This window comes from Lemur catta, chromosome 10 (assembly GCF_020740605.2).
Source record: "Lemur catta isolate mLemCat1 chromosome 10, mLemCat1.pri, whole genome shotgun sequence".
NCBI lineage: Eukaryota > Metazoa > Chordata > Mammalia > Primates > Lemuridae > Lemur > Lemur catta.
This window is the reverse complement of record NC_059137.1, coordinates 68438569-68510657: the sequence shown is the minus strand read 5'-3', so window position 1 is coordinate 68510657 and position 72089 is coordinate 68438569. Positions and strand designations below refer to the sequence as shown.

Sequence of the window (72089 nt, the reverse complement as noted above, 5' to 3'; positions counted from 1 at the left end):
TAAAATGTGCAAGTCTTAAAGCAACTGCTCACCTATATGTAGGTAGAAATACAGAGTACTGGATGGGAGCCAGGGGCTCCAAGTCCCAGAAGGAAATACTTTTAACATACTGCATTATTCATGCCTCTAATCCTTTGGATTGTTGTATAACATTTCGCTGCACTATTTGGAAATGCTTCCAAACCACAGAATGTCTTCAGCTTTGCAAATAATTATTGTGCTGACATGTTTCTGGAACCCTGTTGAGCCATATTATTGGATGAGATCACTCAGCACAAATTATTTTTTGAGGAACTGGATTCATTTGGTTGGAAACATCATACTTTCAATAACCTTTTAACACAACAATCTGAGATGTTGTTTTATGCATATATTCATCCAGTCAACGTGTTTATTCAGGCATTAGCTAGGGGCTTCAGTGCAGGGTATAGTGGAGAAGATAAAGACAATTAAGAAATGATTTCTGTCCTCATGTTGCTCAAAGTCTAGGATGAAAACGGACACAAAATCAGAATCATAAAACAGCATGCTTAAGATTATAAGCAAGATTGCCAGGCCAATGCTGAAGAAAGCAGCGCTGAAGAAGGAGATAGAGACCGAATCCTGATGGCATAATTTGAACGCCTATATCCAGTTGTGCTCAGAGCGAACTCTTCTTCTTACAGTTTTTTGATTCAATAAATTCTCTCTGATTAACTTTGTTTTGTTAATACATTTTAAGTTGAGTTCCTGTATTTGAAGTTGAAAATGTTCTCACTAATAATGAGAATCAAAGTTAGACAAGAATGGAGGCAGAAAGGTGTGCTAAGAGGAATGAAGGTGATCTGGACGAGTGACAGTAATGGCACGAAAGAAGAAGAGCATATGTCCAAAGTGTATGAATCCTGAATAAGCAAGGCTCCTTAGATGTGTGAGAAGGGGGAAAGGGAGACTGAAGAGACACAGGTGTCATCTACAAAATACTTCCCACCGTAACACCTAGAGGAGTGAAAGGGCCACATTCTTAACTAACACCAGTGAGTAGAGAAGCAGGATGTTCTTTAGTTCTCCTTGGGGTTCAGTCCAAGGAAACCTTTATGCACCTAGTGACTAGGCAATGGGAAGAAGAAAAGGTACCACAGAGTCTGTTTCCAAGCTTGGTGTAATTAACAAACAAATCACTTGATATTCCTTCATCTAAAAGCTGAGCACTGTCAGATGCGAAGTGCCAGCTATGCTGGGTGCCCACAAAGGATGAGGATGACTCATTGTCCTCTGCGTCCATGCCCACCACTGCTGTGAATGGGATAAAGACTTAAACCCTCATCTTTGAAGCCAGTCTTTGTGGGTAACACCAAGCAGAGTGATAATTCAATCTCCAGTTCCCAGAGGTATAAGTGATAGTGGTTTCAGAGAGATGATGCCATGTCTGTGCCAAAATGCAGCTAGAAAAGGGCTCCATTGTCTCTATTCAAAAGCTCAAGATTAATCTTGTGTGGTTTGTCCCTTATGATGAAATGAAAAAACAGTCTAGGCAGGAGCTTAAAATACAATTTAGTTCTCAAAAACTCAAATTGGGCATTATCTAGTATAAATCTATAACTTATAAGAAGCTCATTCAAATGTGCACACGAACACTAAGACTTCAATATGAAGGGAAAGTGTGGGAGGCCCACTCATGAAGAGACACGTATAATAAACAGACTTAAGGAAGCTTGTTTAAACTCATAGGCAATCAAAGAAATTTAAATTTAAACTAATGTATCATTTCATTACTAATCATCTGGAGACAGAAAATTACAATGCTAAAGTGAAATTACCATTTTGGGATGATGTAGGGCAATATTTAATTTATGATATTTAAAACCATAAAATATTCCTAGTCTTACCCAATATTTCTGTCTGTAAGTTTATATTCTAAAGATATTATTCAGCAGAAGAAAAAGGTACATGTATGACGTAATCATTATAGCATTCTCTTTAATATCAAATCTATTGGGAAAAGTTTAGCTGACCAACAATAGTCTAATAGATAACAAAAAAGCTGAAAAAATGTATAAAGACATACATATTACAGTTATAAAACAGTGTGGACACATAGAAAGTAGTTATGATAACTTTTGAAATAAACAAACAATATACAAAATTGTATATATACTATGTGAATACATATATATGTGAACAAAGACTAACTTGAACCAAATAAAGGAAACAGAAACAAAGTAATGCATGTATTAAAATTAATTTATAACTCAGAATGAAAGAGGGACAGAGGAGGAACTACTCAAAAAACAGAGGTAAGACAACAAAAAGAAAAGCCAATTCTGGTTAAATAAAAAATTTAAATGTGAAAGGTAAAACTGTTAAATATTTTCAAATAAACAAAGAGTAAATTTTCTGGTCCTGGGCAAGAAATAAGTCTTTTATATAAAAAGCATTTATCATAAAAGAAAAGTGATATAATTGACACCACAAAAATGAGAAACTGCTGTTCATCCAAAGATACCCTAAGAAGAGTAAACATACAAGGCACAAATTGAAAGTAGACATTTGTAACATATAAAACTAATAAGATTAGCCTGCAAACTATACAGAGAACTGAAAAATGGGTAAAGTCATGAACATGTACTTTATAGATGAAGAAATACAAATAGCCATTAAGCAAGTGAAAATATTCTTAAACTCATTAATCAAGCAATTTTAAATTAAAGCAACACTGAGATACGTTTTATATTAATATCAGGGTTGAAACATATAGCTGCATTGGCTGTATACTGCTCAACTCTAGGGAGCACCATTTGTATGCATTTAGTATGAGTGGCAGCCCCTGAATGCACTGTGCAATGGATTGGCCCTGCTTCACCACCACCAAACTGGCAGACTAAAGTCTGCAATATCAAGTCTCAGCAAGGATTTGGATAAATGAGAATCTATCAGGCACTGCTTACTGAAGTGTAAATTGGTTCAACCACTTTGGAGAACAGTTTCTAAGTTGGCAGGCTTAGAAAGGAATGAGAAAGAGTGTTGACTACTGAACACAAAAATGACCAGTGTTGAATGCCCAGTGTTAATAAAAAAAAAAAAAAAGTGAAATGGCACCAATGAACTTCAGTTTTTCCAGATGTGCTTAGAAACTGGCAATAAAAATGAAGAAAACAGATTCATACAGGATTTTAAAAAACTTGTCAAGATGGATGGGGTTAAATTTCAGGAGGGTTAGAAAATTCAGAGTACAAGTGTAAGTGAAGTGGAAAGAATTATCCATTTTATCCACGTTAGTACAGAGACTAAGACGTGGGTCAAGGAAATATAACCTGTGGACCAAATCCAGCTCACATTGGAACACAACCACATCTGTTCATTCATTTACCTATGATCTATCGCAGCCTTAGCTCTAAACAACAGAGTTGAGCAACTGCCACAGAGATCACATGGCCCACAAAGTCTAAAATATTTAACTTACCCTAACAGAAACAGTTTGCCAAAAGATTAGGGAAAATAAAAAAAAAAAAAGAAATCAGAAGTCTTGGTGAAATTAAAAAAATATATGAAACAATGAAAAGATTCTTGTCATTATCAAGAAAAGGCATATAGACTTCATTTATGCTAAATTGGAGCTAAACTGGAAGATAATATGGTCCAGAGTGTGGTAAAGCCAGTGGGTTGCCAAACCGATATGAAAGTATGACTAAATACAGCAGACTTTTGGATACTTAGTAAGCATAGTGGAAAAGCTAGAATAGAAGGCCAAATATTTCTTATGAATTGACAAAGCCCTATATGATGTGGACATAGATACAATTGACTCAACTAAAATGATTTAAAAGTAATTATGGGAGATTCTATCATACGCAAGGCACTTCCTTCTGCACCACATTTGGTAGAGAGCTGAGTGAGATAGGTGAGTCCCTCAGGGTATAGGTTGCTGGAAGCATGAGCACAGGTATGTGTGGGAATGAGATCAAGAGATACATGGAGATAAGATTATCAGATTTCCACAGATGGTCATCAGTCACAGGAGGTAGGGGCTGAATGATCTGGGATGCTCAGGAAGGCAGTAGGACTCTGAAGATGTTATCAACCTCACCAAACGTTGATGACCTTGTCTGTACAATGGGGGAAATATCAGTACTTTCAGCTTAGATTTATAAAGAACCTAGAGCAGAATTATGTTCATAATAGCTAGAAATGACTGCCATTGTCATTGTTGCTGCTTTGTTTCAGTTTACATCATTCCTTGAAAGTTCCATTGTGAGTGATGAACAAGATCCCAGCAACTGAACACGCTGGAGTGCAGACTGCCAGGCAGACGGCACAGAGGCATCAGCTGCTGGGTGCGTCATGGGCAGGAATCCAGAATGCAGCAGGATTCAGTGTGGATGGACTCAGCGAAATGCCTATTCTAAGCCAGAGGCCTGACAGGGACTCTTAGGCACCAAGGTTTTTATGACCTCGTTTCTATATTTAAAAAGAATTATTTTATTTATCCAATTTTGTGAATTTCCTGTTTTACACTTAGGAGGCAGAACTCCACCAGCCACTTTCTATCTGTTGACTAAGGTAAAAGAATTCATCCACGTGTCAATGACAGCACAGATATAGAGGCACAGAAAGAACATTTGTATGGGGTCGGTCCTCAGATTTCTTTAATGGTAGTTGACATAAGAATCCTTACATAATGTCAATTTCAATTGCCCTGAGTCCAATGGTGATGAATGAATAATCTGCAATTCTGTGGAGCACCATGGAATCTACGTACATGGGTGCTTCTTAAAATCAAAAACAAACAAAAAAACAACAAAAAAAACACACCATATTTTGGCATTAGCTGGGTGCTTCTTAGAATTTTACAGAGGGATCAAATTGGAGACCTAACTGCATATTTGAAATAATAAATGTTCATGGAAAATCAACTAGTTAATGCTAAATGAACTTTCCCAGAACCCTTCCAGAACTTTGAACTGTTGAGGTCTATTTTCTTAGAGAAACAGTTTGGATTGCCTATAGATAATTTTATGAGATTATATGTGTTTATGGAGTTTATGACCCATCTGTTTAAGAAATCAGTCTCCATATAGGGATATAAGGGAAATAAACATGTCATTGCTCTTTTGGCCAGGAAAGTTATATCCTAGGAGAACTATTTCCCAATGGTTTAGGGAGACTTTGAAATCTGGGTCTGGGACAAACCATGCTACTATTGTCTGAGGGAGCAGTGAGCTGGAAGGAGCCTCTGTGTCTTTCCACTCTGCCAGCACAGTTGCCTTGGACGACCTTATTATATTCTCTGTTTATGTGAAAGAGAAATCAATTTCCATCTTGAGTATTTATTTTCGGTTTTCCATGATGAGCACCAAACTCTAATCTGAACTGGTCTAAAGACAAACAGAAAATACAAACTACATCAGTAATCAAAATAGCTATAAAAAGGATTAAACATACATACACATTAAATACATATTAAACATAAATTAAACATAGATATACAACAAAGGCAGAAATTCTCAGATTGGATTACAAAGCACTCTAGCTATTAATATATATTCTTTAATATCTAGACCTGCATTGTCAGGACATTGGAAGGTTGAAAGTATCAATTGTTTCATTAAATAAAATTAAAATTTTAAAGGAAAGAGGCAAGGAAATCGCCAATGCCTAAAGTTCGGTTGGTGTTGTTTTGTCATCATCAGAAACAGAAATTCAAGAAAAAGATTAGGTCTGGGGAAATGATAATGAGGTCATTTAGGGGTCTTAAAATGGAAACCAAAGGACTAGGCAGGTAACTTGGAGTAGAAGCTGGCTAGGATAAATAACTGATCTAGGTGGAGATCTATGTTGCAGTGCAGTTCTCAAACTTGAGCTTGAACCAGAATCCTCTGCAGGGCTTGCTATACCACAGGTTGCTGCGCCCCACCTCAGTGTTTCTGATGCTGTAAGTCTAAGATGGGGCCTGAAACTGCATTTCTAAAAGGTTTCCAGGTGGTGTGGATGTTGCTCAAACTTTGAGAACTGCTACTACTCAGCCTCAGCTGGTTGCATCAGGAGGCAATGAAGCCCAGAGCTGCTTCAGTGGTTTTGACAGCTGACCACAAATTAGCACGACCTGAGGCACTTTAAATGCACCTGGGCTCAAACTATTCCTAATGAATCAGAATCTCTGTTTTATTTTTAATTGCCCAGGTGATTCCAATGGGCATCAGATAGCCAAAAACCACACTCTTCAGGTCTTCCGATGTTTAAGAAGTGAAAATCTGAGGTTTTATGTAAATGGCTCTAATTTGTGTAACATTGCACAGTCCACATAAAACAAATATGCAGGCTCTAAAATTTGCAAACCCAGCTACATGACAGGTGTGACATTTAGCTTAGGTATCCAACAAGCAGTTGAAGTGTAAAGCCAGGGATTGGAAGATAAATTTGGATTGTGGTCATAGATCTGGGGGGGTGTGTATAATGTAAAAACGTGGGAACAAATGCAAGTAATCCAATGCAAACTAAAGTTTGATATTGTCCAAATAAAATGATTATTTTAAACAATTACTCCCTTTCAAAAATGTCATTATTTTTCACATTTTACCTTTGCAATATAATAAATATATTGCAACTGCAAGTGAAAGATCTTCAAGACCTAAAACACCCAAGGAATTTCTAATTGCAGGGTACAGATAGGAAGCTTCCCTTTATTGGAATAAGACTATTTAGACAGTAACAATAAGCCTGAACCACAGGCAGGAAGAGGACTGGTGCATGATCAATGAAAGCATGTACTTTTTGGCGTCCCTGAACTCAAGCTTTCATTGGTTAGTTTCCCATAGCTGCTGTAACAGTTGCTACGAACTTGGTGGTATAAAAGAACACACATGTATTCTCTGGTAATTGTAGAAGCCAGAGATCTGAAATCAGTTGGACTGGTCAATACCAAAGAGGGGAACACGGCCTGTTCCCTACAACATTATAGGGGAGAATCCATTGCCTGCCTCTTCCAGATTACAGAGCTTCATTCCTTATATTCCTTGGCTTCTGATCTCTTCCACCAGCTTCAAAGCCAGCAGCAGAGCATCTAACTCAGTGCTCACCTTGCCTTGTTCAAATCTCTTTTGCCTTCCTCTCATAAAAGCTCTTGTGTTTTCACACAGGCCCCACCCTGATAATCCATGATAATCTCAAAATGCTTGGCAACCCTACACATAGCACACAGGTTTATAATCTGCTTGTAATTAAGTAACAATATATCACAAAAGTTACCAGGGCCTTCCTTAAGTATTTTTCTACTTTTTTCTGGTCATCTTGTTGCTAAACCATGATTTATCTAACCATTTGGTATTTTTCTATTTTATAAATTAAATTTGTGATACTTGCCCATAATTTACACACTTTTGATTATTTCCTTAAAGTATATTTCTAGAAGTAGAACAACTTGATCAAGGGTTTGAATATTTTTAATATTTTGGTATAATCTTCCAAGTGCTATTATTACCCACCAAAAGATGATGTAGGAAAATGGCCACTTGTCTACATTCTCACATGAACTGTAATTTGGATGAAAAAGTGATCCTCACTGATAAAAATGCTGACTTACTATATTACTACTGCTTATTTTATATTTGTTATTTTATGTTTATTGGGGGTAATATATCATCCATGTGTGTATATTGGGGTTAGAAGTAGCCCCTGAAAAATGTTCTTTCATACAACCATTGTTTAATTAACTTGCACCTTTGAATTTCCTTTGTAAAAATATTCTGACCATATAATTTGCTTATATCAAGTTCAAAATCAGGGAAAAAGGATGTGAGACATTAGGAGTTAAGATACTGGTAGTTTGAGAGAGGGGGAGAAAGACAGTGATTAGAAGAATATAGAAAGTAGGCTATGCAGTGCTGATATTGCTTTATTTCTTGACCCAAGTGATGGTTATTTTGTTTTATTCTTTTTATGACTATTTATTAAGATGTACACTTATGATTTTTATAGTTTTTTTTACAAACTTTTTAAAAGTTTGAGAAAACAAAAATATTTAAAAAGCAAAAACAAAAAATGTTAGTGCTGATACTCATGTCTGTGAACGCTCAGATTAGGGCACAATCTACTCTGTTTACCAATAGTGAGATCTCTTTGATCTAAAACCTGATTATTCACTTGGACCTATTATTTCAATTATAAAATTGAATTAAATGTTACTTTAATTATTGATTGGGGGTAAGGAGAGTTATTTCTATGAAAACTAAACTGAATATTTTACAAACACTCTATATCAAATTGCTAAACACATTGTTGGATAATCTGTGCATAAGACAATTGTTAAAAAAAGGGAAAAAGTGTAGAAATCTCAAAATAGTCTACACTTTAGATTGCCTCATTGATGTTTTTAGTGTCTCTAATTGCTCTCTCTACTTTAAGGAAACAAACTGAAAACTGTAGACCAGTGGTCCACAACCTTTTGGCACCAGGGACTGGTTTCATGGAAGACAATTTTTCCATGAACTGGGAAATTGAAGGATGGGGGAGTAGGGGTGGTGGTGCAGAGTTCAGGCTGTGATGTGGAGCCAGTTTCCTAACAGGTCACAGAACGGTACAGGGCCACGGCCCGGGGGTTGGGGACCACAGCTGTAGACAACACAATATGAGCACCATTTATGCAAGATTATTTCATATTCCAAGCAGCAGACTCAGTTCCAAGAAATGGCCTTGACCCAGAGCTTTAGCAAAAATCCGTTTAAAATAATTATCTTCCAGAGGCTTTTAATCTACTGTTTCTTTTAGTGACCTAACCAGTCAGTTAGTGTTCCTGATTGTATCAGATAAGAGGGGCATCTACCATATCTCAGAAAAAGAAGACAGAAAAAAGCAATGAAAGGACATATGAGAAGCAGGAGAAATCAGAGGTGAGGAGATTTTGCTAATGGGAGAAGAATGGCAGGTGAACAGAAATTAGTGCACAAACACACATGTTCACATACTGGAATTCTGCCTTCCATTTCCATTTTGAACACCAACGTGCCAACCAACCACAGATTCTCTAGTCACAGACAAGATCCACTTTTTCCAAATTATTAAAACCCATATTGGCATAAGAGTGATGAGGTATCTGCTAACATTGTAGTGATCCAAAGCATAGAGATAGATCCATGGCTGGGTTGACCAACAGGCAGCCTCATCCAGCCATGCTGAAGGCAAGAGTGGATGGTCAGGGAGGGCTGTCATGACTGGAGCAGGACAAGTTTAGCTTCAATAAATGGATCTAAGATTCTGAAATCAGGAAATATAAAAAGAAGCCGTATTAGTTCATTCAGGCTTATATAAAAAAAATGCCATAGACTAGGGGGTACATAAACAACAGGCATTTATTTCTTACAGTTCTAGAGGCTGGGAGTTTGAGATCCAGGTTCCAGGGTGGACGATTCTGGTGAGATCCCTCTTTGTGGCAAGAGATTGCTGACTTCTTTTTGTCTCCTCACATGGAGGAACACAGCAAGAGACCTCCCTGGGGTCTCTTTCACAAGGGCACTAATTCCATTCATGAGAACTCTACTATTTTGACCAAACTACCTCCTAAAACCCCAAGCCCTAACAGCATCACATTGGGAGGCTAGGATTGGAACATATGCATCTTGAGGGGACATAAACATTGAGCCCATTGCAGCTATTTTATTGCAACACAAATAACTTTTGTTAATGAAGTTGATTTATTTTTCATTTTAATTACTTATGTGGGTGGAAGTTTAGGCTCTTTTGATCTTTTCAGTGGCTAGACTTGAATGGAGTTCTGGAGAGGCTCATTGTAAAATGAGAGAGTAGTTTCAATAACGTGTACGTTGAAGTCATAATGTGTACGTTTTGTGGTATAATGCCAGCTCTCACAAAGATCTGGAAGAACTCATATTCAAGAAGTGAATAAACTATTATATTTCTTATCTCTCTCTCTCTTTCTGTGTGTGTATGTTTGTAATTTAGCTTGTCCCTAAGAAGGAAAAGATTTCCTTCCATTTCCCTCAAGGTAAAGTACCTGCCTCTCTTCTGCTGCATAACAGAATGAAATTTGCCAATTTTTATTGGCAAACAATAAAAATGCACGACCCTGGGTCCAGTCCTGTCGTGCACCTCCTTGGCCTCCATGTTCTCACCAAGGCCATTTTTCCCTCTGTAAAAGAGAGAAGTGGTTTGATAAAACCTTGTACCCACGTAACTGTTCCCAGTAATATCCTATTCCACAAGACAAGTTCTCAGGGCAGGGTGATGCTTACCTCAAAAATATAGATCTCAAGTCCTGTGGTTTCTGGGCAGGAAAAAATGTGGCCTTTGAGTGAGATTAGGTTGGAGAATTACCGATGCATAAATGATTCTAAGTAAATATTTGTTGAAATTAAATGGGCAGATGTGGTCACCTATCTCTAAAGCTGCTCGTTTGCCTACATTCAGTAATGACTGGCATAAATGGACTGTTCTTATACAATTATGCAATAAAGTACAATGAAACTGAACATGTAAGGAGTGAGATGATATGGTAAGTGTGTTACAAAGCCTTGAGTTTTCACTGTCTGGCATGAAATATTCCAGTGTTTGAATCCATAAAAAACTGCAAAATTGGGAGCACAAGAAAGCAGCAAAACACAGCTGTCTGGGCATGACCAGAGCCCCACCCTGCGAGTTACGTAACAGCTGTTGTGTAATTGTGCATTTAACTCAAAACACATTTTTGAAAGAGCAAAGAATGATTTTCCAAAAAGAAAGAAATTGAAAAAGAGAAGGAGAAATGCTGAAGGAACACAGAGTTTTCTCTCTGGTCCTCAAGGGCGAGGTGAGGGGAGTCAAGGACGTTGGGGATGGTATTGCCTTAGCATCCAGGCGGTTGGCCCGTGCTCCAAATCTGGCCTGACTTGTTTTTATAAACAAAATTTCATTGGAAAACACCTACACTCATTAATTTAACTGTTGTCTATAGTTTCTTCTAAGTGGAGTCAAGTAAGTTACAACAAAATCCACTTGCCTCAGGAAGCTGAAAAAAATTATTATCTATTCCTTTGCAGAAAAAGTTTGCCAATCCCTGTCTTAGGCGAATAGAAAGTTGTGCTTAAGTGCTTGTCAGGATGACTGTGCACTTAAAGAAGCAGTTGATCCCTGAACCCATTGGGGAATCCTCTTGTGGAGAACAGGGCAGAGAGAGTCAACAGGAATAAGAGTCCAGGTTTTGGAGTCAGATTGGCCTGAAATGAAATTCTGGGCTTGCACTTATTAGATCTGTGACCATAAGCAAGCCAATCGCCCTCTGTATGTTTAGAACATATATAATGAAAGTAAAGATAGAGAAAGTAAGGCTCCTGCACCTGATTTGGACAAACTATCCAATCATTCTTAGTTTCTCTACCTAAATCCCATACTCAGGGGAGCTGGCAATTTTCACCCAACCAAAATTGTTGTTAGTTCTTAATAATCAGAGCATCCAAAATATTCTATCTGGTTCCTGATGTAACTTTTGCTAGAGCTACATTACAATGAAATATTTTACTTAAAATGAGAGTAGTACAATTAACAATTGTCCAGTTTGAATGTTTCCAGCTTGAAACATTAAGAATTTGAATTATTTGAGAGTGCTGCTTCAATTTATTCTTTGTATAACTGCCTATATTGATAAGTACAGATAACTTCTAAAACCAAACATTATTTTCATTTCAAATGAGTTTTTTTTTTTTTTTTTTTTTTTTTTTTTGAGACATCATCTCATTCTATTGCCTGGGCCAGAGTGCCCTGGCATCAGCCTAGCACAAACTCATCAGCCCAGCAACCTCAAACTCCTGGGCTTAAGCGATCCTTCTACCTCAGCCTCTCGAGTAGTTGGGACTACAGGCATGTGCCACCATGCCTGGCTAATTTTTTCTATATATTTTTAGTTGTCCAGATAATTTCTTTCTATTTTTTTAGTAGAGACGGGAGTCTCACTGTTGCTCAGGCTGGTCTAGAACTCCTGAGCTCAAACGATCCACCCGCCTCGGCCTCCCAGAGTGCTAGGATTACAGGGATAAGCCACCATGCCCAGCCTTAAATGAGTTTTAACAGATGATATTTCCCTATTGCTAATTGTGGTGCCCATGTGTGACTGTAAACTCAGTTCCCTAAAAGTCCTGCTGACTTTTCTGTTCACATATAGAAAATAAAAATAATTTAGGGCTGCTGAAATTACAGTAGGTCTACTTACCTAGCAATCAAAATACTCTTGATATTATATTTTAAAGCTAACCTAGGTTAGCGTCTAGATAGAGAGCCTTTCTTTCCCAAACAGCACTCTGATTTTTCTGGAAGATGAACTGTTTTCCTGACAGCCTTGTCCTGAAGACACCTGGCCTGGGTTCTCTCCTCATCAGCTGCTACCTAGATTTTGTGTCATTTTAGACTTTTTCAATCCTCAAATTCTCTCTAAGTCCATCAGAGAACAAAAAGTTATATGGTAGCATATAAAGTATGAAAATTTAAAAAAATAATAACTGGACTTAGTGGCCAGAGAAGCTGCGGTGCATACTCTCATCACAGCTTTCAGTTTTATAAATTCATTCATCTGCTCCAGATGCAACTTCAATGCTGGAGAGCTGGTTTCTTAAGGATTTAAGTTTAAAGTCAAAGGCTTCCTGCCCAGTTGTTACAAATAAGTAGTGTCCTTTTGTTTTTTCTTTTTCTTTCTTTCTTTTTTTTTTTTTTTGCTCTAAGTTTGTTCATCCAATCATATCGCAGTATGCAAATAAACTTTAGCCCTTGCAGATAAAAAGGAACAAATAAAGCCAAGTGCTCTATCAGAACCAAACTGCCTGTCACTTGTGTTCCAGGAGCTGAACCAGAAATGTCATCCTCAGACAAGCCAGACGTACCTGCCCCACTCACCAATTTGAAGATTCAATATACTAAGGTTAGTACAATTTGTATTTGCTGTTTTGACTCGGGTTTGTAAAAACTACATTCATTTAAAGCATGAAAGGTCAATTCAAGTAAACTTGTGAAAGAACCCTTTGCAAATGCAAAAATAAAAGGCTTGCAAAATGCAGGCCTGGGTTTAGTGTTCTGATCAAACAGTGAACTCTAAATCACATCTTTTCTTAAAAGATTTGCAAATGAAACGAATTCTCTCCTGTGTGAAAGGTTCTTGTTCCAGGAATCAGTGGACTTTACTACGCAGTTCTATTAACTTCAGTATAACCGGAATGAATCATAAGAGAAGCAGATACTCACTAGAAAAACTTACTGGAAAGAGCCAAACAAGTGGGAAATAATAGAAAACAAGAAAGGAGAAACAGAGCATACTGAAATAGCATCATTTTTTATATGCTTAGTAAAATGAGTGTTTACATAGGAGGACTTAAGTCTGATAATTAGATGAGAAAGCTCCTGTTTCAAAAAACTTCAAGTGGACTTACATTATTTCTCATATTTGGGGGAAGCAAGCATTCTTCTTTATGTCTCCAGCCATTAGAGAAAAAAGAGCAGGAGGCGGGTACAGACTTCACAATCTGCAGCTAGGGAGAAAAAGGACAAGGATCCTGATTGTGCATTTCTGGGAGTATGTCTGAAGTTGGCCTGTTTCACACTGCTGCCAAGTCTGAATGCCTGCCTCCCTGTCAGAGCCGAGAACTCCAAAACAGGCTAAATAAACAAGCAAAACACAGTCTAACCAATCTGATCACTTAAAATGATCTTTAGGGTATGATACAGAAAGCAAAGTAAGAAATGAACTATTGCAACTCAGGGGGGAGCCATTTTGCTTTCTGAATTAGCCAGTGAAAAACAGAGAGCCTTATAATTTAAAGATACAGTAAAAGTTCCTGCTCCTTTATATTTATTTCCGTACTTGTGACCATGAATGATTTTGCAGTCCTAAGGTCTGTTGCATTTTCATTTTCATTTTCATACGCACAACGCATGAGGAAGTTGTTCAGCTCATTGGCTCTTTTCCTTAGGAAAGTGTCAGCTGAGATCAGATTGTGCCTTTAACATGGCTGACCAGCAGCTATGAAGTGTATTGAGGTATTATTTCCACAAGGTTTTATTAAAGAGGAAAATGTTTTCCATTTAATTTCATTACAAATGGGAACCTCAAAAATGTGGTGAATCCATACCCTCAAACAATTTGCATTTGGCAAAGGTATGGCCAAAAGATCACACGACTGTAGTCTCTCTCACTTTCTTATTCCAGGTTTGTCATTCACAGGAAATTTCAATTCAAAGTAGGGACTCACTAGAAAAACTTGCTGGAAAGAGTCGAACAAGTGGCAATTATAAAAAACAAAAAGGGAGGAACAATATACTGAAATAGCATCTCTTTTCCATATACTTAATAAATTTTTATTTCTCCTATTTTGGTTTTGGTCACTCTCTCGTTTTGTTTTCATTCCTTTGACTGTAGCTAAAAAATTTTCCTCCCATCTGTTATTTCCTCCTTCATTTCCTTTTACATTTTTTGACTCTGAGTCCCAGCGTTTTACATTGCAGGCTCAGGGTTTGGGTTGAAAATAGTTGTCAGAGATCCAGCCTTGGGAATGTTTAACACCCACCTGACTTCTGTTCAGTCTCTCTCTGTCATTATTCATCTCCTGTCTTGTCCTTTGTCCCCCCATTCTCCACTGCCTTTGGTAATTTTTCAAGGGTCCTAAGGCTGAGGAAAAAGTTCACACACAACACTCAGCACTCCCTGCACATTGATGCCACCACCCATCACTCCCAGTGCTGTGACCCAGGATCTCAGGTTTGGAAATCCACACAGGTGATAGAAAATGGTCACTCTCACCACCCTCTCTCCCTTAGAATGTACTGAAATCCTTCTTGCATTGAAAGTGTCATCTGTTAAAATCTCTCTGCCACCTAGGAAGTATTGGCTTCTCTTACTGGATCTAGAGCTGCTGGCCCATTGCTGTCTTGCAGAGACAGTATGAGTTTAGGGCACCTGGTATGATTTGGAGGGAGTCAGGGGCTCTCCCTTTTAGCCAACTGGCTTCAAAATCTCATATCAACAGATAAGGCGAATAGATCTTTATTTTGCCCAGTAGTGAAATCCAGCTTAATTCAAGCCAGAAATATTTTGAGAAAATTGCTTATTTATTTAGAATTATAGCATTAAGACATAATAGCTTTTACTCTGGAAAAGCAATTGTTTTTCAACATTATGACTTATTCTTGGACACAAAACTGCATCTAGGAAACAGTCACTTATTTATCAAAGGTAATATGATACATCTCTTAAAACTTGACATATCTAAAATTGAAAGAATAAAAATCAGTTTTTAAGTTGCCTCAATATTCCCATTGATTGAATTCCCACATAAAAAGCACTTGCAATGCAAGAGTATGCATAGGCTTCCATAATTTCCAATCAGTATTGTGAACCTAAAATTGACATCTACTATATATACATATTATTCAAAAGTATCCTTAGCCCAAAATTCATAATTAGAATATAATTAATTTAATGGTTAAATAGCACCCAAGAATATTGTACTTTTATAGTATCATCCCCTTTCCCCTAAACATGCTAAAGGCAAACAAGTGAAAAATGACATTGTTGCCATGATAGAATATTTCTACAGGCCTAAAATAGACTTTATAATTATTGTAACAAACATTCATTAATCTAGACTTTCTCCACATAACCATTAAATATAACTATAGGAAGGGTGAGCATGCAAAAACATTTGGTCACATAGCTAGAAGACAAATGCCAAATGTAAAACTAATAAAGTTAAGACAGAAAAAAAGGTAATTAAGGTAATTCCTACCAATACATTCTCCATAGCTAAGGGGAAGAAAAGTATGGTGCAATTCCCGGCCTAACAACACACAGAGGTGGAGAACCTGTGGCCTTGGGGCTACGTGTGGCCTTCTGGATCTTTGAATGCAGTCTTTTGACTGAATCCAAATTTTACAGAACAGGAATTTGTTCTGTGAAGTTTGGATTCAGTCAAGGGGCCACACTTGGGGATCTGGAGGGTCACATGTGGCCTTGAGGCCATGGGTCCTGAGTTCTTTTTATATGCTGAAAGACCTCTGTTTGTAGGAGAATGTACATAATTCATAATTTGCAAACTGTATTATTGCATCACTCTACTCTAAAACCTTATGACTTCATGATTGGTTTATTAAAGTAGTCTGGGGCTAATCTCCTGGACTTTGGTTGCTCTACTTCGAATCAATTTTGGGTACTTTAAAATCAGTATTCATAAAACATCTATCTGATGCAGTCATTCCCTTATGTCCAGAATAGAATACAAACTTCTCACTCTGGGGATCAAGCTCCACAACAAATGCACTTTATTTTCATCGTCAGACGTTATCTATAATTTGTTTTTGCTGGAACTCTCTGTTCTGTTAGGAGCTGATCTCTTTACTGTGCTACAGAACTTCCCAAGGTTGGTCCCTCCTTTGCTCATTGTTTTTCTTTCCACCAATCCAATCCCGTCCTTCAAGGGTGCCCTCTTCCAGCCAGCCTCCCTCTATACCATTTATTGTTTAACCCACGGCTTTGGCCACTTTTCTCCACAACATTTAATTTAGTTCTTTTTTTTTTTTTTTGTGACAGAGTCTTGCTCTGTTGCCCAGGCTAGAGTGCTGTGGCATCAAGCTCACAGCAACCTCAAACTCCTGGGCTCCAGCAATCCTTCTGCCTCAGCCTCCCGAGTAGCTGGGACTACAGGCATGCACCACCACGCCCAGCTAATTTTTTTTTCTATATATATAGCTTTAGCTGTCCAGATCATTTCTTTCTCCTTTTATTAGATACAAGGTCTCTCTCTTGCTCAGGCTGGTCTCGAACTCCTGACCTTGAGCAATCCTCCCACCTTGGCCTCCCAGAGAGCTAGGATTACAGGCGTGAGCCACGCGCCCGGCCCCACAACATTTAATTCTTTACTGGCTGATCTTAGTATAAATACACTCTCCTCCGAGATTATAGAACCCTGGAGAGCAGTGGTCATGGCTAACTTATCTCAGATTTTCCCACCATACCATCCAGAGTGTGTCTCAGGTATTTACTCATTATTTCACAAACACTTTTCTGATGGAACAAAAGTGACTAGCCAGGGTTGTATAAATGTAAGCACAAGTTCAAACAAAAGTTGGGTTTTCAGTGTTCTTATATTAAATGTTAAAACTGAATAATACAGAGCAGTTTCTGGTAATTTGGGATCTGCTACAGCTAATCTCTTCTGTTGCCTGCAGGCTGCCAGGTAAACTTGTGTTTTGACCTTAGGTTAATGCTCATTTACAAAACATTCACTGACTTTAATCTGAAGGGGGAGTTTTATGTACAGTTTAGATATAAGATTTTGATGATGAAACTAGATGGTACATACATATTGTAATGAGTCTTTCACTAAAAGAGATTATATAGATTGAAATAAGCTCTAATATATCGACAGTATGTTGAGAACTTGAAACCACAAATTATCACAGACCTAAAGTTAAGAGACTCAGGCAACAGCTCGAAAGTTTCAGCACAGGCTTAACAGAATGTAATCTATTCTGTATGTTGTTTTTATTTTATTTTTTAGTGAAATCATACTGTAGAAGAGTGGAATTCTGGGTATATCTCTGACAGAATGAGACTGTGTCCTCTTAATTTAGAGATACAAAGTCTGAGGAGGTAATACAACCTTCAGGGCAGAGAGAAGGTAGGACTAGCAAGTGACAGTCACTCTAATACATGTTTTGAAAGGCTCATTAAAAAATCTGAGGCAAGTACTATAATGTCTTTAGTTTTTTGTTTAGAATTTCATGCACTGAGATATAGATACCTAACATTAACACAAAGCAGAACATAAAATGGAATTTAAGAGTAGGGTAATAACATGTTGTGTTGGGTAACAGAATAAAAATAAGAGGTTAAATCCAGCTGGAGCAAATATTGAAATCTTCATGAGGAGATGACGTGTTAAGCTGGAGTTTGAAGGGGAAGCAGAAGGAAATAGTGCAACTCCAGTGTGAAGGACAGCATGAGGAAAGGTGTGGAGCGAAGAAGGGCACAATGTTTGAGGCAGTAGAATGAGTCTGAAATAAAGGGTAAATTGAGGCAATGGTAGGACAAAAGGTTGGAATAGCATATTGGGGCAAAATCACTAACCTCCTTGAGTGCCATGCTGAGGAGTTTGACAATGGAGAATCACCAGTGTTCTAAGGAGGGGAGGGGTGCAGACAAAATCTAAACTGGGTTGGCTCAGGGAGAAAATTAAATTTTAATGAGGCAGAGGTAGTGGGCAGGGAGAACAGAGAAAGGGTTTTTTATAATAGCATAGAACAAACTGACACAAAAGGAACTGTGTATCTTGTTAAGAGAAAAGGAAAGAGTGTGTGTGAGAGAGAGAATGAGAACTGCGTGAGCAAACTTCAGAACTTTGGAGTGGGAGCAGCATAAAGCTAGAAACGGCAGTGTGCTGAGTTTGGGACACTTTGATTAAGGTCTTTCCCAGTCATCCCTTGCAAAAAAAAATACTAAACGTTAGAGGCTAAGGATGTGTAAAAGAAAATGCTCCAAAAGTAACTATGCAAAATGTGTTTCTGATTGCTAGAGTGCTGGCTCACTCTCAGAGACATTGGGCAAATCACTTTAATCTGGATTTATATTTCTTTGAGTTGAACTAAGAAGGCAACCTTTTTCTCAAGGGATAATACGATGAATTTTATGGTCTTAATATGTGTTCAGTTACCCTATCAGGGAAACAAGGATTTTCTTGATACTTCCATCTTTCTCATACCCCCATATATGTGTCTTTGAACCTCTGGTCTCTCCATCCGAACTGCTTCAGACTCCTTCCCCCTTCCTTTATGCATGCCCACATCTCCTTCATGTCAATTCCAGGCTAGACTACAATTCTTTTGAACTCCTCCAAATATATAGGATGCTGCTACTTTGTTATATGGATAATTGTTTTTGTCTGAACAGGCAAGCAAGGAGGCTTCTCCTCCTCCCCATTTGATAGCAAATCACAAGTATCACAGTGTACTCATGTGTAGAATGCTATGGGTCATAGCTATGGGTAGCCGACGGATTGTAGGTTATTTGATTCAATTATACTTAAGAGCTGTTTACTGAGGGCTAAAGTCACTTGATGGCTGGAATCATGTTGGACACTGAGGATAAACCAGAAAACTAAACAAACACAGTCCTTGACCTTATGGAACCTATAGCCTAGAAGGGAAGGCAGACATGTAAAAATGACTATTTAAAAAGGGACAAGTTTCACAATGGATACATAGTAGACAAGGGACTCAAGCATTTAGGGATACATAGGAACATATATTTCATTAATTTGACAGAATTTTAAGCTATGTCATTGACACCATATGATACAATATCTAAGTTGGTGAATGCTTATAGGTTGATTTAAAAGATTACATTTATGTCAAATATACACAATATAAGTAATGGATCTAGCAATATATAATCTTGATAATGATCAATGGAAAATTTTTAATAACTAAGTAACTTGCATTTAGCATAGCAACTTATTAAAACCTAGAGGGGGTATTTCAATACACTCTCCCTCAGGGTTGAGCTATCAGTAACTTATCTTTAAATATCAAATAAGGAGGGGTGTCAGGATTAAGATATGTTATAAACCCAGTGCATATGTCACCTTCTTTTAAAACTACATGTGTCAACTACCCACGCTCCCAAATTAAAGTAGTTCATCTTGTCATAAGTCCAACAGAAAGTTGTAATATGTAACAGCCAATACTGTACTTATGACTACATGTTATATACTTATGTGCTTATTTTCATATTTCAAATAATAAGTAAAAGTGGGATACACAAGAAATAAAGGGATGCAAAGAAAAGAAATACTAGCTTTTGTCAGAAACAGAACACAAAAGAGGTATTTCTTAATTTGACTTTGTCAAATATTTTTCTCTACGGAAAACTGAATGTGATATCAAAGCTGATTGCTTAATGAAATGTAAATTCAGTGTGTAGAAGTTGAAATTGAGACTTTTTAAATGACATACACTTTTTAATATTTCTGTTCTTCTATACTGCACACAGAACAAAATTCCATATTTCCTAGAGTTCTGTCTTTCTTGAGATGCATGTCTTAGGTATCACTAAGAAACGTAGTGCCTGATTTCATATGAGGGCAAATAAATTCTCAGGAAATCTTTTGAAAAGGAGAATGAAACTCCTATGCTTTTAAAAAGCCAGTGAAATCATGTCACTAGCTAAAATTTTCTGAGTAAACTTCTTTTAAAATCCTTTATTTTAGGATAATTATTTTACTAGTGTTAAAACAGTCAGATAAAGGATTAGAAAGTAGTCACTTATGATATCAAATCACCAGTAGCCAAAAATGAGGATGTTGAGAAACTGAAGTGGAAAATACAAGAAATGTTTTTTAAAGATAAAGCCCACTAAAGCCTCCACTCTTGCCTCAAATTCATGGCTATTTTAGGTAAAATCTTTCATTTCTAGATTGTCTCCTCCAGTCTGTATTTCCTAGGGTTGAAATGAGTGTGTATCTTCATGAAATTTAAAAGCACTTTGTATTCTATTTTAGAGAGAGTACGTGTGTGTACGTTCATGCACACAATGTCTTAAACAGCCAATAAATTTTGAAGGGTGAAGGGATATGCATCATTTAGGTATTGTGTAATGGTTTAAGTTTATAAAAATTTCCAAACTTTGCTGCATATTTAAATACCTTTGTACCTATTGTCCATCCCTACAGATCTTCATAAACAATGAATGGCATGGTTCAGTGAGTGGCAAGAAATTTCCTGTCCTTAATCCTGCAACTGAAGAGATAATCTGTCAAGTAGAAGAAGGAGATAAGGTGAGTTTTTAAATACTAGTTCCATTTTTATGCCGGGTTTCTTGGTTTCTTGCCATTCTGAGCTCCCAAACCCCATGGCAAATTCAAGAGACATGTTACGAAAATATGGCTTCTGATGCAGGCTGGGGAACTTTTCTAAGTTGTTCTTGGTACATAAAGATACTCAGTAGTCACGTCATGATGATGATGAGCCTGTGGTTCTGGGTGTCTTGGTGAGGTTTTCATGTTATTTTTTCTTGCTTGATTGTTTTTTGGAGGGGGGACAGAGTCTCACTCTGTTACCTGGGCTAGAGTACCGTGGCATCTGCCTAGCTCACAGCAACCTCAAACTCCTGGGCTCAAGCAATCCTCCTGCCTCAGCCTCCCAAGTAGCTGGGACTACAGGCATGCACCACCATGCCCGGCTAATTTTTCTATATATATTTTTAGCTGTCCATATAATTTCTTTCTATTTTTAATAGAGATGGGATCTTGCTCTTGCTCAGGCTTGTCTCAAACTCCTGAGCTCAAACAATCCGCCCTCCTCGGCCTCCCAGAGTGCTAGGATTGCAGGCGTGAGCCACCACGCCCTGCCTTCTTGCTTGATTTTAAACTTAAATAGTGTCTAGATTTATCACAGGCTGCCTAAGAAGGGATTAATCATAGGTTTGAAAAGGCGAGAAATCCTTTATTAATATAACATTGTCCATTCTAAATTGCCAGATAAAACTAAGAAGGTGACATAGAACTTAAAGAACAATAAATTACCCAATTATTTTATTAAAAATCATGGAGTTAATATTTTTGATGTTTTAGTTTTGGAGCCTTGAACATTCAGCTTTGCCGCTGGAATTAGTTTTATCAGTAAAACAAGTCTCTGCTCCTGAACTTCTAGTTGAAAACTTGTCAGGTAGTCTGAGGACTTTTCTTGGCACAGGCTGCAGGATTTACCTTCTTCCTAACGTGTAGTAAGGGAAAGCTGATGCTCATACTAGTAGCCTTAGAAATCTTTGCCACTGATGTGCTTGGGTGCTCGTTGAGAGTTAGTACTGCTCAGACAAGCAATCAAGGACGCTCAGTAACATGCAGCAAAGCTTCACACCAGGTCACCATGCTGACTGAGGTATCTGGACATTTGATCAGTGAAACTCAATTGTTCATGGTACAAACTGTTCATGGTGAGCTGTTGTTTGCTTACCAACCAGCACTCGCCTATTCTTTTTGGAAGTATTCCAAACTTTTGTTTTTAAATAATTATTGATGTTCTCGCAATTTTGCTGGCAAATGTACAGTAAACTCTGATATCATTGCTTCATGAAAGGTACAAATCAAGTAAATTACATAGTCACAGTAAACCCGATATTCTGGAACTGACTCTTTAGATAATGAGCCAAGAGGTTTTAGGGATTTAATTTAGGAGTAGAATGGCGCTCACAATGGGCTATGTATCTCCTTTCAGTGGTATTATAAAGACAGGAGGAGGGGCCAGAACAAATGGAGGTTACAAAGCAAAGCACAGATGTGGGTGGAAAATGTTTTCTTTTCACTTCAGTGGCTCTTTTAGGCTATATTAACTAATCCTGAAAACTGCTTTTAATACTAAAGCATGATCTAACAAATAATTGGTGGGGATAAAAGTAAATGTCCATTAAAGTAAGTGCTTGTGACAGGTGTAAAAGTAGAACTGGTCTGATGACTATTTTCTGCATCTCTGAATGAATTTGGTGTGAAGATGGACCATGTGGGAGTGATTGAAGAGTTCATTTCTCCCTTAACTGTGCTCAGCAGCCATTTGATATCTCAGCAACATTTGAACTGTCTTCATACACTCAGCCTGTGGCCCTTTCTTCTAAAAAGGAACATTCTAAATATCATCAGCAGAAGTGTTATTAACGGTGGCAAATCTGAGTTTATGTACCAAATTGTTTTCTAGTTAGTTCAAATATTATATCTCTGAAAATGTCAGTCCTGGAGTAAAAAATCCAAGAAATGCTAGTTTTGGAATTAAAAAATAAAACAACCCTGATGCCTAAGGAATTATGGAAAAAACAAAACAAAACACTGATGCCTAAGAATTTTGAATAATGTAAAAATTTTTGTTGTATAATGAAACCTATTGAAATATTTATTATATAAATGTCATAGAAGATGCATCCTTATATAAAATCAGTATAACCTGAAAACTTTTTAAGATAGGTAACAAATTATTAAATATTTATTCACTGCCTGTTGTATGTAGGCCCTGAATAGTAAGACATACCATAGCTTATAATACAGATAGTAGTAAATATTCAAAGGATTTCATTATTAGGGCAGCCTTGCAGAGCTATAAGAACTAGATTTTAGAGTCATATATGGGATTACATTTTGGTTCTACTACCTGCTGGATTTCATGTGTGAGCCATAGTCTGTCTACTCACCTGAAAACCAAAGTCAGTGATGCTTAACTCTAGCAGTACTGGTGGGACTGTAAAGGACTTATCTTGTGCCTGGAACTTAGTAGGCTCTTGACTAGTAGCTATCAACAAGCTGGATTAGTCTGGTGAGGGTTTAGGTAGATTGATATTTGAACTGGGTGTGATAGTGTATGTAAGATTTTGAAAGTTAAGTGGTGTACTGGTAGAACATTCTAGCAAGGAGAGTTACAGAAGCAAAGGTGAGAAGGAAGTGGGTCAGGTAGAGTAGAAAAAAATGTGAACACTAAGTTTGAGTGGGTGAGGTGAAGCCTAACAGTGTTGGACCTTGAGAACCAGGCAGAGGAGTTTGGCCTTCAGACTGTAGATAAAAGGAAACAGTTGTAAATATTTGAAAGAGAAAGTGATAAGATAAAAGTACTTGAAGGTTAGCCTGGTAGCAACAGGCATGACAGTTGAGGAAGAAAAGAGAATGAACTTGGGAAGGCTATTGACAATGTGAAATAAGAAGGGCCTAAATAGTGCAGGACAGTGAAAATGGAAAGGAAGATTAGAATATACTGGAACTACCGAGAGTTATTGTTAAGGTTGTTTTGACTGCTAGGACTACAGTAACAATTGCTATCACTTAACACTTAACATCTGTCATATGGAAAATGTGTTTCAAGTGTTACTTCATTTGATCTTCAAAACAACCCTGTGAGGTAACACGTCCCTATTTTAAAGATAAGAAAACTGAACCTTAGAGAAGTTCTGCCACAACATAAGTTCATCAGAATATTTTTCAAGGTTTATAATAATGTATTGGGGTGATGATTTGGTTGTATGTCTCTTTCATTTGAATATTCCAAAAGGGCAATCTCCTTAATTCATTTTTCTGTCATTAGCAGCCCGATGCTAAGAATACTACAGAGGGGCATGTTTATCAAATCTTTAGATGGATGGATGTGTAGTCAAATGGTTCAAAGGTTACATAGCTAATAAAGGAGAAATCACAATTCAAATCTGGATTGTTTTGTTCCAAAACTATGTATTAACTACCATTCTATTTCTGCTCCTGCACAAAAAAATATAAGATATAAGAAAAGGAAGGGCATGATCCAAAGACATAAACACAAGAACGTCTTTCTTTTTTTTTTTTTTGAGACAGAGTCTCACTTTGTTGCCCGGGCTAGGGTGAGTGCCGTGGCATCAGCCTAGCTCACAGCAACCTCAGACTCCTGTGCTTAAGCGATCCTACTGCCTCAGCCTCCCGAGTAGCTGGGACTACAGGCATGAGCCACCATGCCCGGCTAATTTTTTTTGTATATATATTTTTAGTTGGCCAGATAATTTCTTTCTATTTTTAGTAGAGACGGGGTCTCACTCTTGCTCAGGCTGGTCTCGAACTCCTGACCTCGAGCGATCCACCCGCCTCGGCCTCCCAGAGCTAGGATTACAGGCGTGAGCCACCGTGCCCGGCCAAGAACGTCTTTCTTTATAGCAGTATTCTCTAGGGTGTGTATGGCAGAGTTACTTGTCTTGAAGCCAGTTTCTCCATATCGCTTTGGAAGGCCAGGATGCCTATAATATCCCATACCTGTTGAAGGCTGATGGCAGGACACCGAGCAGAAGATCCAAATGAAAGCTCTGTCACACAGATCTGTTTAAATACAGAACAGCATTTATTTTGTAGGCCATGTTATCCACAGATCATACTGGCAATCTCAGATTCTTATGGCTTGCTTTTCTTTATTTTTTTTAACATTGCTCTCTAATTTTAACTTGGAAAAATTTAGACCCTGTGGCATGAGACAATGTCCAAATATAAGCAATCAATGTGATTAACTGAATGCCCCAAATATGCACGATGTGTGTGTGTGTGTGTGTGTGTGTGTATAATTTCTCAGGAAAAGCAAGCAATGAATACATGTATTTTAATGTATATACTCATCATTCTCTCAAAAGTTAGACAGTGAGATATATCAGTGTGTGATCTATTATAGTGAAAGAATCTTTGCTTGTAGTCAGTAAGTATCATCACTTGACCAGACCAGATTATACTTGTAAAACATCCCTCTTACCCCAGATCATCTTAGTTTGGTGATAAATACTATAAAAATTATATTTAATTTGTAGACTTGTAAATTTGGGGTTTCTTGACTGAACACAGCCTAAGCCTAAGGAGGGGGATATTATTTTGAGGTCCATGCTTCTCCAAGGGGGACGTGTCATGCCTGGATGGGATTTAGCTTAATTTTATACAACTTAAAACAGTTAGGGTAATTACCCACCAACCCCCGCTCAGCTCTCAAATGGAACTATGTCTCCTGAAAAAATTTGCAAGTTACTGCCCTTTGATGTGTCATGATTTATGGAGCACACATAGTTTCATGCAGTGGCCAGTCCTATGTACAAAGTAACATTGAAATGATCTATGCCTTTAAGGTGCTTGCAACTGACTTGGTGGAGAGAAAAAAAGGATGTATGAGGTAGTAATGAAAGAGGGAGGTGGTGACTCCTGTAGTAGGTATATTCTGCGGAGTGCAGAAGAGGTCTGAACAAAGATCTGCAGGGGAATAGAGTGGCCAGGGCAACATTTGTAACTGAGGTGGATTAGGAAAGAAGCAGAGGAGATACCTGTTGTAGAAAAACACAGAATAGTAGAAAGAGCTTGCATGAAGACAATAGGAGAGTGGAGTCAAAGAGGCTAGACTGAGTGTGGAATCACTTTACTATTTGACTTTCGCTGGAATGAATGTAGTTTGAAGTAGTGCATTATTAATAATAAGAAAATGACTTCTTTACCTATTTAGTGTTTAAAAAAACCTGTTTGTACCCAGATGGGAAATGGGGGGCGCTGCCCCCTCCAGACCCTTCGATATACCAGGTCCTCTTCCTCTGTGCCTTTTCCCTCTGCACAAAAGGAATGGGCACATGTTTATAACATTTACTCTTCAACAGCAAAGAAAAGTTCTTATTCACCCTCTAATAGGCCCTTCATGAGAATGGACAGGCTGTAGAGAGTCAGCAGAGATCAAAGAAGATATTCACTACTTTGGATCTTGAGCTTAGCCTGGAACTCCTATAACCCAGTCACCAAGGGCGTGCAATGTGTGGTGAGAGCAAGCAAAGGCTCTAGAGTGAGACGAGCTCTGTTTAAAACGCAGTTCTGCCCCTCTTAGTTATTGGCCTTGGGTACGGCTCCTCTCTCTTTGCTTGAATTTCTTCATCTGTAAAATGGGGAACATGTCTGTCCCATTAAATGACTGAGAATTAAATGAGTTAATATCTGTAAAGTTATTAGAACATTGCTTGAGATATGGCAAGCATGCAAATGATAGCAACTATTACTACAATATTTATATTCTAGGAAATCAAGCATATGCAAGATGTGTGGAGCTCGTCATTCTAGAGATTATTCAGCAAGTGTAACTGCAATATTGTGTAGTTGAGTGTGCACAGTGTGCTAGACTTTAGGCTATTGGAGACACAGTGCCTGCTTGTAAGGAGCTTCAGTCTATTTCGTTGGGTTATTACCATTGGATTTGCTGATCGAGTATGTTCAGCCTACTGAATTAAATACCCTTTGACTCACAGGAGGATGTTGACAAAGCAGTGAAGGCCGCAAGACAGGCTTTTCAGATCGGTTCTCCATGGCGTACTATGGATGCTTCAGAGAGGGGACGACTATTATTCAAGTTGGCTGATTTAATCGAAAGAGATCGTCTCTTGCTCACAGTGAGTGTTAACCAAACTGGATAGGTAGATAGAGCTCTCAAAAGCATTCATTGTTTGAATTGGCAAGTTCTTTTGGTTTTAGTGACCACGACATGCTTTCTACAAACAAAATGAAAAGACTTGATCTCCCAGCTCTTGTGTAGGACTCTGACCATTGAGTGTATTCTCAAATATTAATTTGTACTCCAGTTCTAGGTGATGTCAATTTCTGCTCCCATAATAGATTCTACAGTCTAACGTTGTCAAACCCCAAGTTAAACCAAATTAAAGAAATTTCTTTCCTTTACAACTTCTTCTCAAATCCTTTACCAAGGTCACATGCAGTTTGAATCTCATGGAATGAGGTACTGGTTTTCTTAAAGTACTTGACTAGTGAACACTTTTAGGTGAAAACTCATCATTTGTTAAAGGTGCCCATAATATTTCTCTAAAATAAATCTTATTTCTTTTTAGAGAAATGTATATCCAAAAGACTACCAAGGTATTTAATAAATGGCTGCTTTTTCTCTCCCTGAAATGTCTGTTCACAATTGGTCATAATTAAATGATGTTCTTTTTACAGGAGAAAAAGGTAAAGATTAAAGAAAAAAATCTAATCATGGATGTGTTTGTAAAAATTGTTTTTACTTTGTTTTTTTAATTTATATTTTAAGAGTTATATAAGTCAGTGGGTAATATCATTGTGGAGGGTATTTCTTTGTTTTTGTCTTCTCAGTTGGGCTTTATAATCAAGGCAGTTTAACCCAAACCAATACCAAGATCAGTTTCCATAGTACATTTTTATTACCTTTAGAATCTTAAAGTGGCAGTTACAGAGAAGCCTACCTTTTAAAAAAAAAAGAAATCAACATTAGCAATTATAGTGAATGAAAGAACCATTTATTACTCAATTGGTGATTCAGCATAATTCAAAATATACAAAAATATGGAACCAGAAGCTATGTGCAATAAAACTATATTAACCAAAATGTCCTGCAGGAGGAAAGCAGAATTTGCTTAAACTTGGCTTCTCTCATTCATCCGATCTGTTGACTGCCTGTCAGCATAAGGTCCTATGGGGGAAAAGGTACAGTCATACAAAAATTGTGTTTGGTTAAATTTTGAGATGGTAGACAGTGTAACACAGAGACAGGACACCTTTAACAGTTTATCACCTGGATATTCCTGCCAGGTAATCACCCCAGCAGAACACTATATCCCAGAGAGCTCTTTAAAGTTCTGCTTAAGAAGAGAAGGAAAAGAGGAGATAGGTCATCCTATAATGGTTAGGGCACTAGACCAGAAAATGTTGAACTTTATAGACCATTCAAATGATAATTATGATAGTAATGGCAAGACTGGGAGTTTCATCATTAAAAATTCTGCTGAGGAAAATTATGAATGAAAAATCCAGGTGTTACTTAAGTTTGTATGAATAGATTGTCTATATCCAAATGGGATGCAAAAATTAAAAATGATTAAGGCATCATTAATAGTCACTGACACTAAATTGTCACATAGAATTGGATTACACAGTAAGTGAAATCTGGTTGAAACTCTGATCTGACTGAAACTGGGTACCATTCTCACCTGCTGTGTATACATCAAATTGTGACTGATTCCTAGAAAATTTGTTAGCTGGAGAACATTCAAAATGAGATTAAAAAGCACTAGTCTTTAGAAACCAGAATCTCACAATCTGTTGTACCCAGATCTTGCCATATGACCTCAAGCAAGTCATTTGAACTCTTTTTTTTTGTCTCGTTTTTAAAAAGAGGAGGTTAGACAAGATGACTTAAGATTTCTTCTATTTTCAAAATTCTCTAACACATGATTATTCAAAATATTCATTATATTTTTCTTAATGTAAAATTTTTATGGAATTTTAGATATGGAATTTGATCTGTTTTTCAGACAATGGAGGCAATGAATGGTGGAAAACTATTTTCCAATGCATATCTGATGGATATAGCACTCTGCATAAACGGATTACGCTACTGTGCAGGCTGGGCTGACAAGATCCAGGGCCGTACAATACCAGCTGGTGAGTAGCTTTGGGAAACCACTAGAGGTGAGAGTAGCAGTGAGGAGATTACTATAGAGCTGAATAATTTTAAACTCTCCCTTTTAAAGGCATCAACCAAGTAAGGCAAAATTGTTTTCCCCTAGACTTTGAGACAACACAGCTCTGAACATGGAAGTTCTGTTAAGATTCATCAAATGGCTTTTTTATTTTTTTTCTTTGCTGCCAAGAAGACTCAGATCCAAGTAACCTTGGATATGAGCTCCAACAATTGGCTTTTAAAGTTGTTTCAGCATAATCATGCAGAAGACAACACTATGCATATTTTAGAAAATATTAAAGTAAGAACATTCTTATGACCACAATGACTGATTTGAGGCAATTTTCTCTTTTTTTTTTTTTTTTTGAGACAGAGCCTCACTCTTGCCCAGGCTAGAGTGCCGTGGTGTTGGCCTAGCTCACAGCAACCTCAGACTCCTGGGCTCCAGCGATCCTCCTGCCTCAGCTTCCCGGGTAGCTGGGACTACAGGCATGTGCCACCATGCCCGGCTAATTTTTTCTATTTTTAGTTGTTTAGCTAATTTCTTCCTATTTTTAGTAGGGATGGGGTCTCGCTGTTGCTCAGGCTGGTCTCGAACTCCTGAGCTCAAGAAATCCTGCCTCCTCGGCCTCCCAGAGTGTTAGGATTACAGGCGTGAGCCACCTTGCCCGGTCAGAGGCAATTGTCTCTCTAAGGGCCCAACAAAACCTTTTAAAGCTGGCCTCTGAAATTATTTCTTTGGGTTTTATTACAATAGTGACATTTTTACCCTTTCTATAATATAATTATTTACGCTTCTTTGCATGTCCAGGATGAGTCCGTTATGATCATCTGTGCTTGGTCAAACTCACTACAGCTAGACCAGACTAACTAAAAAAACTAATTGACATTGATTTGTTTCAAATAGCTTCAAAGCAAGAAGGAACTGTGTTTATAGACCAAATTAAGTATTTGTGTGCTTGAACATGTATGTATGTAGTGGAGTATGTACAAAATTGGGTAGAAATATGAAAAATACTTTGTATAAAATATGAAAAAGCATCACTGTGCAAAACACTATTGATAGAATTTAATTCTTGTGAATGTATTGACTTGAGGATTACAACATCCTCCAGAACTGGCCCTGATGTGCATTTCCAATCTACTTGGAACATCCGACAGGTCAGAAATGGTAACCAGCCTGATGTGCATTTCCAATCTACTTGGAACATCCGACAGGTCAGAAATGGTAACCAGGAAGGGAAAAGAGGAGAGTGGAACCATGATGGTGTGAAGAAATGTGACTATCTTAATGACTGCCTCACTTTATTCTGGGACAAAATGGTAGAAACCATTTAAAGCACAAATAGATCTCGATAAAGAGAGTTCTTGCTGAAGCCAGGAGGCCTCTGTGGGAACCAAAACAGAACTGAGCACCAAACACAATGTAACTCTCGGAATGACATCATCAAACTTTGAAGCACATGAGTCAGTCAAATCTAGATTGAAAAGAAGGAAATGTCTTTTATTTCAGGTATTTGTTTTCATGAATTAAGAGAATTTACTTTTATTGTTTAGTAGGCAAATAGAAAACAACATTTTAGAACAAGTGAGTAGGAAAGGATTATTAATCATAGAGAAGTTTTAAAAATTATGTTGTTTTTTAATTTTACTATTTTTTAAATTGTTATATTTTTGAAAAAAAGTTACTATTACTGATAGAACTTTGAGCTGCCAGAAACACATGTGAATGTGGTTCTTCTCTTAGCTGGAGAATTCTTCCTTCCTTTCTGGTCCTTTTTTTTTTTTTTTTAATTAAACTCTGAGAAGAAAGATGATTTAGAAATCAGCCCTCTTAGATGATGAGAGACAGAATTAATTATTTTTCATATTGTTTCCAATTTTGTGTATTGCTTTCACCTAACTCAATTTTATGGTTCCTGTCATTCCAAATTACAATTTGAGGGATCCATTTTCATTTTGCAAACAGTTGGAGTTGTATTTTATATTTTAATTATTGTGTACACTATTCTCTCATATCAGCCCCAAACCACCATTCTGTGAATGATGAATACATTCGTCTATATATAATTGTGTGTGTGTTTCACTTTCTAGATGGAAACGTTTTTACTTATACGAGGCATGAACCTATTGGCGTATGTGGCCAAATCATTCCTGTAAGTTGTTCTTCTATATAATTCTAAATTTTTTAAAAAAGAATTCTAATCCTATTAGATTTAGTAATAAAGCTTCCTACAACACAAATAGATTCCTATATATTTGTTTTTATTTATTTAATTTTTAATTTTGGAATATTACAGAGTTACAAATGCTTTGGTAACATACATTGCCTTTGCACTATCCGAGTCAGAGCTATACCAGTATGCTCAACCCCCAAACAGCCCGCACCTGTTAGGTGTGAATTTACCCCTCTCCCCTCCCCTCCACCTGCCCAATCCCCAATGAATGTTACTTTGTATGTGCACTTAAGTGTTGATCGATTAGTACCAATTTAATGGTGAGTACATGTGGTGTTTGTTTTTCCATTCTTGTGATCCTTCACTTAGAAGAATAGTCTCTAGTTACAACCAAGTTATACAAGACGTATTAGGTCACCATTTTTTATGGCTGAATAGTACTCCATAGTATGCATACACCATATTTTATTAATCCACTCATGTATTGAGGGACACTTGCATTGTTTCCACATTTTTGCAATTGTGAATTGTGCTGCTATAAATATTTGAGTACAGATGTCTTTTTTATAGAATGTCTTTTTTTCCTTTGGGTAAATACCCAGTAGTGGGAATTGTGAGATCAAATGGTAGTTCCACTTTTAACTCTTTGTGGTATCTCCATATTACGTTCCATATACATTGTACTAGTTGGCAGTCCCACCAGCAGTGTATGAGTGTTCCTCTCTCTCTACATTCACATTCACACCAACATTTGTTTTGGGACTTTTTGATAAAAGCTGTACTCACTGGAGTTAAGTGATATCTCACTGTGGTTTTGATTTGCATTTTCCTGCCAATGAGAGATGTTGAGCATTTTTCATGGGTTTGTTGGGCATTAGTCTTCTTATATATTTGTTAAATATGGAGTAAATATCGGATTTGCTGAACTTGGTCTCTCTGTGACTAAACATCTTAGATGTGAATTAGGTAGTCCAAAAACCTATCTATATCCTGGCATGTCTCTTGAGAGTATTTCAGTACTGTAGTATCAACAGATCTTAACCTTATACTCTATGGGTTGTTTTTTAAAAGTCGTATATTGCCCTCTCTTTAACAGCCATGTTTCATAGGTGCATGGCAAAGTGCTCATAGCGGGCACATCGCCTGCAGGTCACCCTTTTAGTGAAATGTAGTAGGCTCTGTTAGTCTCCAACACTCTTCATCTCCTCACTGAGGCTCTCATTACAGAGAATAGTACCAACCAGAGTGTTCTAATCCTGAAAATATTTTTAAGTTAAAATGAAAGAAACAATACCACAGGCATTTACAGCACCGTATGGAATACATTGTGTCTTAAGATGAGAGGCTCTGATACTACAAGTTCTTCTTAAAGAATGTACTATTTTTTTAAGTGGAATTGTGAAGATTTCCTTTTAAGCTTAACACATAGGAGACTATCTAAATGATGTCTCTTTAGCTGACATACTTCCAAAGGCCAAATAAAAAAATTGTGAAGTATCTTGAAGTTCTTAGATGAATAAGTGGCTATTGTCTTTTGCTCCAAGTAGGTTAAAATGTATCCGTATCAACATTTTTAATGAAATTCCTCACTAATTCAAAAATTACAGTGATATCTATAAAAGCTACGTAACTGCAAATACTAATAACAGCTAATATATACTGTGTGCCTATGATGAACCAGTCAGTGTGTCAAGCTCTTGGCCCACTTTCTTGATTAATCCTCAGGAGACCTTCTGAGGTGGAGAGGACCGTTATCATCATTTAAAGATGATGCAGTTGCACACACAGAGCAAGTAACTTGTGTGACTTCGCATGGCTGGTAGTGACTGAGCTGAGATTTAAACCCAAGCACTTGGTTCCTGGACCCAGAATATCTTTGTCTTTAATAAGATATTTGTCCTAGAAATAAATGCTACTAATGATACAATTAGGTAAATAATTATAATAAATCACCTGTGGGTTGGGAGGAATACTCATACTTTTTAAACACTTACAGATAACTTGTAATATGCTTAATGGTAAGCCAAACCATGGAGTGATTTTTATCTTCCTGGTAGAAGAAGAACTCAAATTGACAGCACTTGATTAAATTTTGGAGCTCTCTCCTACTCCCTTCCCGTATATAGTTTATTTAGAGCATTTTACCATTTACTATTGCTTTTAGCAATGAAGTTAATTAGAATACACCAGATGATTACACAAAAATACTACAATTACTTTTTTTTTTTTTTTTGAGACAGAATCTCACTCTGTTGCCTGGGCTAGAGTGAGTGCCGTGGCATCAGCCTAGCTCACAGCAACCTCAAATTCCTGGGCTCAAGCAATCCTACTGCCTCAGCCTCCCGAGTAGCTAGGACTACAGGCATGTACCACCATGCCCGGCTAATTTTTGTGTATATATATATATGTTATATATATACATATATATATACATACATATATATATACACATATATATATATGTTTTTAGCTGTCCGTATAATTTCTTTTGTATTTTTAGTAGAGATGGGGTCTCGCTCTTGCTCAGGCTGGTCTCGAACTCCTGAGCTCAAATGATCCGCCTGACTTGGCCTCCCAGAGTGCTAGGATTACAGGCGTGAGCCACCGCGCCCTGCCTGCAATTACTTTTTAGTACCTGCTGGGGATATGTCATGTGAACTTAGATTAGCAAATGTGCTTTTCAGCAATACAAAGAATCTCTTGTTATATATTGCTTTCTAGTGGAATTTCCCATTGGTCACACTTATTTGGAAGATAGCACCTGCCCTGAGCTGTGGAAACACAGTAGTTGTCAAACCAGCAGAGCAAACTCCTCTCACTGCACTCCACGTGGCATCCTTAATAAAAGAGGTAAGTCTCCTAAATCAAACTATGCACAAGAATTCCACTTCATTTGGTGCTACTGCCAACTATGTTATTTACAAAAGTCTCCTGTCCAGTGGGGGGATGCATTTAGCATGGCTGCTGGCTGGGATTCCTCACAGTTAATCCAAAGGAGTCTCTGCCCAAATGCAGACAGGAAGTCCAATGCAAGGGCTTGGTGTCAGTCACCTTGTGATCACTTTTTTGTTTCTTTTGTCCAACTCTCATGAACATAAATTCATATTGAAATTGATATTATATTCTTTCAAATTTTGAAATGTTAAGTTGGTTTGTCACTTCCACTAATGGCCTGGTAGTTTCTGGAAATTTGTTCAAACTATTATAGGATATGTGAAGATTGGAGGCCTCTGTGCAAATGTGCTTGTTTGTACTCTTAGGCCACATTATTTCTAAACACATCTACCCATAGGTGGATATGTTTATTTTCACTTTTCTGTTATGGTTTTCTCTGCATTTGTCTTCCTGTTCAAAGGTGGTAAAAGAGCACATGAAAGATATTTTTATCAACTACCTATATTCTGTTGATATATTTTTTTCTTGCAAACCATTCATTGTTCTTTTGTCTTTATATCTTACCAAAACTTAAAAAACAAGCATTAATCACTAGAAAATTCAATCTGAACTCGTATCTTAAAGGTATTCTTTATTTCAAATTTAAAAGAGGCAAAAGAGATGTTAAAATGAAATATTTTAATATTTTGATGCAATTAACATGAAATTTTAATGTGCCCTACTCAGTTCCCACACTTTCTACCTGAATTCTTTAACTGGGGTTGAAATCAATCCTGAAGTGCAATCATAAAGGGGATGACCATGCTTATTTACTATTTTACTGATTAAATAATGCCAGTGGGGACTCACACCTCAGCTGTTATGCCCTGAGCAATTGACAACAGCTAGAAACTAAAAATGCGAGATCCCTTTAGCTTCTTAGTTTTGCTGGTGGGGATAATGAGCACATTGCTTTCCCTCTATGTAAGTAATTTACCAAACACTTATACTTTCTTTGTGAGTTACTATGATGAAATTTGAGACAGTTATCAGTGGGGCAATAATCCATAGCCTCACCCTGAGGAAAAATGGGCCTTCAGTAATGCAACGCTTGAGGTTATTTTTAAGTGATCTGATAATTACTGTAATATATTGTTAATAATATATAATAACTGTAATAACAATAATAATAATAAAGGCTAAAACCACTTAGGTAAATTTTCCTTTTTTACCTCTCAGGCAGGGTTTCCTCCTGGAGTATTGAATATCGTCCCTGGCTACGGGCCTACTGCAGGAGCAGCCATTTCTTCTCACATGGATGTAGACAAAGTGTCCTTCACAGGATCAACAGAGGTAATATCACTAACTCAGCCCAGAAGTTAAGAATGTCTGCATCTCCAGCTACCAGAAACATGTTTTATGCATCTATTTTTGAGCCAATACTTCTTAAAACAAAAGTTCCTTTTATTGATTTGTTCCTTATTTTAGCCTTCAAATATGTGTATAGAACATGAGCAGATGTACTTTGGATGAAATGAAATACCTGTTACAAACTCAGAAAGACTAGAGTGAACTATTTTTAACATGTTCTCATTATTTCTGATGAGAAATATGGCTGCTGAGACCTTGTCATATGATTAGTAAGGTTTACAGTAGAAAATGTAAATTAGGCCATAGGTGATTTGTATGAAAGAATGTAATGTTACCCTGTAGATTATGAAAATTAAATAGTAGAGCCTCTCCCATAGCTCCTTATTTGGGGCTCTCTCCTCCTTAGACATTCAGACAGGGAGCCAGAAACTCAGCTTCCTTCAGTGACACTCTTGGCCTAGCCTAACTTTTCTGACTGTCTGGCTCAAACTTGTCCATCCAAAGGTTGAAGAACAGGACCCCAACCATGAGCACTGTGAGGAGAAACAGGGGGGAGAGAGAGAAAGACAGCATCCTGGAAGATAGACTTTGGGAAAATAGATTCCCATTTACTGAGATAATTTTGTATCCTAAGGAAAGAAAGTGGTAAGATCATACTATACGAAGAAAAATAAATCCTTGAGTCATTCTGTTAGATAATGTGACATTGTTAGATGCCCAATGCAGTGACTACTGTATGCCTTTCATTGGTATACAGTATAGAGGATGAAGAGTGTGCATCACCCCATCTTAGAAAGCTGCTGAGGCAGGTAAGAAACAAGGCAGGATGTGACAAGTACTAAAATATGGTTGAAGTGCTATATGGGGGTTCACAGGAAGGAATAATGATGTCCAAATGGGTGCTAGAACTTGCTGTGAGTTTTTGTTACTTTTTTTTTCTTGACTCCCTGGAGATTGAGAAGGAAAAAGAACATTTCAGATAGGGAGGTGAGGCTAATTTGATTACTTTATGATCCTAATTAGCCACCCCAATATAAAGAAACATAGAGAACAGAAATGTTAGAAAATCAAATTTTCTTGACCTTTTTAAAATGAGATAAATACATATATATTTTCTTTGTTTTCATAGACATAGAGTAGTAAACATTTACATTCTGTAAATCCCTAATTGAAGGAGGGGAAAGCCAACCCCACATTCATTATTTACTGTGAGCAAGACCAATGGGAATGTTCAAGAAATGGCAATAAATTTTAAAATGGTAAAATCACAGATTGAAATCATAGCAGAGAAGGTAAGAGAAGAAAGGAACAAATTCCTCAGCCTGGACTTCTAGACCTTTCCCAGTAGGGAATCCATGTGGCTTTCAAGGCCTAGAACCCACACCTGCTCACTTCTCCAGTTCATCTGGACTGGAGGATGCTGTTCCCTGATCCCAGCTCAGCATCACTGCCTGTTTGTCTTGGCTCATCCCTGAGTCTCTACTGTATTTGCGGGGGGTAGAAATGTTACCTATCAAAAACACCTCAAAACCCTGAGATTAAAAATCTAGAAAACATCTGTGTTCACATTCTGCCTCTATCCCTCCTAGCAGTGTGTCTTCAAAAGTTAAATATCCTGGCTAACTTAGTTTCTTCATTTGTAAAATGGAGACAACAATATCAACTTTACTGAATTGCACAGAATAAAACTAAGAGAGCTATTGAATAATGAAACACATAGCACCCTACCCAGCACTCAGTAAATGTCATGGTTATTATATGTGGCTGTACTCATTTCCTTTTTCTCTTTCCCACTCTTTAATTTCTCACAATAATTTAGAAGATGTGAGGGAAGAGCTTCCTCTCCCTATAAACGTTCTCCATCTCTGCCACCTGCCCCATCACTTCCTGATGATTCCATGCACCTTTTCATTCCCATGTGCTTTCTGTTCACGAGTGGTCATAACCACCTGTTCCAATCTGGCTCCCCCCACACATCCCTGGTTGGCTTTCTCCTCACTGCTGCAGTCGCAGGAGCACTCTGAATTTAACAGCACCTGTCTGTGTTCCCACTGGCTGTGATGTACAACTGTAAGAACGCATGCCCATGGCCTTTTTATGTGTCTTTCTCTCCCTTGCGGAATATCCACAAAGACTCTTGTTCATTATTATCTACTGAAACCAGTATAGTGACTAATTCTAAATAAGTATAAAGAATTAAGTGTGAATAATATGGTTTTAAAAGCCACACAGAAAAACATGTTAGTTCCAATGCATGGAACTTAGGTCCATGCTCCCTGGAACCTCTTTCTGGGTTCTCTTTTAGCTTCAGGTTTGTTGCTGGGCAGATATCAGAGAACTTGGCAAATACCATGAAAAAGGCAAACAACAGATTACATATTTGGGGTCATCGCAGCAAAGATTCCCATTCTAACAACACTTTTAGTGAGGTAAGAATTTTAATGTCCCATGAGATTCATATAAAATAGTACCCTACTCAGATTGTGCCAGACCCAGTAAGTTACACTGTTTTCACGAGCATTTGCTACTTCTGCCTCACATGGAAATGTCACAGTATCATAAAATAGACTACTTACCCACCCTCTTAATAGTTCTTATCTTTTCTTCATTGCAAACCTCTGAGAAAAACGATGAACCTTTACTTATTTCCAAGTAAAGGAAAGAAATCATGAGGCAGAAAATGGATGTTTCCTTGCCTGGGCTTAGACTTTTGGGAAAATTCAAGCAACCCTTTTATTGGCCACTTAAACTTGCACTAAGCAAGAGTATAATCTTTCTTCCTCATCCACACTTCTAACCATTCTTCATACTAGTCTTTTGATATCTGTAGCTTTCAGAAAAATAATTCTGATTTTACTCCCTTTCTCAAGATAAAAGTTACCTACTTTAATAGAGTCTCTCCAGTAAACCTAAGTTTAAAAAAAGGAAGAAAAAAAAACCATGCAGAATGAAAGCAGGGAACTCAAAGAGGGAAAGGCAAACGGTATTATCTAGAATAAAGAAAATTCTTAATCATCTTAAATGAAAATTCAACTTTTGAAAACAGTCGTTAGGAGTATGTTGTAGAAGGAAAATGAGGCACAAGAGAAATTTCAGATGGGTTCCCCAGTGAAAGTCTACTTTTAGTTTATTTTTATTAAACTACCCTTAGAGGTTTGATTTAGAACCATGAAATCTTTAAGACGAAAACATTAGATTAGTTAATGCTTTATTCTGTAATGCATAGTAGCAGTTCAGTAACCACATAAAATTTGTATATATGCTTAGCAAGCATCTACTTTTGTTCAGTTGGAATATGAATTTTTTATTAAAATCTGGCATGTGTATTAGGAAAAAATAAACCCAGAGAATAAAAGAAGCAAAATAAAGTGAATTATATTTAAAACAAAGAAAAGCAAAGATCATTTTAGTGGATTAAGTCTCCAGTAAAAATGATAAAAAAATAAATAATTATGAAACAAGCCAAGTTTTAGAGATAGAAAAACAAGAACAATGGTAGAAAATAATCTTGAAGGGAAGTGATCCACAAAGAAAAAAAATTAAAGACAATAGAGGCAACTAGTATTAAAGAAGAAACCAGAATAGTAGGTTTCCAGCTAACTGAAGTAGCAGCAGAGCACAGATCCAATTTCTTTCATCTACTTCACTGTTCAGAGTGTATGTGTGTTACGGGGGAGGAAAGAGAGAGAAGTCTCTCAGTCAATCAATAGTTCAGTGAGCCCACTGTGGAGAGATGCTACTGAGGAGAGGTCTGCAGTGTTATGGTATTGTCACTGCTACCAAGGATGTAACAATCTGTTTGGGAAATTTATGTGTATACAAATAATACAATCTGAGGCAGACTCTAAAAGAGTCTTCACAAAGTTCTTTGGGAGGCCAGGAGAAGAGTGTCGTTTCTACCTAGAGTCATCAGAAGGATTCAGGGAGAAGGTAAGATGTGAACTGGGTCCCAAAAGAGGGTAGAATGTGGAGGCAGCCCAGGTTGGGTGGGCATATGATGAGAAGAGAGATGAGATTCAGGAGGTGGTGAATATGCCAGTTGGGCTGGTAGAGTTCTCTGGGTGTAAGTAGAGGGATGAAAAGTCATAATAGATAAGTTGTGATTGGGTCATGGTAGGTCTGATCAATCCATAGAGAGATGAAGTTCTGACTAAAATGAAAAATAACCTCCTGTGTAGACAATCAGAATCAGCTCTCATGTTCTGTATCTCTGCCCTCTTACTGATGAGCATTTTTCTGATTCTTTTGTGTCTGCATGCTTGGAGAAGGGAGCCTTTTATATCTAAAGGTGCCAAATCTTGAAAACTGTCAGGGTTTCTCCCAAATTTAATTTAACTGTGAAGTTTAACTATCGCACAAATATGGCATAAATTTAAAACACTAAATAAACCTGTCTTCGTGAGAGCAGATTAAGCCTTCTCCCTGTGTAATGCTCCATTTCAGGTTGGCAAAATGATCAAAGAAGCTGCCGGGAAAAGCAATCTGAAGAGGGTGACCCTGGAGCTTGGGGGGAAGAGCCCTTGCATTGTGTTTGCTGATGCGGACTGTGAGTATGAGCCGCTTTAACTCTTCACCCTGCGTCCTTTGTGGTGTCTGATAATGCCATTCAATGAACTTAAATTTTAAAGAAGCATTTGCTTCTAACATCAAAGTGTAGGGAATTAATCAGAGTACAGAATTACTCTTAAACATCTCTTAAATCATCCTAAACTTATAAAACATAGGTAAGTTTAATATAAACACAATTTTTTCCTATTTTGGAATAGATTGCAGTTTCCTCACATAAATTCTGGATAACATAAACATTTGGCATTTAGGGGCCATGGTATGGATAAAATTCCATGCCTTTAATTATTAATGTCATATTAAGCCTAATGGGATAACCTGGAGACATGTTAGACTGAGACCAAATGGGGAGACAGCAGTTTTGCATTTGCCATCTCCCTTCTCTCTGTGTCATAAGCTCATTAAATGAAATGTCCAGAAGATGATCACACCTACTATTTAAATAAATTCTTTTTTTTTCCTTAGCAAATATAGTTGAGTTTAAATACAAAATCTACAATTATGATAAGACTCTACTATATAATATTCTTGGTTCATTCTGATTATATTACCAAGTAGAATCCCAAAATTACTTCGTAAATATTAGTTAATTATCAGAAGTAGATGTTGAACTCTTTCTTTCACAGCTCCATTATTTATTTGAGGCCATAAACACAAATGCTGCATGGAATTGGCCTATGTTGCTATTGTGATCTTAACTGAAGTTTTTTGGAGCCTACTACCTTATTAAACATTCTATAAACATGACAAGATTCTCAATTTTTCTAAGGTTTTCTGTAAACCACTCCCCCTACAACTTAAGCAGGTGTGATTACTTTACAAAATGAATAAAAACAACACCCAGTTGCTATAATGTTGAGTTGAATCTTCAGCATGTAGAAAAATTAAAATGCAAAGAAAACTTTATTCTTCTTTAGGATCTACTAATGAAGCAACCTATTTCTTCCTTTTAAGGTACATTCTACTATCTAAAATAAATAAGAATTTATAGGCATAATATATGAAATAATATGATACACTTTGTATAGATTTTGAAAATGTCTTTGCTAGAAAGAGGTCATAAGTTGGGTGAGTGATTCTCAGTATTAGTGGTTTTTTGCTGTTGTTTTCTTTGTTTGTTTTGGTTTATTTTGTTTTTTCCCCCCCACAAAAATCACTTTTCCTTTTGAGCAGAGTATTTAAGATCTCTTGAGATTATTTAATGCAATAGACATTTCAGATTTCTTTGTTATCTGGTTAAAACATGAGGCCTGAAAGAAATATTCATAGTCATGTAATTAAAAATGGAGATATTTATAAAAATCATTTGAAGTGAGATTTAGTCTATGATAAAATCCACATTCTTGATAATATCTATATTAAAGTTATAATAATAACCACTATTTTTTCATATTCTGCTATTTTTGGCTATTATTTCCACAATAAATAAAGAATCAGAAAGATTAATTTGTCACCAAGCTGTTAACAGGTAGATTGGATTGAGCCCATGTCTAACTATACAACTCATAACTTTTCGTCATCACCATTTTGCCTCTAAGAAATATATACATGTATACACACACAATATATATAATCTTTAGAAAATATCTCTTCTTTAATGTGAATGTCTTCCTTGCAGTGGACAGTGCTGTTGAATACGCACACCAAGGGGTATTCTTCCACCAGGGCCAGTGTTGTGTAGCCGCATCCCGGCTTTTTGTGGAAGAATCAATTTACGATGAGTTTGTTCGGAGGAGTGTAGAGCGGGCTAAGAAGTATGTTCTTGGAAATCCTCTGACTCCAGGGGTAAATCAAGGCCCTCAGGTGAGTATACAATAGAAGCAATAGCATTTTCAGGGAACAAGAATAAAGTATTCTCTTCAGGTGTAGATTTTATTAAGGTTATTTTCCATCTACATGTCTTTCAAGGTAAAAATACTGTGCCAGTTGGTGATTAAAAAAAAAATCAATTCCCAGGGATAAAGAAATCATTCTGGTTTTTTGTTACCAGTTTTCCTGCCTGGAACAGTGTAAGAACCATGCTGGAAATTAAAGACATGAGGGAAATTAACAAACCCTATAAAGCTCTTGCTTTCCTCAGTCTGCACACCTTTTGATTCCTGTATACCATTCTCTGTCCACTTCAAAGTTCTTCTACTTTCCTATCATTTCTGTCTCTGAATCAATCCTCCATCTCAGCAGCCATCCCATAGAGATGCACACCCCTAAATCCTCTGCCAAATTCAGTAACTCTGACCCTCTAATGGTAGCATGAATGTCCTAAAAGGTCCTGAGTTTCCGGATTTGTGCCAAACTTCTCATTTCAGTTGTTAAACTCAATTATTCCCCTAGGGCTCCTAGTTTTCTTTGAACCATTATCAATAAAAGTGTCTCTCTTAGCAAAGTTCACCTTTCCCTCTTCCTTGCACAGTTCTCTGTTCTTTGTCTGTTATTCAAGCTCCTACACCTTTGGTTCTGAATTTCCTCCTGCCCTTTAAGGTCTTTCTCTAAAGCAGTGATTCTCGACTAGGAGCAATTTTGCTTGCCTTCCCCAGGGGATAACTGTCAATGTCTAGAGAGACATTTTAAATTATCACAACTTCAGTGAGGAGGGGTAGTTCTACTGGCATCTAATGAGTAGAGGCTAGAAATGCTGCTAAACATCTTACAATGTACAAGAGAGCCACCAAACAAAATTATCTGGCCCAAATGACAATAGGACTGCTGCTGAGAAATCCTGCTCTAAAGTGTAGACATTAATCTTTGGAGGCTTTATTCTTTCATGTTAAACGTATATACTGTTCCATGATGTTGATTTGAAACCAAACACTATTCTTGACTTATTGTGAGCCAAAAATAAATTCAATAAACTAAAATTTAGTGAACACTGCTGTCAGCCAAGCCCTGAGATAGGTACCTGGCAATGCCAAAAGGAACAAGGAGGACATGATCCCTGACCTCATGGAGTGGACATTCTAAGTAAATTAGAAGAGTATCTTGGACTTTTCTTACCATCCCAAGACATCGAAATAGAAGAATCTTAGGACTTAGGCAATGCCAAATATTAAAACCTAAAAGCCCTAGAATATCTTCATCAGGAAATGAAGTAATTTGTTTTATATTGATCCCATTATTTTTTGCATTTGTTTTTGAGTTTAATGAGTACATAAAAGTAGTTGCCAATTTTTATCATATTTGATAACTTTTCAAATGGATGCCAAGAAATATATTTAATTTAATATGACTTGGTCACCCGTTCCATAAAAGAATAGGATTCTAAGTTTTCTCTTGTGATTATTTCTCTCTCTAAAATCTATGTATCTATCTGTCTAAAAGTAAAACCCTTTGCCATTTGATTGACCAATAGCTGATAGCTGATGGATGGATAGATCTGAAAAGAAGAGAGAAGAGAATATACAAGATACTTAATCCTGAACATTGGTGAGGCCAGACTTTCCTCCATTAGGGTTCTGCACAATTCAACCAGAGGCTCAAAAATTGGGCTGGAATACCTCATTATTTTTAAGAGAAAGGAGTTAAACTAGACTGTTAAAAATTCTTCTTCATAGGATTCTAAAGTAAATAATCCAATGTTCTGATTAATGTAAGACTTTAATCACTATAAATGAATAGATTTTTATCACAGGTTGCACTAAGTAGGATAAGTAGGTATGTTGGAACTTTCAGAAACAAGACTGAAAAGCCCCCAAGCTTCTTTATTTTTAAAAATATCCATCTGTTATGAGCAAGAGCTTATGGAAAAGGTACACTCATTCACTGAGCTTCAGTCTGTTGCCTCATCCACTGGTGGCTGAGTCAACTGAGACTTTTTTAAATATAGCTATAGAATCTTTCTCATTAAATGTAAAAACAAAACAGTTACAGAGAAAATAATCACCACAGAGATTTGTTTTGGAAAAAAAATAAGTTTTTTTTTCATTTTAAAGATTACAAACAAAATATTTGGGAGTTAGAACATGCAATACATATACATATATGTATATTTTATATATTTGTATTATATGTGTTCATATATATATATTTTTCATCAATTGTAAAGTGATTTTCCTATTTGACTTCATAGACAAAAATTGAGCATTTCTTAAAAACTTGGAAAAATCAGTGTTTTAATATGAAAAAGAAGTGATGATATCCACATAAACTGTGTTAACATTGTCAGCAGAGTAGCATCTTGTTAGAGTGTGGAAAGGTGGGCGTTTGAGTTACAGGCTGAATTTAAAATCTAATTTTCCTGAGACTCTATTTTCTCAGGTAAAACAGGGATAGAAAGACCAAGCTTGTGGGATCATTCTGCAGGGAAATGAGATAATCCATATAATTCTTCCATCAGAAGGTTGAGTTTATATGCTCAAGTCTCTGTTAAGTAAAAATTACATGTTTCTATTTTCACAGTGTGGTGATAATTATCATATAGATCAATGACTTCTTCACTCTCATTTCTCTTGTTGATCTGTGGTTTCTAAATAATTTCAGTTATGTGTCAGTGTCTTTTCTCAATTTGTCTTTTTCTTCAACGCATCAAGCCTAAGGAATCAAAGAATTGCACATTCAAACACATGAAAATGTGTACTCTGAGACTGTTACAACAATATTGATACCAATCATTTCCTCACACAGCAGAGAGCCCCGGCTACTCCTAGCATGGAGCAGTGTCTGAGGTCCAGAAAGAAGGCTAAGTTCACATATGGTCAATCTGACACCTACTGAAGAAGGTTTATATTTACGCTCAATGAAAGTTATCCAAACCAAACTGCATGTGTCCCTAAGTATAGCTGAAATTTTCTGTCACTTACTCCAAGCTCTAGCACAGAGTCGCCCAAGGATTCAGCAGGTCTGGGGTGGGGTCCAAGAAGCACATTTTGCTACCAAGTGATGCAGAGCTGCTGGCTGTAGGACCCCGTCAGTAGGAAGGCACTGAAATATGAGGTCCTGTAGTTTTAGAAATTAGTGACCAGCTAAGTTTTCCAACAAACAAATCCTTTCAGCCTCTTTCTCTAGTACATATGCAGGGATTGGATTGTCACCGGGTATCCACTCTGCCCACAGACAGGGAAACATTATGACTTGGGAAACATATCTTGTAATAAACACCAAAATATCACGTGGAGGGCATAGTCAGATTAATATCTTGGAATAGGACATGGATCCTTGAGTATTTACTGAAACACTAGACTATCTTAACCAAGCAGAGTGTCTCTAACACTACCTACTTAGTCTGATTGTATTCAATTTAAATATCTCTTCTTAACGCCACACTACAACTTCCTTTATCTGTGAGAAATGAAAGAAGGTTTTCTTTTTGAAATATTCTATTAAATATGGTGCATTAAAGAGCATTGAACAGCACTGCATCAAATATTGTGCCAAATTTTAGAAGATAGTTTCTGGTTTCGAATAGCACTTAATCTATGAATAGTTAAATATGAGAGTTGGGGCCTGGAAGATTTGCAAAGTCAAAGAAGAGGATAAAGAATACATTTTTTTTTTTTTTTGAGACAGTCTCGCTTTTCGCCCAGGCTAGAGTGAGTGCCATGGCATCAGCCTAGCTCACAGCAACCTCAAATCCTGGGCTTAAGCAATCCTACTGCCTCAGCCTCCCGAGTAGCTGGGACTACAGGCATGCGCCACCATGCCCAGCTAATTTTTTCTATATAGATTTTTAGCTGTCCAAATCATTTCTTTCTATTTTTGGTAGACATGGGGTCTCACTTTTGCTCAGGCTGGTCTCGAACTCCTGACCTCGAGCGATCCACCCGCCTCGGCCTCCCAGAGTGCTAGGATTACAGGCGTGACCCACTACGCCCGGCCAAGAACACTTTTTAAGTAATGAGAACAGAGAAGTTAAACTGGAAAGAGATGCTATCCCCACCTTAACTCCTGGATCTCCTGTTTTGTCTTTAATCCTTAACCCCCTCCATACCTGAGACAGGCAGTTTTACCAATGATTTGGACAGAGAGTTACCCGATCATTCAACCTCCCAAAGCAGGAATTGAAACAAAATGTAGACTCCCAATGCCAGTGCATGGGGAAGAGGAATGTGTTTCTGGTGTTCACAACCAGAACTCTGGACTCATTTTTTTCTTATAAAAATATATTTGAAAGACCATTTAAGTTTTGTAATATTGTCATATATTTAGATGTGGCCCATTTAATGGAGCACGATGGTCACAATCAGGAGAGGCCAGGAATTGGAATCGAACTTACTGACTGTCCCAATGTGACCTGAACTGAGGGGATGCCCGAACTACAGTCAGAATGTGATATCCAAGGGCCTGGACCAGCCCAGAGGGGACGGTTCAGGAACGGGGAGATTCAAACATAGGCACAGGAGTCTTCTGAGACAAATCTAAAAGCATCTGCTTTCCAACTGCCATATCTACTTAAACCCAGCATCAAAGTTCTCTTTGTCTCCATTCACTTCTTTTATTAATATTTCAATTGGGACTACAGTTTCTATGTGAATGTATTAGATTGTTAACAGGCATTTCTTCTACAGTGAATAAATGACAACTGTGTGAAAAGTTTGCAGTACTGACATGTTTTTCTTGTATAACTGTTAAATAAATACTAAACACAATTATCCATCTTTAAGAGTTCTTCTCTAAAAAGTCATGAGAAGAAAATCTACCCAAAGAATGAATCTGAGCCTCTGTTAGCTGTTTTGATTCACTGTTTGACTTAATAACACTATCTTAGCATTTTGAAACCCTCACTAACAGGTCCAGCAATGTGTTATCTTTATAGTGTCTTTTTTTGCCTTTTCATGTGATATTTTTCAAACAGATTGACAAGGAACAACATGACAAAATACTTGATCTCATTGAGAGTGGGAAGAAAGAAGGGGCCAAATTGGAATGTGGCGGAGGCCCCTGGGGGAACAAAGGCTACTTTGTCCAGCCCACAATTTTCTCTAATGTTAGAGATGACATGCGCATCGCCAAAGAGGAGGTAAATGGTTTCATTCTGTCCTGTTGTTGCCTTGCTTTGTCTGCATGTGTGTATACAGAGTGTCCCTATAAGATTCTCACTTCTTTGAACATCTTTCAAAATGTTTATTTCTTTCTTTATTTCTCATGAAGGTTTATTTGTGATCAAGGCTAAAAGTAGTAAGGAATCCATTGGGCCAGCCAAAAATTTTCAGCCAAACAGATCAGGGTGCTGAGCAATTTCTAGGTGCTTCCTTCACAGCTTTAAAGTAAAGGGGAAAAATCCTGTCATTTGTGACAACATAAATGAACCTAGAGGACACTGTGCTAAGTGACACGTGCCAGGCACAGAAAGACAAATCCAGCATGATCTCACTTATACGTGGAACTTAAAAAGGTGAAATTTATGGAAGCAGAGAGTGGAATGGTGGTCACCAGGGGCTTGGGGAGTGGGGTGTGAGGGTGGGAGTTGTTGGTCAAGTGTAGAAAAGCTCAGTTAGAAGGAATAAATGCAAGAGATCTATTGTAAGGATGGTGACTGTAATTAATAACATGTTACATACTTCACAATCGCTAAGAGAGTAGATTTTAAGTGTTCTTACCACAAAAAAAAAAAAAATAAATAAGTACTTATGTTCTACCTGCTGGTTCCATATTTGCCCTAGGAACTTTTTCTACATAACAGCCATCTATATATTTGAAAACAGCATTCATCCCAATATCACTCCCCATCATCCATGTGCTCTTGGCCCTGTGTTTTTCAGCTGTTAGTCCCCTAATTTTGTATATTGTATTTAAATATTTAGTAAGTTTATGTGTGTATATAATATGTAAATTATATATACATACATATATGCATGTATATATATGCTCACCAAATATTTAACTAAGATATACTAAATTAGTTAGAAAGATCAGTACTGTTGTTCTTGTATATCTTGATTGATACCAGATAGAAAGGATTAGGAAAAAGGTCTTCAGTCAAAGAAACAGTCATTATGTTCACACATTATTCATAGTAGAACAGCGAGCTTGCTAACTTCAAAGTGGAAGCCTGGAGCCATGTGCTAAGTTCAATTAAAATTATGTAAAATATGAACACGTTTAGTGCAGCAGCTGCTGTATGTCTGGTTCCTAGATTACAATCTCATGATTAGATTTACGACCTTAGAATATGCACTCAGCCTCTATTGACTCGTACCCCCTACCCCTCTAACACTTAAAGCAGTAATGAAAACCAGAAAACCATTTGTCATTTCTGACTTTTGCCTCCTCTCATTTATGTTTCCCAGAAAATTCTGGAAACACTCAGAGAAATCCCCTCTTTTATTTAATTTTAATAAATGTCTTATTGAAATATAATGTAAGTGCATAATTTTTAAGAAAAAATCCAATTATCTTTCTCCTGTCTGGGGCTGAGATACAGAATAACTTGAGTTTGGACTGCACTACCTAGAGAGTCTAGCAAAAGTGAGAGTACTTTAGGCTAAAATAAGCAAATTGTGATTTTTAGTTATTTTCTGCAACTATAGCCATTGTCAATGAACTCAAGCTTTGATTGATACAGGGTGTTTCAGGATTTAAGCTCTTGCAGTAATAAACCATTCTGTTTAGTATGTGTAAGGTGCATAAGATTTGGCTACAAAATAGAATCTGAACAAAAATTCATGTTGTTTTACCTACCTTGAGTAATTATGAAAATATCTAAGTACAGTAAAATAGTTAATATTTCAACCAATAGTATACTGTTATTTAAAAGACAATTACTATTATCAATCATTTTCTGGAGCTCATTGTTTATATGTAGTAATTTGGAAGATGAGGAAAACTAGGGAGAGATTTTTAAATGGCCCTAAATGAAAAAGAAATTCTGAAGTTAATGATTTGATCCACAATTATAAGTTCTTGCAAGCTTCATTCCAACGTCTAGAAAATGAACATTGCCTTAATTATTTGTGCCCTATCTTGTTCCAAAGAGAACTTAAGACATGACCGTGACCTATTCTCACCTACCATTTCTGCAGCTACTTGTTTGGATTCTTATACATAGGTTTGAAAACAGAAGCAAAATCTTAATCCATTTAGGAAAGTTTATTAAAAAAATTGCAGTATCATGTGAAATATTTAGTTTTAACCTAACATTTTGATTTATTTAATCCATTTCTTGTGGTATAGATATTTGGACCAGTGCAGCAAATCATGAAGTTTAAATCTGTAGATGACGTGATCAAGAGAGCAAACAATACTCACTATGGGTTAGCAGCAGGAGTCTTTACCAAAGACCTTGATAAAGCCATAACAGTGTCCTCTGCTCTGCAGGCTGGGACAGTGTGGTAAGTCAACCCTAAGCAATGCAGCGTTTTCAGTGTTAAGCACAATAACAGGTTACTTTAAACCCTTTTAGACCTGGATTTTTCATTTGGAAATATATGGCTTGCTAGAAAAGCAGTTACTGCCTTAAAAAAACAAAACAAAACCAACAAACAAAAGACAAATTTCAGCTTTTTGATTTTGGAAAAACAGAATGTCACATGCTTAATTGATAAAGAAGCTTGCTCTAACATTTCACTGGGTGTCTTAGGAATTCCCAGTCAGGAGTATCTGTACAATTAAGACAGAGGGGAACATATTTTTATTGCTTTATATCCTAGAGCTTAATAATATTGTGGCATTGTCCCATCCTAATAGCTACTTGGTGTTTTTAGAACAATGATTGAATTTCAGAGTTGCTGGGATTTTACCCACATTTTCAAAGTAGGTGTGTGATTTTACAATGTAAATAAGTATTAAACAAAGCTAAGACAAGCTGCTTTTAAAAGTGTAAATTTATTAAAAGAACTATTACTCCAGGATGGGAGACATGAGTAACTCTGTGGTCCAGTGAGAATGTAAAATGCTGAGAATTAAGATACTAAGTGTTGTAACTGAGAAAATATTTGAATGTTATTTCCAGACCAGAATAATGATTAAAATCTTCGAAATATAATACAATTTTTCTGAAAGTCACACTGTTTGTCCACCTATTATAATAGCATAAAGGGAGGTAAAATTATTTAAAAAGAACATTGTTTTCTCCTTTAGAAAATAATTTTTCCTTTTGTGTGTAACGAGAATCATGTAGGTAATAAGATTTTGCTCTTAACTTTGGCCACCAGGAAATTTACTGCTAAACAAATTATTCATGGTCTGCATAACTGCATTCTTATTTGCCCCATCTTATTCTTTTATTGTAATTATTTCTTGAATTCCAACTATTAATATTTTTGTAATTTCATTTGTTTTTATAAACATCTTTAAATATTTTATGACATATGACAGGGAATTAACAGATTGATAATTAAGTCCAACCTCTACCAAGGCCTCTGTTTAAGTAATTTATGGAACCAATTAATGGGGGAAAAATGAACTGATTCATATGATACATATTGCAGTTGCAAAAGAAAATTGAATCTAAGCTATTAAGTACACAAACCTCAAGAGAACTGCAAAGCTTATTGAATATAGGCAGTAAGGAATAAAGGAACACCCATCGAACAAATTCCTGTCTTCAGTAAGCCATATCCTTTCTCCTATGGCATACGAGCTATTCTAGAATTCTAACTTTTATAATTCTAACTATGGCTTCTCAGGGACATGATATCCTGCCCAAAAAGCTATACACATATACATACATACATATGTGTATCATTTTCTTTGTGTCTAGGTGGTATATATCCATATACTTCCACATTCTAATTTATAGTGCTGCTTTTTTGTTGCAATATTTCATAATGAAATTAACGCAGTTCTTGAGCTTTCTAAATTTCTAAAATTGCCAAATAAATGTTATTTTATATGTTAAGTATCATCTATAATGTACTTCTATTCAGGGTGAACTGCTATCTCATGTCGTCTGTCCAGTCCCCCTTTGGTGGCTTCAAGATGTCTGGACATGGACGAGAAATGTAAGAATAACTTTGTATTGATATTCATAAAAATGGTTTTTACCCCTAGGAAATTAACTCACAGTTACCACCTTAAATAAAACCTGCTCCTCTTCTTTCCTGGAGAATTTATACCACCCAATAGCTTATTAAATGTTGGCTGTACCCCCGTAAGTGCAGAAAGGTGCTGGCAGGAGGGAAATATAATTTGTTAAGCTCCTACTATTCATGAGGGTCTGCATTAAGCATTTTACACTGGTGATTGAAATATTTCTTACTTTTAGATTGTTTGCTGCATGTATGAATGAAATCCATGTGGGAAACACCTCCAGAAAGGAGGTGAAAAGCATAAAGCGGTGATTGTGATAACTGTGCAAATATAAGGACACTCCAGTTATTTGAATATGCCCCTAAATAAGTCAATTAGTTGCCTTATCTCAGAAAACATCAGTGTGAGAGGAATGATTCTCATTTGTTTAAATATTATTGATGTAGACTCTAAAATTTTAAATTACATGAATAAGTTATTTTTGAAACTAAAATATAAACCTGAAGGGAAATTTGAATAAGGAAAATATGTTTTATAGTAGTGAATAGATTGGGCTGAATTGTCTTTTGAATAGATAGAGCTTTTTAAAATTAAGTAGGGCCGGGCGTGGTGGCTCACGCCTGTAATCCTAGCACTCTGGGAGGCCGAGTCAGGCGGATCATTTGAGCTCAGGAGTTCGAGACCAGCCTGAGCAAGAGCGAGACCCTGTCTCTACAAAAAATAGAAAGAAATTATATGGACAGCTAAAATATATATAGAGAAAAAATTAGTCAGGCATGGTGGCACATGCCTGTAGTCCCAGCTACTCGGGAGGCTGAGGCAGGAGGATTGCTTGAGCCCATGAGTCTGAGGTTGCTGTGAGCTAGGCTGATGCCATGGCACTCTAGCCCAAGCAACAGAGTGAGATTCTGTCTCAATAAAATAAATAAATAAATAAATAAATAAAATAAAATAAAGTAGGATAATGTAAAAAATGGACAATTTCTACAAAAATCAACTGTGAGTACATGATTTTTTTTTTAAATTTTTTTTTAGGCAGAATCTTGCTCTATCATCCTGGCTACAATGTAGTGGCATTAAAGCTCACTGCAACCTCAAACTCCTGGGCTCAAGCAATGCTCCTGCCCCAGCCTCTTGAGTAGCAGGGACTACTGGCATGCGCCACTGGGCCCAGCTAACTTTTTCTATTTTTAGTAGAGACAAGGTCTCGCTCTTGCTCAGGCTGGTCTTGAACACCTGAACACAAGCTATCCTCCGGCCTTGGCCTCCCAGAGTGCTAGGATTACAGGGTGAGCTGACACGCCCGGGCTACGTGATTATTTAAAATGAAAGAGATTTTTAAAAAATATTCCCCACCAGAAGATTTATGAAAGACCAGGCAGTTTTGGATGGCTAGTTACTATATAAAATGCTCTGTACACAGAAAATATTTTCCATTGTTCCTAGCCAGATAAGCAAGAACAAACTTGTACCAATCGTAGACTATAGTACATTTGCACTCTATGCTAAATGGTGTAAATGAGTATTTTTTTTTCCCTCTCTCTAGGGGAGAATATGGTCTCCATGAATATACAGAAGTCAAGACAGTCACAGTGAAAATCTCCCAGAAGAACTCATAAAAAAACTACAAGAGTGGAGAGAAAGTCTTCAAAACCTTCTTCTATAGTCACTAACAGAGTGGGTTTTCAATACAAAATTGTTGTTTTCGTGATTTGCTTAAAACATAAGCTAATTATGAGTGTTAATACTATCCATAGAAAACATGACATATAGCTTATTCTGAATCATTTGCTTTCTGATATGTGATCCCAGGTCCCATCCTAAATAAAAAGGATGGATTTGGATGCCAAATCTTTGAAGCTCTGTCATAGTCATGTGCTTTCATTTGTAGCTACTTGTCTAGGATAACCATTTCATAGAAGAGGACCAGCTGTCATTTAGCTTCTTTCCCTTAATAACTCCTTGAAGTACTTAACATACATGTTACCTGCAGAGTGAGTTGCTCTGTTCCCAGTAGTTATGAAGTCCTTGGAGTGTCTTGAAATGTTTCCTAGATCCATGTTTGCTTGTCAAATGAAGTAATGCCTGAAACACTTAGCTGTAAGCTGAATATGAAGCTTAATAAAAACAACTTTGCAAGACTCTTGTTAAGTTTGAAGTTTTTTTAAGTAGAATTTTTGGTTTTGGTGATTTACTCTCCTTGTCACTCAAAAACAGCATTAAATTGAGCGTAAAGATACATTTAATATAAAAGCCTAATCCACCCATTCTCAAATGGGTAAAGAAACATTTTCCAGAGGAATTCTTGATACCAACGGCACGTATTTGAGATCGATGGCATCAGTCCTTCAGGAAGCATTACTGAGTTCCTACAAAGTTCTGGGCTGGGCACTAGTTAGGTGTTGTAGAAAATAGGTGAATAGTGAATGGTCCCTCATCTCAAGGTGCTTTAATTTAATGAAGACCAAAGATAATCCCTGCCCCCAAATAAAGGAGGGGACATAAAATAGAAGTGAGGATTCTGGAAACCATAGGAGTGCAGTTACGTGACAAATGCATAGTGATGAAGTCTGAGAGAATTGGGAATGGCCTCCTGAAGAAAATTTGACTGGATGTGAACCTTAATGATGAGCAGATTTGCAGTGACTAAGAGGCAAAGAGGTTCTACAACATAATCTCTCAGGACATGTTCCATTGAAAAACAATTTGAAGAAATTCTATTCAATGTGCTTTCCTCACTTGAAGTTTCAAATTGCATATTGGCAGCATATTCGAGGACCAGGTTCTGAGAAGTCCTGCAACCTGTTTAGTTTTGTTTTAATACAGTGTTTTTTCAAAATTTATTTGAGCAGATTATCATTGAGAAATCCATGTTGGAAGATGCTGTTTCCTGCAATGAAGGAGCACATAGGGTTCTAAGGAGAGATCTGGGATCAAAAGGGAGCAGCTAGAAAAATGCCCTCTGTGTAAAACTAACTACGACACATGTTTTTAGTTCACTTAGGGAAACGTTTTTTGCAGATTCAGATTTTATATAAATAATTATTTATCGTTTTACATTAACAGGTACTGCAGCAACACTGTTGTTTAGACATGCTACTAGCTGCCACAGTCGAGTTTAATGGTGTAAGAATAAATGAAATTCGTTAGCTTCTTAGCCTAATAATAATTTCAACTCCAATTTTGAGAGTTTCTCAAACTTGTGTGGGCCTATAAGATTTGCAATGTGGACTCCTTTGTAAAATGTGGGACATAATTATTGTTTGAAAACTGTAGGAACCAAAGTCTTGGGGACAACTGAAAGGTTTTTAGACATTGAAATGAGAAAATATCAAAATATAGAGGAGGGTTGTGTTTTCCTAAAACAAGATAGTGCCATTTTTAAAAGACATTTTTAAAAGATGTGTTTAAAATCATGTGCAAATTAATTGACAAGTTAATACTGTAATGGCATCCCACCAGAACATTTTTTAAATGTATAACAAAGAGGGCTGAGTACAGAAGAAGACAAAAGCCAGAAGCAAGTTTAAATATTTGAAAATTAAATCTTCATTGTATAAATAAGACATTACAGAATTAAACAGAAAATATCTGTTTTATATTGACTCGTCCTGAGCCTCTAGACATTATTTGTATTCCATTATTTGTAAAAAGACCATGTTGACAATAATTCTTAAAACCTTGAAAAGTTAAAGGGTATCTTATTAATTAGCCCATGTGCTACAAGAAATACAGGTCAGAAATTTTACCATGAAGAATTCAATTTTGCAGTTATAAATATCTAACTGTGCTCATGTCCACATGGCAAGAAGTATTTTGAGCTCTAGGAAAACCAAACTATGTGACAGAAGTTGGAATTCACTGTTCAGGCAGAGATGTCAGATTTCAGATAGGCATTCTCTAAATGTCTACTGGGTTTTTCCTTTTTTCTTTTTTCTGTTTCCTTCCTCCTTTTTTAGTTTCTTATTAGGATACATACTTCTGGCTGTAGAGTGTTTTCTTAAATTCTTGTAACCAACTCAAAATAGAGGCAACTCAAGGTAGGGAATTTTAGCCATTTCTTCCCATAATTTAGGAGGGATTGATGAACTCAAAAGGCCTTTTCCCTTAGTGATGCATGTAACTTTCTGAGTATCCAACTTCGCTTGGATGTTCAGAAGTGCCATTGCACATGTGTAACGTCAACTAGACACCTATGTTCAGGTGGCTTTCTCTGAGTATGCTAAATAACCAGGTTACAGTTTTACATAAAACACAAATTCCCCATTAGAGTTTCATTTGCTGATTTATCCTGGGAGGTTTTTGTTTTTTTGTTTTTTTGTTTTTTTGTTTTTTGTTTTTTGTGCCCTGGAGATGTGTTTGAGTCTTCCTATTCTGTTGGTGAAAGGATATATAGGAAAGAGAATTAGAGGTGATAGCTAAATTTTCTGGATACCAAAATTCAGTGACTGCCAGGAGGATGTGAAAGCTTTCTCTTGTAGCACACGAGGACTGTGACATCCTGGAAGATAATATCCTGAGTCAAGACACAAATGAGGGAGAACAGCCCAATTATCACTCTGACATTCTGTGGAAGAGTAGAGATGGCATCTCTCTGAACACAAGGCCACAAAATTCTCTGTGGGGGCTTAAGACAAATCTAGATCATGTCTCTTAACTGGCCCTTAGACTCTGGGTGGTGGGTTTATCCCAGAGAAACATAGTCAAATACATAAACATATAGGATAAACCCCAATTCACTAGAAAGTCAACTTTATCATCTTATGAAATATCTGTGCCGAAGGTATAGTGCTGCTTTTAGAACATTTATTTAATGCCATGTGTTATTTTCATAAGAATTTAGTTTTTGAAAAATGGACATCTCTGAGTTTTATAAAAATGTTTGTAAGCTGCCATGGTGCTACCTTGAAGTGATTTCATGAGAATATTATGACTTTTGCTTGCTTTTTTGTGAAGTCATTTCTTTAAACATTCATCAGGCCTTGAAAAATATACTAAATGTGAAACCACAGAACCAGTTTAGGCTGGTTTTGATTTAATTTTACATATGAAAATAGTTTCAAACTTTTAGGGGAGCTGCTAAACAGTGCATAGAACTCCCATATGTCCTTTATTCACTATTTTAAAAATAATTTCCTTTATTGACTTTATCATTCTTGTTATATATATTGGTACATTTTTAGGATAAATGTGAAAATAATTTTTGCACATAATGTCATTTTATCCCAAAATACTTCAATATGGTTTTCTAGGAATAAGGTCACTCCTTCGCAAACTCACAGCACAATTATCTAATTCATGAAATTTAGCACTGACAAAATATGAGTATAATATATGATCTATTTATAATTTGTTCTAATTGTCCCACTAATGTCCTTTACGACATTTTCCTTCAGGATCCAAAAACTAGTCAAGGATCATGTATTACATTCAGTTATCACAGTTTCCTTTTGTTACACTGTCCCTTAATAATGGGGATACAACTTATAAGCACACCTGATATTCAGTCAAGCTGGTTAGAGCTGTCTTGGCCTGGGGGGAGCCTAGGGGACATATCAAACTCAGAGCCTTATTGAGTTAATGAAAACCAGCCAAAAGGGGGTTGATGGTTTTAAAGAACATCATTTCAGTATATGATTATTAATTACCATGATCCACAGTAAACCATATGAGACTCCGTAGGTTGAAAATATGTGCCTTCTGCCTTGGACAGTTGTAAGGAAAAGTTGTTAAGTTCCCTAGAGGATACTAGTGTCTGGTCTTTGTCCGTCATAACAAACAGCTTGCCTACATTTTGATGATATCTGGGGAGGTGCCTTAATATCAATTGGTTATAAATCAGCCACATAGAAACATTTTCAATGACTTTCCTTTCAAAGTACCTTTATACTAGAAAGATCTTGACATTTAGAATCAAATAGTTGCTAAATTCTGATTCCACCATGAACTAGCAATATGGTATTGGTCAATTATTAAACCTTTCTCATATAGTCTTATATAGTAATCATTCAGCAGATAATGGTGGCCATTGATATTTGGGAAGAAATGTAATGTTTTACATAATCACCAGGGCCCTTTAGAGCCCAGAAATCTGGTTTCAAATCCTTGTTCTCATTGGCTTTGGGATTTGGGACAAAGTACCCAATCTTTCTAAATTTCAATTTCTTTATCTGTAAAAAGGAATTAATAATAGTACCTGTGTAATTGGGTTAATCTACTAAATGAAATAATGTTTATAAAATGCTTAACAGGGTTCCTAGGACATAACAGGTGCTCAGTATACATTACTGATCTACAATGTCTTGGCACTAATAATTACTTCAATAAAAACAAAAAAGTGTCTTATAGACACTGAGGTCTTCCTCTTGACCTTGACTTTGTAACTTCTTCCTGCAGCTGTTTCTCTCAGGCCTCCTTTGTCCCAGCTGTCAGGCTAATCTCAGTCAGGACCCCCTGGACCTCATAATTGTGATGATTTGCCCATCCCTTCTATCTCTGTTTTCTTTTCAAATCATTCCCTTCAGATAAAGGTTAAAATTCTCTATGAAACAAAGAACAGGGTGGAGAAGAATGTGAGACAAAAATTGGCTCATAGTTGAGGTTAGAAATTTAAACACATCTAATACCAAAACAAGCTTAGTTCTAAGTAAATGAACCCAGCTGATTTTCATGAAGAGTTACCCATCATCAGGATTAATCTTTACACTAATAGGGACAGCGGGACTAAGGGAACAGAAAACAGAAGAAGCTGGTGTCAAATGCAGCATAGGAAGCCACAGTGATGTTGGTCACCCGATGATTGATTCAGAGACTCAGCCCACATGAATTCAGTGGGAAGGATTAGTGGATGGAAAAGCCCAATGCTCAGTCATCCAGCATTCATGTAACCACAAGATGTCAGAACTAGAAAAGAACCAAGTGTTCTTCTAGCCCAATAACTTCATTTCATAGAGACATAAAGAAATCAAGCGACACTTGAAAGGCTGCTAAATTATCAGTGGCAGAGTTTAGCTAATACCCTTTATATTCTTTTTTTTTTTATTACAACATATTATGGGGGTACAAAAGTTTAGGTTATGTATATTGCCCTTGCCAACACCCCCCAACCCCGAGTCAGAGCTTCAAGTGTGTCCATCCCCTAGACAGTGTGCATCACGCTCATTATGCATATATACACCCATCCCCTCCTCTCCCACATCTGCCCAACAGCCGATTAAAGTTATTTCTGAATGTGCTCTTAGGTGATGATCAGCGAAACCAGTTTGATGGTGAGTCCATGTGGTGCTTATTTTTCCATTCTTGAGATACTTCACTTAGTAGAATGGGTTCCAGCTCTATCCAGGAAAATACAAGAGGTGTTATATCGCCATTATTTCTTATAGCTGAGTAGTACTCCATTATACCCTTTATATTTTAACTCCTAGTTCTGTGCTACTGCCTTGTCCCATGTGGCATTACAAACATTTATTTGATGTTTGATTAAATATGTAACTTCCATTGTTGCATTTTATTTGTAAGCATTTTATTTATTATATTTTATTTATTTTGTCTAAAAAAGAAAATGTTAAGTACAACCTATTGTTACATTTCATTTGTATATATTTTTCCTGTTGGAATTTGGTCTTTTTGTCCAAAAGAAGAAAATCTCTAAATGATAGCTTTTATAAGCCCTCAATGTAAATTACTTTCAATCATTTGCAAAACAATGTCTTGATAATTTAGTTACAAAAGTAAAATTGATAATTTAGTTATAAAATAACTATACATATTTATTTAATAGTTATTCAAAAGTCAAAATATCGTGGACAAAGCACTGAGCCCTGCAAAAGAAATGATGGACATTGAGTCCTTGTTTTGTGCAAACACAGCCCTACGTGCCACACCCATATCCCTCCCACCCTTACCCTTTCCTTAAGCCCTGGCAATCTGTTCTTTATTTCTAGAATTTTGTCATTTGAAGAATCACACAATAGGCTGGCTGGGCAAGGTGGCTCACGCCTGTAATCCTAGCACTCTGGGAGGCCGAGGCAGGAGGATCGTCGCAGTTCAGGAGTTCGAAACCAGCCTGAGCAAGAGTGAGACCCCCTTCTCTACTAAAAATAGAAAGAAATTAGCTGGACAACTAAAAATATATAGAAAAAAAAAAAATTAGCCGGGCATGGTGGTGCATGCCTGTAGTCACAGCTACTCACAAGGCTGAGGCAGAAGGATTGCTTGAGCCCAGGAGTTTGAGGTTGCTGTGAGCTAGGCTGACACCACGGCACTCTAGCCTCAGCGAGAGAGCAAGACTCTGTCTCAAAAAGAAAAAAAAAAAAAAAGGAATCATACAATATGTAACCATTCAAGATAGGCTTTTTCTTTTTGTCTTAGCATAATTCTCTGGAGACACATCCAAGTTGTTGCACATAATAAATACCCACACATGAGCAATTGCATTTTGCTACTTGCAGTAGGAATTGTTTCAACAGGTCCAGAGGTTTACTTTTTTATTTAGTAATTCTGAATAGAGTTGAAAAGTCTCACTGTGCCTCAGCCAAGTAGGAGTATTGAATGGCAATGCAAATGTAGGCTAGCAGGAGAGTCTGTTGACAGAAACATGGAATGTTCTATTTCCCTACTTCTGGAGGTGTAACTGCATCGCCTCTGAAATTCTGAGTTATATGTGAGAAAACAGAAGGAACAGTTCTTGCAGCATTCTTGTTAGAAATGAAACAAAGCCTTTGAAGGGCCTCCATGTAAGAGAGTATGCGTCTTGTTCTTAGACAAGCACAGACGGGTAGGGAGATTTTCAGCTGCATGTGTCTCCACTCATGAGTCGTTCTCAGAAAGCCTGAAGCAGGACATGGCTTTTCCCCTGGAACCTTGACATACTCGTCCTTACCCTGCCAAACAGACTGGTCTCCTCCAACATCTCCCTTGTCCAGAGGAAGTTGGGTTGTCCCCACGTGAACCTGGTTCCCTCTTCACTCCCCAACTGCTGAATCGGGCTAGATTACCCCAGCACTCAGCAGCACTCCCAGCCCCTCCCTGAAGAGTGAAAGGTGCAGCCGTCATGGAACAATCCAGAACAGCAGCACCCCTTACTGCGCACTAGTTTATGCCCAGCATTCTTGTAAGAGCACTCAATGTGTTATCACATTTCTCCCAAAAAAAGTAATAAGTTTGGAAAGCAAAACAAAAAAGTAATAAGTTTGGAAAGCCAAACAAATCCTTAAATTAGCAACTGCAACTCATGATTCGTGCAGTACTGTTACTCTGCTAGCAGACTCTAATGTTGTGTCATTCATATGCCCCAACAATATTTCCTGGCATTTTCCATATCTGAATATTGTTCTAGACTACACAGTTCTTTGTGAATATGTGAAGAGATGAAATGCAAGAAGAAGAAAATGTGAACATTACTGAAGCATACTCCCTTAGGAAATGAGAAACTGATCTAAAATCTGATTGTGTAAAAGCAATATTGATTTCAATAGGAAAACCAAAATTATTAAAAAAGGAAATGAGCTTATATGAAGCTGTATGTATTCTAATGCCCAGCTTGATGATGGCTTCAGATGCATTCTTAATAAGTGAATAAACATCAATGCAAAATAAAAGACTGTGCGTTAGGGCAACTAATATTTTTTGTGTTAAAATACAAGAAGGTTAATTTTAAACATTAAATATATAGAACATAATGTTTACATTTTCAAGTAATATCTAGTTAACATTTGTTTTATTTTAATATTCCCTTCTTTTAATAATGTTTTCTATTATAAAATGTCAATGTCAGGTAGAGATAATTTTAACATGTCATTAAAACATATAATTTTGTCCCAATTTTTCATAATAATAAAGAAAATCTATGAACTTTTAGTAAAATCCTATGGGAGAAAAATGATTCAGAGTTCATTATTATGGTCACTTGCTACTATTTAAAAATATGTAAATAAAGCATTTGTAAAATACAGAATAATATCATTTCAGGAATTCCCAAGAATTATTGGGAATGGTGATTATTTTCCTCGAAATCACAAACCTTAAAATCTGTTGAAAATCTGGAAACCTTATAATAATCTAAACCCACAGGTAGTGAAAGCTGGAGGCTGATGGGGCCCAGAGGAAGAGGCTGCAAAGGCTGCCTGTCCTGGCCAGGCGGCCGTGCCTGGGAGGTGCAAGGGCTGCCACCAGGGGGCAGCAGTGAGTACAGGAGCTTAAGTCTGAGACGGGAAAGGCCATAGAGAACAGAAGACTCACACCTGGGATCCACTTTAGTTACTCCTACTTAGTTTCCTCGTAAACTGTTATGGTATCTAAGCTGTCAACTGCCTTAATTTACCCATTCTGATTGTTCAGCTTTTCATCTGATTTTGATTGGTTAGCAAGAAAATGTAAGTATCATGGTCAGTTTTATTTTCAAATAAAAGTGGAAAGCGCGCCAGTAACTAGAACAGTACCTGGCACATAGCAGGCACTCAGTAAACACGTGTTAAACAAATAAGTGGATAATGCAATTCACAGAGGATCAGGGAATCCTTTTACTTGGGACTGGCCACTTTCCTATAAATCAAAATTATGAAAATCCAGTCAAATTACCAATAAAGAAAATGTTGCAATTGAAGATTAGATTCTCTATCATAACCTTGATATACAACCTTCTGCAAAATTTTAAAAGATTGTCATCTTTTTTAACTTCAACCAGTTGGAGAGTGAAGCATCCACTGTAATAGCAAACAAAATTCCTCCAGGGATACTGTGGGAATCATCTTAGCAGAAGTTAGGAGACTCAAAGGCATAAGAATATCTCCTAGAACTTAGATGTAGGAAACATAGATTAAGGGTAATAGTCGTGTTTTCTCATTGGAAATTTACCTGTTCATCTTACTGAATATAAAATTGGGATTCAGTTATTTGAAATCTGTTTGGTTTTTGTGTGTTACTCATCAGAATATTTGCCAGGATTAGAAGGGTATATCACATGTCTGAGTCAATGCCTATCTTACCACTGCTGGTCACCAGCTAATCTTACACCTCCTTTATTCTAAAGATAACTGAGTGTAAAATGTTAACAATTTAACTAGACGGTTTTTTTAAAACTTAAAAAGCTGAGATATGTCAGTTTGAATCCCCGGATTCTGAATTCAACAAGATTCATCCATATCAAATGTCTGCTCTAATAATTTATAGCACATAGGGAGTTCCACATGCCAGACCCTGCATTGAGCTCTTCACAGACTTTAACTCAATCACGTCTCACAAAGCCTTGTTGAGGCAGTACTATCATTCTCCATGCTTTCCAGGGGAGGACACTAAGACTAAGGGATAGAGCATCTTTTCCAGGGCCCACGGCTAATGCATGGCAGAGCTGGGATTCCACTTGGACCTCAGCCTCCAGAGTCTATTCTTTTCACTACTGAACTACAATACCTCTCCCCATGCTGTGTGGACAGCCCCAGCACTAGCAGTGCTGAGCTCACACGGTGACAAGTCTTAGCCTCTGGCTTTCAAGAGCTCAGACTCTAACAGGGTAAATGGATACATAAGCAGCTGTGATGATGATGATGATGATGATAAGTTATAAATGCTAAGATAAGGCTCTGGATGGAGACGGGCCCCAGCTCCACTGCAGCTCCAGAGGCTCATCCGAGTCAGCCTCTCTACCCATCAGGGGCCTTATCTGTAAAACAAGGGTGTTCTTCCTGGGAACTCAGAGGAGGGACATGGGGATTGAATGAGCAGATCTATGCCAGATGCTCGGAGTGGTCCCTGTGGCCTAGACAACGTAAGTTAGCACCGTTGTGATTATGGGACAGTAGATTATTCAGTAGAAGCTGACTGAGAAGATCTGGAAAGATGTCTTGAAGGGGCTTAAGAATTCAGCTGAGCCATGAAACAAGACTTGTTATTTGAAAACAAAAACAAAAACAAAGCCCTGTGATCTGGATGCAACCAACAAAGCACTTTCAAGACAGCAAAAGCAACCAAGAAATGAAACAAAAAACAAACTACATCTCAGTCCAGGGCGTGGTGCATGGACTGATGTATTTGGAGAGTGAGGTTTAAAGAAAGTCCAAGTGAGTGGGAGGAAATAAAGCTGGAAGCCTCAGGACTAGATCCCAAGCTGGAGAGGGCTTCCATAGGGACTAGTCATTGGTTTCCTTTACCTAAGTGGAAACATATTTCTTCTCTCAGAGAATCATATTTTATTTTGGTTTTATTTTCTATTTTAAATTTAAAATCTGAATTGGGAGCCTATAGGATCCCAATAGCGCCAAGCTCTATATTCCTATTGTTCCTTTACCTCTGCCTGAAGCATATGTCATGGTACAAAGTAAATTAAATTAAATATGTGAAGTAAAAATAATAAAAAGTGAAATAAAAATTAGACTGATATGCTGTTGCACTAGGTTGTCAAGGTGTTTGTTTGCCGTTTGTTTTTACAGTCAGTGAATAATTCGGAAAAAAAAAAGCCACATGGGCAATCTCAGCAGGAGATAAACTAAGCTGTCATAGGATAATAGTTGTAATTGTATTAATTAATATTAACGTCATGTAAAACCTGGAAAAAAAAAGGAAAAATGTTTGAGCGCCACCTTGTGGTAGCTCATTTTGAGAGCCAAGCTCAAGTCCCAGGTTCTTTGAGCAGGAAAAGCAGGTCTTAGTGAGTCAGCAAAAAAATTGCATTTTTTTTTAAAGAAGAAAAAGACTACGGATGTCTTGACAAATCGTTTCAGAATGTGCAAAAAGGAGCTGTTTATTTGAAAGGCTTCTTGTATCAGAAATATCGCAGTGTACACTGATGGCCTTTGGGCAGCATCCTACCAACAGATGGGGTGTGTGTGTGTTTATTAATTTATGCTAATTACTAACATTTAACTATTTTGGTATGTGACATAAAAATCCAGGTTTCCAGCTGCCCTTTTACAATCAGAAGATCAGAGAGCCCTAGCTCTGCAGTAATCAGCTGGGACTGAGTAACTGATGCCCCCTTAAGACAGTATGTGCTGTCCACAGTTCGTTATAGTCCCCGCTAGACAACTTCACTTACCTGTTATTCTCTTGGCTGCTGTTGGTATCTGGGGTTGAGATCCCTGTTAAAGCAGGAGGTGCATAGCAACAAGGCTCCAACGTTATTGAAAGAGCACAAACTGTGAAATAAAAAACTCTTCTGGTTGCCAGTTTCACCACTGCCCTGCTGGGTCTCCACCCTCATTCAGTCCTGCTGGCTTTGTTTACTCAACAGAGTGATTGATAGGTAGAGTGGGTATGGATTATACTTTATAGCATTTTTTTAAAAGTGACGTTTATGTCACTAAAACAAGCAGATTAGGGTTGAGTTTCCAACTGCAGTCATGCATCACATGACAATCAATGATGAACTGCATATGTGATGGTGGTTTTATAAGATTATAATGGAGCTGTCCTATACAGGTGTACCATTTTTATATTTTATAAGGTATTTTTATTGTACCTTTTCTATGCTTAGATACATTTAGATACACAAATGCCATTGTGCTACAACTGCCTACGGTATTCAGTACAGTAACATGCTGTGCAGGTTTATACTCTAAGAGCAACAGGCCAGGTGTGCTGTAGGAGGCTGTACCGTCTAGGTTTGTGTAAACACACTCTATGATGTTCACACGATGATGAAATCACCTAAGAATGCATTTCTCAAAACACATCCCTGTCATTAAGCGGCACAGGACTGTATCTGGTTTGCGGTAACTTAATCCCTTTTAATCCCTCCCACTCGTAAGTACAGTAGTCCCCCCTTAGCCTCAGTTTTGCTTTCTGAGGTTTCAGTTACCCTGCAGTCAACTGTGATTTGAAAATATTAAATGGAAAATTCCAGAAATGAACAATTCCTAAGTTTTAAGTTACATGTCCTTCTGAGTAGCGTGATGAAATCTTGGGCCTTCCTACTCTGTCTCGACTGGGTCATAAATCCTCTCTTTGTCCAGCATATCCACGCTGTCTACACTGCCCTGCTGTTAGTTACTAAGTAGCCGTTCTCAGTTACCAAATCCACTGTGGCATTATCGTAGTGCTTGTGTCAGGTAACCCTTATTTTGCTTCATATTGGCGCCAAAGCACAAAAATAGTGATACTGGCAATTTGGATATGCCAAAGAGAAGCTGCAAAATGTTTCCTTTAAGTGAGAAAGTGAAAGTTCTCAACTCAATAAAAAAAAAAAAGAAAGAAAAAAATTGTAGACTGAAGTTACTAAGATTTACTGTAAGAATAAATTTTCTATCCATGAAGTTATGAAGAGTATGCTATTGTAATTGTTCCATTTTATTATTATATTAGTTACTGTTGTTAATTTCTTGCTGGGCTAATTTATAAATTAAACCTCATCATACATATGTATGTATAGGAAAAAACATCGTATGTATTGGCTTTGGTACTAATTGTGGTTTCAGGCATCCACTGGGGCTCTTGGAACGTACCCACTGAGGATAAGGGGGGACTATGGTAATAAAAAACATTCAAAAAAGGTGAAGCCGCTGGTTGTCCCTTTCTCATCAGCTGTGTCTCAACACCAACATCACTCTCTCAGACAAGCTTCTCTGACCACCTTGCTAGAGCAGCCCTCGAGCTTCTCCATCATACTGACCTCATTTTACCTTTTTCTTATCCATTATCAGTAGCAGAGGTTGTTTTATTTTTTATTTACTCATGCACTTATTCAGTTTATTTGTTTTGGTAATGTTTATTCTCTGTCCTCCTTATGGAAAGAGATCTGCTGTGTGCAATGCTGGGTTCCAGAGCCTAGTACAGTGCCTGACACTAACTGCCCCACAGTTTTTCTGTGCTTTATGGGTCATGTTTCCCACCTTATACCAAAGACTGGATGGTTCCAGCGCTCACATGTTATCTCCAATGCAATTAGAAAATAGATAACGTGTGAGAGCCATGGGGGTCCAGCTGATATTATCAAGGAAGAAGGCAAAGAGGAATTTCTCAGAATCCAGGAGGCAATAATTAGCCTCCCTGGGCAGTGGGCCAGCAGTTGGGAAATACTTCTCAGTGGTCAGCCTGACCTTCAGCATGATTCTAAGAACCCTCCTAAAAGGTCTTATTGGATTCAGTCAGGAGTACTTGATACCACTGTGATTCACAGATTTGTGGAATTTATTTTTTATAATGTTTCTGATCCAGCTCTAAATTCTAAAATGGGTATGAGTTGAATAATTTGGAAAATTGGGAAGAGGGCTAGTGTCTTCGTCACTTTTCAACAGTAAGACGGAGAGTTCTGCAGGCCTCCAGGATGCCTGTAAAGTTACTGGCCACCAGCAGCTACAGCTGTTACAAAAATTAAAAAATAATAAAAATAATAAAATAAAATGGGAGAGAGATGAAAAAGAGGCAAATGAAAACTGAGTTTCCAGCGTGCTTAATGATTCCGAATAAGGCAGCCTGAAATCTGCATCTTTCAAATGTTCTCCACTTTGCCAAATAGTTACCATTGTTATATTCAAAATATTTCCTATAATTCTTATTTTACAAAGCCCTCACAAATTCTAAAGAAGGGAAAATGAAAGTTCTGCTTGTTTTGTAACATTGATTCCTTTCCAAATTTTCCAATGAAATAGTTCTTCATTGTTTACTGGATATTCAGTAGGTATTTACTGAATGACTGTACACATTATGGGAAAACATCAGATAAATAGCATGTTATACCATTTTAGTATTATTTAAAACAATAAAGATAACAATAAGCCTTAACTAGAATTTAGGTCTTAGAAGTCGGAATTTTCTACTCACCGTTTTAAGCACTAATTTGATAACATTAAATAATATGAAGGCACTGCCAGTGTATATGATGTACATGCTTCTACTCCCTCATCTTCTTCAAAGACTAGATAAAACTAATCAACTGCCACTAAAGTCAACTCCATCCCAGCCTCCATCTAAACATAGTACCCCAAGTAAGCACTATGTAATTAATGGAGTTAATACGGAGATAAAACCATCGCTCCTCTCAGTGTAGAAGATATGACGATTTGCCTAGGCCATGGAGGTAAATACATTGGATTGGAAATTTGTTCTCTCCCAAACATGAACGTCAAAACAATTTCTGGGGGTTGGGGGAGACCCATAAACATACAAGGAAGGGCAGAACAGGAGAGGTGACGATAATGACGTCAAATTCTAGAAGCTGGAAAGCAGACAGATTAATGATATCAATTCTAACAAATTGAAATCCTAAGCCAGCAGAAGAAAAAGACAAGAAGCCCCATAATTTAACAGAAAAATCTCCAAAATGCTCTGAAATTGGCAGCAATAGGTTCCTCTGAAAGTGAGGAACCAATACAAAGAAAATAGTGTAGTTGCTCCAAATCTACTCCTTAATGTAGCACAAATGGTTAATAACTGCCCCCTTCTTTAGCCTGGCAGAGGACTTGAAGAATTTTTTTCCAGAAACAGTAAAACAGAAATATTTATGAGCTAGAAGACTATAAGAAAAGCCAGAGTTAAAATGGAACCTTAAGTGAGCATTTACAAGCTGAAAGCTGAGACCCGTGCCCTCTCTCCCACGCAGGTGCTATAGTTTCTAGGCAAACCTTTACTTCCAGCCAGAAGTTTGGAAATGACTCTCTCAGGAATCTGATAAGTCTACGAGGAAAAGCCTAAAGATACTGACATGTTCATCAAACACCCCTGGCGGAGCCTTCCAGGGAAGACCCCTCTGCAAACCCCACCCTCCAAACCCTCCTTTGTCTCCTACCCTGCAACATGAGCTGAGCCCCAAGCATCAAAACACACCTGAGAAAAGGCTCAAATAGAGAACAGTAGGAGAAAAAGAAGTTGACAAATCAGTTTAGAGGAAACAGAGACTATGAAAGGCAAAGAAACTTCAAAAACATTGCTTAATAATTCCCATAAGACAAAACAAGCCATAGCAGCCATTAAAAAAGAAAAGGATGCTGGTGTAAAATGAGTAATTAGAGAACAAAACAGATTGTGGAAATTAAAATTATGATAGCAGAAGTAAAAGGGCCAGGAGAAATAATAAAAATTAATGTTAAGGAAATATTTATGAGTAAAGCAAATAGATGAAGAAAGAGAGTGTAAGAAAGAAAAAGAAAATTAAAGAACTAGTGCAAGAGGACCAATATCCAAATAATAGGAATTCCACAAAGAAAAATCAGAGAAAATGGATGGGAAGAAATTATTTACAAACAATTCAAGAAAATTCCCTGCATCCGAAGAGCATGAGTTTCCAGAGTGAAAGGGCCTATTGGTGAGCACACAAGGAATGAAAATAGATCCACACTAGACACAACATCATGAAATTCAGAACACTGGAGATAAGAAGTAGATCCTACAACTTGGCAGAAAGGTAAACCAGACAGACAATCAAAAATATGAGTAACTCAAGAAAGATTGACTTTAAACTTCCCTCTAGCAATTCTGTAATCTAGAAGGCAATGGGAAGTCTCTGAAGGAATATTATTCTGAGGAAATATTATTTTTAATTATTTACTCTAATTAGATGAGTATTTTCTACACCCAAATTATTAGTCAAAGGGAGAGTAAAAGGAGGACAGTTTTAGATATACAAGGTTCCAGAAAATTTACCTCTCACATATCTTTTCTTCTCCAAAACATGCTAGCAAACCAAGAAAGGCGAAGTTGGGAAAAAGGGAAAAGAGGATATCCACAGCAGGGTAGGGTGACAGAGATACTGCTGGATGGAAGTGAAGAGAACTCAAAGGATGGCAGCCGTGCACCAGACATAAAAGGGGAACCACTTGAGATTGGAGAAGTTCAGAAGTTTCTGGGAAAAATGTCTCCAGGGAAATAAAATGGATAGAAAACTCAATATATCTGAATATACTGAGAGTATAATTCAATAACAAGCAGCGATTTGCAGACTGAATCACTGAAAAATATGTAGAAAAATAAATAAACTTTTAAAAAGAGGCAATTATTAATCTTAAGAAAATTTAAAAATATGCACAAGTAGTCAGTTTACTACATAGCTCAGCTATGAAAACATTATGTTTCCATAGTAATGTGTATTGGCCTAACCAAAATAATAACATAACTATATAGGTAGAACGTGTGGAGAGATTGGGGCAAGAACATAAAAAAGAGCTAAATCCTTATCTCCATTGTAGTTAATATCATTAATTTTAATAAATAACACTTAAACTAAAAAGTCAAGAAATTACAACAAAAATACGCTATTTCGATATAAATACCTAAAGAATAAATCAAAAGAGTTGAAAATGTTTGTTTTGGGTTAGTTGGGTATGGGGGAGGGGAAGAGAGCTAAATGGTGTAGAGGGGGAAAAAGATGCCGTTTTTCGTAATAAACTTTGTAAAAGCACGTAACTATAAACTATGTGCACCTGTAGCATTGATTTAAAAAGAGTTTTATAAGAAGAATAGTCTGATAACTGAAAATCATCACAATATTGAATTAAGCAAGCAGCAATTGACCTTACATTTCAGCATGCTATTAATAGATAGAATAGAGAAGAAAATAAAAAGGCCAAGCATGAAGAAGGCAACAAAACAATGTGTTGAACATTTGTTGTCTGGCACCAGCCAGAATCCCCTTCTCTCAGGTAGACATGCCCCTCCCAATGCAGTTCATGTGCTTCAGGGAAACTGACAATCCCAGCCCCAAGGGTGGGTCCTGACCTGCTTCAGCAACTCATCACACTCTGTCGCCCAGGCAATGACTGGTTCAGGGATGGACACATGACCCACTTGGGATGAATCTAAAAGGAGAAGATACTGGGGAATTTTCAAAAAAGTTCTCAAGCTCTTCCAAGGGAGCTACTCAAAATCACATTCTCTCTTCCTCTAGGTATTGCAGTCTAAGGACACAGCGTTGAAAGTTGCTGCATCCATTCCTGCGTCCATGAAGATCAGCCAACACGAAAGGAGGTTGGTCTTGAGAGAGTCATGGAGAAATGGGCTCAGACCTGACCATATCCTACATTTAGGGTAGAAAGTGGCCTGAAGCCATGTAGACACGCCACTCCCCTGCATTTGTGTGGACTAATACATTTCCCTTTTTTTAATTAAACAAATTTGAGCTGAGTTTTTTATTACTTACAAGGGAGAAAAAGTCCTGTTAATATTAAGAGTTTTAAAGTTAGGAATGAAGGAAAAGTTGGCAAAGATTTTTACTTTAAAGTCCTTATGCATTACTTTTCCATGGGGAACTCAAAGCCTACTATTAATTTTGGCAAAAAAATAGTCTGCTTTATTCTAATATTTTAAAAATTAAGGCGAATAAAAAAGTAAAAAAGAAAGTTTAATGGATTAGAAAAGGCTTCTGGCAATCAATGATGATAAGCTCAGAGGACCCTCTTGGGTTCTTCTTAGTGTATCCCTCCAGGTATAAACATAGTCAAACTGGGCAAGAGAGACGCTGCATTTGTATCCACTATTTGTATATGACTACATGAGTGTCTTCATCTTCATCTGTCAATTTTCAAGGTCCCTTTTTTTTTTATCACTACTGCTAAATTTACATTCCTGAATTTTTCTTTCTCTTTTTATTCTCCCACTGGAAACCGGCCAAAACCCCTGGATGTGACTGACGCCCAAGAAGGGCTAATAAAGTGGAGGGGAAGGATTGGAGAATGACTTGCTTAGGGCAACAATGCCTATCACCATCCAATGCCCCATTTGGAGAGAAAACAAAAAAGAAGAGCATAGCGTTTGCACAAAAATAAAAATTGCAAACAGAAACTTCTCCAACCTGCTCATGCAGCTGCCATTTTTTTGTTTCACGTTTTGTTCTCCAAAGGTTGTTACACGGTACAAAAAAAGAGAGGAGAAGAAAATTAGACTTCCTGGTATTTTCTATTACTTGACGTTAATAAAGACAATATTTCTATGAAGTAAATTGTATCCTACCATTTTCATCTTCTTTTTTAGATCCAGATTTGCTGCCTTCTGCCCCTTGGCAGTAGCATTGAGATAATAGATGGTCAAACTGAATTTAAAAAAACAATAAAATTTATGGTATTTTTCAATCCTTCAAGTTTCTTCTTAAATTTACATTATTAAATCATGGGATGTTAGCCTAGGAATGGACGTTAAGGTATTTTCTAATCTAAATCTCTTATTTTACAGATAAAAACGGAGGCCCATGGAGGGAAAGAGGCATCCTCAGCGTGACACAGGGGTGAAGCTGGCAAGTTGGGCCCCAAGGCTCCTAATCCACCACCTGCTGCTCTGTCCACTGTCCACACTGCCTAACATTAGCTGCTGCTTCTTAGAAATATACTAACATCAATTTAAATTATAATTGTAAGTAACATTTTAAATTGATAGTATGGCATCCAAGAGAATGGAAAAATCTACTGAAGCTTAGGAAATATGTCGAATAAAAAGGAAGTTGACTTTGTGCCTTAAATTCCATCCTTTGGCCTTTAAGACTAAGAATATAATCCTGACAGCCATAATTAATTAACATGGATTTTTTTCCATGGGATGTATTGTTTGCATTTCTCCTCTCTCAAAAAGAAAACATTTTGTTAAGGAATATTCTTGGATTTTAAATGACATTTACATTCTAGACAGAGTAAATTCTAGCCAGACAATTCTGCAAAAACAAATATGCATCTCTTCACTTAAGGCAAAACGAACAAACAAACAAAGAAAAAAACACACAAAAATAAAAAGGTAACTGATATTACACTTTGTTGCAAATAACTGGATATTGAACACATTTCCTCTACTGCACAATATGCCAGATAATATCCTTTATGAGCCATCTGGTGCTAGCAACATGATTATTGATACGGTTTAGGTTTAGCCTGGTTTGTTTATCTCTTATCTGAGTGACAGGAGTTTGACTGAAATTCTACACGCAAAAGCATCCAGGGCACTAACTGGCATGCAGTAAGTGCTCAATACATGCGTATGCATGAATGTGTGTGTAATTATGTGTATTATAAAGATTTTCTTACAACAGTTCCTGGATTTGGAAGATGAACTCAAAAATCTTACAAGCCATTTCCAGTTCTGGAATTCCCTATCCATCACATTTTTCTACCTTTTAATAAACCTTAAGTAAGTATTTGCCAAAAGTCATTTTCTAGTTGCCAAAGGAATGACACTGCCTACAGAGTACTAACTTGAACTCTACTCAGATACTCAAAAACCATCCAAGCTGATTTAGTATGATCCACTGGAGAAATTCAAAATGTTTATAATACTCTCTAATTAAAGGTAATAAAAAGCCAAGCCAATTGCCTGGGCCCAACAAAGTAGAAGATGAGATCTCAGGGTTTTAAAAATCACATCAATAAA

General features: G+C 37.1%; 1 protein-coding gene across 1 annotated transcript; it reads left to right on the top strand.

Annotated features, from left to right (window-relative positions):
* Positions 1 to 12757: 12757 nt before the first annotated feature.
* LOC123646040 (aldehyde dehydrogenase 1A1-like) lies at positions 12758 to 52957 on the top strand. The gene is made up of 13 exons (XM_045562663.1): positions 12758 to 12874; positions 20670 to 20774; positions 26747 to 26887; positions 28781 to 28910; positions 31024 to 31085; positions 33828 to 33956; positions 35220 to 35333; positions 39795 to 39897; positions 41536 to 41720; positions 46702 to 46866; positions 49020 to 49177; positions 50714 to 50788; positions 52363 to 52957. The coding sequence occupies exons 1-13, from the start codon at positions 12809 to 12811 to the stop codon at positions 52433 to 52435; spliced, it is 1506 nt and encodes a 501-aa protein (XP_045418619.1). The 5' UTR covers positions 12758 to 12808; the 3' UTR covers positions 52436 to 52957.
* Positions 52958 to 72089: the final 19132 nt, after the last annotated feature.

Coding starts and splice junctions, on each gene's coding strand:
- LOC123646040 (XM_045562663.1), top strand. CDS start 12,809: ATGTCATCCTCAGACAAGCCAGACGTACCTGCCCCACTCACCAATTTG. Junction 20,775..26,746: donor AAGTAGAAGAAGGAGATAAG/GTGAGTTTTTAA, acceptor TTTGACTCACAG/GAGGATGTTGACAAAGCAGT. Junction 28,911..31,023: donor GGGCCGTACAATACCAGCTG/GTGAGTAGCTTT, acceptor TTCACTTTCTAG/ATGGAAACGTTTTTACTTAT.